We start from the raw sequence: 72089 nt of genomic DNA, 5'->3' as shown, positions 1-72089 counted from the left end.
CGCCTGCTGGCGTTGCGGACATGCGACGCGGTAATGAAAGTAGCAGACATGTGACACCGTAACGAAAGTAGCGGACATGTGACGCGGTAACGAAAGCACGTAAGCGTAGCAGAGACGGGCGGTTGATCACACTAGCGAAGATACGGGCTGCAAATGGAGGAATCTATTGAGATAAGCGACTTTAACAAAGGGTAGATTATTATTAATCAGACCGTGTGAACAAGTACACTGCTGGCCATCGTAAATGCAACACCAAGAAAGACAAGAGGTAGCACAACAAAATTTATTTTGTAGATAACATGTTGACCAAGTATCAAATGATTACGTTTACAGACGTCTGTGACATGTGGTTCCTGCCAGAATCAGTAGCCAGAGTAGCCGCCATTGTTGGAGATCACCGCTGCCACACGTCTCGGCATTGAGTCAAAGAGACGTTGGATGTGTTCCTGGGGTACAGCAGCCCAAGCAGCTTCCACACGTTGCCAAATATCATCTGGTGTGGCAGCTGGGGATGTAATCTGGGTCACTCGTTGAGCAACCATGGACCACATGTTTTCTATCGGCGAAAGATCCGGAGAGCGAGCCAGCCAGGGAAGCAATTCAGTCTGGTTATTGACGAAGAACCTTTGGACAATGCGTGCCACGTGTGGTCGCGCATTATCCTGTCGAAATATGGCTGTGGCCGAGCCCTGAAGGTAAGGAAGGACAACTGGCTCCAGCACCTCGGATATGTAGCGCCGGCTATTTAAAGTACCGGCAATGCGTACTAGAGGCGTGCGAGAGTAATATCCAATACCGCCCCATACCATAATACCCGGTGCAAGACCAGTGTGGCGGTGCATAATGCAGCTGTCCAGCATCCTCTCTCCACGGTGTCTCCACACTCGAATCCGACCATCGTGGTGCTGCAGACAGAAGCGTGCCTCGTCAGTAAAGACAATGTCATTCCATTCTGCCGTCCACATCCGTCTGTCATCACACCATTGGCGACAGAGACGTCTGTGGTTCTGCGTCTATGGTAGACGAAGCAATGGACGTCTTGCGGACAGACCACTCTGCTGTAAACGGCGTCGAATGGTACGCGCAGACACTGGATGATGCGTTACAGACGCAATGTGCTGTGCTTTGGTTCGGGATGTCACTGAGCGAACCGTCACTGCATGCGCACAATTTGCCTATCAGCACGTGCAGTGGTGCACCGAGGTAAATGCGATCGACCACGTCGGTCCGTCATACCCTCCTGCATCCAGTGGTCACATATCCGCATTACAGTTGTTTGGTTTCGTCCAACACGATTAGCGATTTCTCTGTACGATAATCCACAATCTCGGTAAGCCACTAACCTTCCTTTGTCGACCTCGGATACTTGATCAAAAGATGTTCGCTGTTGTCTACGAGGCATAACTGATCGTCTTGTGAAACAACCACAAGGTAAACACACGTGCCGAACGTACACTCGACTAAATCGCCAAGTCTTAAATGGCGCTATGATGTGGCGCCATAGGCGCGCGTGATGTGCGTCTGCGCTGAAATTCTAATCAGTTGCATATCTCATCGCTGCAAACTCATGGTGTAAATTTCACTTGATTCGGATGCTTCCTTCAGGGTGTTGCATTTACGGTGGCCAGCAGTGTATTTTGAAAACGACGAATCTGGTCGAATGTCTACGTGCTAATGTCGTGAGAATCTACAGAAAGAGGCGGAAGGACATTGAAATTACCACTAGGCGCTAAATGGTTGGACGTCCACGACTCCTCACAGAACGTGGGGTTCGGAGGCTTGTCTGTTCTGTAAAGTAGGGCAAAAAATGGCTCTGAGCACTATGGGACTTAACATCTATTGTCATCAGTCCCCTAGAACTAAGAACTACTTAAACCTAACTAACCTAAGGTCATCACACACATCCATGCCCGAGGCAGGATTCGAACCTGCCACCGTAGCGGTCACGCGGTTCCAGACTGAAGCGCCTAGAACCGCAAGGCCACACGGGCCGGCTGACCTGTGGCATCTCTGTCGAAAGAGCACAGTGCTGGTGTAAGGAAAAGTGTTTTGGAGCACACCGTTCGTCGTTGGTTGTTGAACATAGAGCTTCGCAACAAACCAGCCTACGTGTTCACATGTCAACCCAACGACTTCGTCAATTGTAATTGCAATGGGCACGGGACCGTCGGGATTAGATCGTCGATCAGTGGAAATGTGTCGGTTCTTCGGGTGAATCACATTTTTGCTACAGTAGGTCGATGGTCGTCTCTACAAACGACGTCATCGTGGTGAATGGCGGCTTAAAACATGCAGCGCGCCACGGACGCAAGCTGATGGGAGCAGTGTTATCCTATGGGAGACATTCTCCTGCGCTTGTATGGGATCCGTGATGGTAATCGAAAACACGCTGACAAATGCATGCCACGTGCATCCCTTCATGCTTGATGCCTTTCCCGTTGGCGATGTCATCTTTCAGCGGTATAATTGCCCGTGTCTGTGAGCCAGAATCGTGCTACAATGGTTCGAGGTGCATTGCAATGACCCCATGTTGATATCTTCGCGAATAAATTTGCGTGATGTAAATTCTATGGAAACCATCTGGGTCGCTATAGGACGCCATCACCACGTACCCAAATCAGCGGCCAGTTATTTACGAGAATCAAATGACCTGTGCATAGGCATCTAACGCCATATACCTATACAAATCTACCAACAAACTGTCGGAACACTGATGTGCAGAATCAAAGATGTATTTCGTTCCAAAGACGGGAAGAAACAAGCTATTAAGCAGATGGTCATAATATTTTGGCTCATCAGTGTATTATAGATCGCAATGGTTCTAGAAAACGGTCGTTAGCTCCTGGTGTGAGCGAACATAATTGTGTGGTTGTTAATCAATTTAGGAAAGTATTTACATAATAATTAAAGCAAGACAGCCAGGCGTAAACGGGTAAAAAACACTGACTCGAGCTCACATTCAAAATCGCTGACAGCAACATGAAATCTATCTAATCGTGAAATCAGTAAAGCCAACTGCACTAAGCATATGCACTTGACTGCTAATAGTTTGGCACCCAGATTGTGAAATGAATAGCTCCTCACAGCCTGTGATAATGCCAACTCTTAATATTTCTACTGTTTTAATTGTTCTTACACGAATATTTTCTGTTAAGCAAAATATGTCTGATTTACATATACACTACTGGCCATTAAAATTGCTACCCCAAGAAGAAATGCAGATGATAAACGGGTATTCATTGGACAAATATATTATACTAGAACTGACAAGGGATTACATTTTCACGCGATTTGGGTGCATAGATCCTGAGAAATCAGTACCCAGAACAACCACCTCTGGCCGTAATAACGGCCTTGATACGCCTGGGCATAGTCAAACAGAGCTTTGATGGCACGTACAGCTTCAGCACGATACCACAGTTCATCAAGAGTAGTGACTGGCGTATTGTGACGAGCCAGTTGCTCGGCCACCATTGACCAGAAGTTTGCAATTGGTGAGAGATCTGGAGATTGTGCTGGCCAGGGCAGCAGTCGAACATTTTTTGTATCGAGAAAGGCCCGTACAGGACCTGCAACATGCGGTCGTGCATTATCCGGCTGAAATGTAGGGTTTCGCAGAGATCGAATGAAGAGTAGAGTCACGGGTCGTAACACATCTGAAATGTAACGTCCACTGTTCTAAGTGCCGTCAACGCGAACAAGAGGAGACAGAGACGTGTAACCAATGGTACCCCAAGTACCATCAAGTCGGGTGATACGCCAGTATGGCGAAAACGAATACACGCTTCCAATGTGCGTTCACCGAGATGTCGCCAAACACGGATGCGACCATCGTGATGCGGTAAACAAAACCTAGATTCATCCGAAAAAATGACGTTTTGCTATTCGTGCACCCAGATTCGTCGTTGAGTACACCATCGCAGGCGCTCCTGTCCGTGATGCAGCGTCAAGGGTAACCGCAGCCATGGTCTCCTAGCTGATAACCGATGCTGCTGCAAACGTCGTCGAACTGTTCGTGCAGATGGTTGTTGTCTTGCAAACGTCCCCATCTGTTGTCTCAGGGATCGAGATATGGCTGCACAATCCGTTACAGCTATGCGGATAAGATGCCTGCGTCTCGACCGCTAGTGATACGAGGCCGTTGGGATCCAGCACGGCGTTCCGTATTACCCTGCTGAAACCACCGATTCCATATTCTGCTAACAGTCATTGGATCTCGACCAACGCGAGCAGCAATGTCGCGATACGACAAACCACACTCGCAATAGGCTACAATCCGACCTTTATCAATGTCGGAAATGTGATGGTACACATTTCTCCTCCTTACACGAGGCATCACAACAACGTTTCACCAGGCAACGCCGGTCAACTGCTGTCTGTGTATGAGAAATCGGTCGGACACTTTCCTCATGTCAGCACATTGTAGGTGTCGCCACCGGCGCCAACCTTTGTGAATGCTCTGAAAAGCTAGTCATGTGCATATCACAGCAATTTCTTCCTGTCAGTTAAATTTCGCGCCTATTGCACGTCATCTTCGTGGTGTAGCAATTTTAATGGCCAGTAGTGTAACTTTCATTAAATAAGTACTGATTAACTCTTACATGACAGTGTTACGTATTTTGGAAATGGGAACAGAAATTATTGATCAAACACAGAAATTAAACAATCTGATCTGCAATAACCTTAAAAACTCACTAAAATTACTTAGTCATAATCGCTGAGTATTAGTGCGTGCGTGCGTCCGTGATTCGCGTGCATTGAATGCACGTTTGGAGCGGGTTAAGCAGGGTCTGCTGTTCCTGCGTCGGAGATCTCAATTGATGTGTGGTCCTCTCTGTTAGATTCGTCTTCTCGTTGCCACTTTAGTGTCTTCCTCTTCTCTTGCTGCCTGGAGATTATTCCAGCAGCACGTCAGGCCAACTGGTCGCTGGGCGCCAGTGCGGTTGATTTCCCAGTCCACTGACCAGCGGGTTTTGAGAAGTCCTCGCCGACTCGTAGAAACTTGTTGCGAGCGCGCGGAAGCGGCGCTTCAGCAGCGGGATTCGCGCGATGTCGCGCAGCAGACGAGTGCCGTAGTCGCTTGGCACGTGGAGCCCCAGCCGAAGGGCTTTGTTCTGCACTCGTTGCAACATGTGAAGTGCGTGTCTGCCGCGTTTCCCCACACCACGGCCGCGTACTCCAGCACCGGCCCGATGAGTGCTAGATAGAGCGGGAGGCCGCAGCGAGGGGGCAGCGTCGTAGCGGGGTTGACGAGGGGATACAGCGAGCGCATCCGTGCGAGAACTGGGCCCCTCAACTCCCGGATGTGTTGGCCCCAGGTCAGGTGTCTGTCCAGGGTGACGCCGAGGTATCTTCCTGTGCGCGACCACGGGATGGGGCCTCCCATGACCCGTACTTGCGGCAGCGCGTCGGGTATGCGGCGGCGCATGAACACCACCGCCTGGCTTTCCCCGGCGTTGAAGTTGAGCCGCCATTTGGTGGCCCACGCTCCAAGTTCGTTTCAGATTTCGCTGAGCAACAAAGTCCATTATCGATAACTATCAGTCTCAATTAGTTTTTTTAAAGTCTTGATAACTTTCATTTTTTTTAAATCAGTTATTAAAATTGAATTAGCTCAGCAATTTTAGGTGTTTTATCATCAACAGTGATACTCGGTTTCAATTAATATTGAGAGGATAGGAAGCTATTTCTGAATTGTTCGGGTTTAAGCACTTGTAACACAGTGTTAACGTTAAATTGGTAACACAAATTTCAAATGTGTGTGGATTCCTAAGGGACCAAACTGCTGAGGTCATCAGTCCGTAGACTTACACACTACTTAAACTTACTTAAACTAACTTATGCTAAGAACGACACACACACCCATGTCCGAGGGAGGACTCGAACCTCCAGCGAGAGGGGCCGCACAATCCGTGGCATGGCGCCTCAAACCGCTCGGCTCCTCCGCGCGGCTCAATTGGTAATTATTCCCAAACTGAAACCACTACGCTGGATAGCCTTGATACGCTTCTAACTATTAAAGCTCGTCTGGTCTTACTTCAGTGAGTGGCTGCTGGTGCTGTGTAAGGTAATAATAATCGACAATGCATGGCAACAGGCTGTTTTCAACTTCGCTTTGCAATATAGAATTTTGGGACCCAAGTGCTCTTCTTTCATATTAATTCATCTTGATGGGTTTTGCGCTGTGACCCGTTAACACGATAATTGTGCCTGGCCTTAACATACAGTTCTTCCTGAATGAGAATTTCACTCTGCAGCGGAGTGTGCGCGGATATGAAACTTCATGGCAGATTAAAACTGTGTGCCCGACCGAGACTCGCACTCGGGACCTTTGTCTTTCGCGGTCAAGTACTCTACCATCTGAGCTACCCAAGCACGACTCACGCCAAGTCTCACTGCTTTACTTCTGTCAGTATCTCATCTCCTACCTTCCAAACTTTACACAGCCGGCCGGTGTGGCCGTGCGGTTCTAGGCGCTTCAGTCTGGAACCGTGTGACCGCTACGGTCGCAGGTTCGAATCCTGCCTCGGGCACGGATGTGTGTGATGTCCTTAGGTTAGTTAGGTTCAAGTAGTTCTAAGTTCTAGGGGACTGATGACCTCAGATGTTAAGTCCCATAGTGCTCAGAGCCATTTGAACCATTTTGAACCAAACTTTACAGAAGCTCTCCTGCGAACCTTGCAGAACTAGCACCCCTGAAAGAAAGGATACCGCGGAGACATGGCTTTGCCACAGCTTGAGGGATGTTTCCAGAGTTCTGCAAGGTTCGCAGGAGGGCTTCTGTAAAGCTTGGAAGGTAGGAGACGAGGTACTGGCAGACGTAAAGCTGTGAGATCGGGCGTGAGTCGTGCTTCGGTAGCTCAGATGGTAGAGCACTTGCCCACGAAAGGCAAAGGTCCCGAGTTCGACTCTCGGTCGGGCACACAGTTTTATTCTTCCAGGAAGATTCATACATTACAACGTGCAGCACTACATACCGCTGGCTACGACAGTTCACAACAGCAAATCGCCCTACTCGTTCAAAATGGTTCCAATGGCTCTGAGCACTATGAGACTTAACATCTGAGGTCATCAGTCCCCTAGACTTAGAACTACTTAAACCTAACTAACCTAAGGACATCACACACATCCATGCTCGAGGCAGGATTCGAACCTGCGACCGTAGCGGTCGCGCGATCAAATCGCCCTACTAGAACAGCGTGTTGACTGCATGTTAGTACATAACTCTTTTTTTAGACGTTGCATGTATATGACATAATAATCGTACTCATTCAGAAAAAAAATTTACAAAATAGTTACAACGTTAATACTGTGAAAATTTCTGATGTTACACACACTGCCCGAAATTTAAGCGGCTAAATTTACCACGTAATGGGTCGAAGTCGACAATGGCAATGTCTTTGCTGGAGCCTAAGAAGCACTTGAAAGCCGCCTATTGCGTATCCACGGCAAGCTTCAGGTCATCTGTTACCTTTAGGAAGGCAGATGTTGTTCTGCGATGTTTACGTAAACCTGATTTGTATTCGTCTAGTAGGCTATTTGTACTTCGGCCGTTTGTTAGCTGGTCGTGGACTGTATAATTTCTCCTTGGACAGTGCAGGAGAAATGCAAATGGGTCAGTAATCAGAGGGTGCTGCAGCAACGTCCTTTTTAGGTAGTCGCTTAAGTAGTCTCTGTTTTCAGGCCTCGGGGAAAACACTTGTGATTAAGGAGTGGTTGAAGGTACCTGTGGTAGTGGGCAGTAGTGGAACAATAATAAGTTTCATCATTTGGGCCAGCTTCATCATCGTCACCAGTAGTCGCTGATTTGATACGCATGATGGCTTTTTTTGACTCTACTGGAAGTAACATACTCTAGGTGGAATTTTTCATCGTAACAGTCGTTTACCCCCAGGAAGTAATCAATGAGTCTCTCTTTGGTTTGTGGTTTAGTTGTGGATGCAGGTAATGTGAAGAATTTATTCAGTTCTTCTGACGGAATACGTGTATCAAGACTGAGTTTGCCATTATGACGTCATACTTAGGAAACTATATTGCCACCTAGAAGTGTACTGACAGGAATGTACTATACTTTGGTGGAACAATGACCTGGAACTGCAAGGGAAGGAAGTAAGAAGACTTTTTATAAGAAATTTTTTTGATGCTTTAAGAAGGAAAGAACAATGGGCGGCCCTTGCCAAATAAAAATGTGCTATTAAGCTCACAAAATTATCATCTTGTAAATTATTCTGTGAAAAGATAGAGGGTACAGCTACATGCGCCAGATTTCATAAAATTCTCACTAGAATACCAATTAATCCAAGCGGCACTCAAAAAAAAAGAGAATGGTGATTATACAAGGGCAAACACAAAATGCTGAATGTGCTCCTCAAGACTCATTTCCCTCAGTGCACTCTGACAGACAACACAGACCAAGATTCAATCCCTCATAGGTTCCGGCTTGCAGGAAAACAAAGGATAAACTCATAATCTTCCAAAAATTCTGGTGATTAAAAAAAAAATACAGTGGGCTTGGTACACGTTTCAACTGTTCATGTCACTAGGTCCCGCTGGAATTTTTCCAGCTTTACTGCAACAAGCAGGAGAGATACTAATAAGACTCCTATGCAGAAATTAATGAGGAAGCGAGTAGATCTTGAGGAAATGGCAGACGAAGTGACGTCTGCCATTACGATCTCATACTTAGAAAACTGTTTACAGTCAGCCTATCAGTAGGGGTCATTTCCAATGCTTGAAGTCAGGGAGAACTGATCGTAAAAGGTTAATGATATGAGACCGACTATTCTGTCTTCCTTCCTCCTAAAAACATTAGAAAAACTGGTTAATGTGCATGTTAGGGAATGGATGTTACTGAAGTTCCTCTACATAAGAACACATGTGAACCAGGAAAATCAGTTGAAACAGCATCACTTTGTTGGGAATGTGAAAAAAGCAATAAATTTTCAGGAAATTGCTCTGTCCATCTTCCTGGACATCGAAGTAGCTTTTACCAATACGACCTTCGCATCCATGGTTAGAGTTGCTGAAGAGCACGACATTTAGGTCACCATATATGGCTGCATTAAGACCACGCTGAGTAAACGAAAGGTAGAAGCCAGCATGCTGAATGAGAAAATGGTGATCTACACCACTGGTGGATGTCGACAAGAAGAGGATCTGACGCCAATACTGTGCAACTTAGAGGGCAACAAACTCATCAAGACGTAAATATTACTGGCTCGTTTTTCCAGACGATTTGGTCGTAATAATATCAGACAAAAGTACGAGTACTGTACCATTAACAATGGCACACTGTACATTGAACACTGTACAAAACTGATGCAGGAAGCAGGGTAATTCCAAAGGAAAATGTTGTAGTCCCATTCATGGGGAAGCATATTCAGGACACGTACTGAAATCTGGATCTCTTTGAGAAAAATCTACCAGCTGAGGGGGCAACGACGTATCTGGCTGTAATCGTTTATGCAGAACTATCTTGGACCTCACACTATACTTCCTGGGCGTAAGGTTCTCTTATGTGCACTAGAAGGGCACGTGGTAAAAACTGGGGCTAAGCCCCGGGAGCATGTACTGGATATACATCTATGATTAGTTATGGGGCTGAAGTATGGCGGAATAAAGCACAACAGAAGGTGGCCACTAAGTACCTTGTCAAATTGAAGAAATTGTCTTGCTAGGATAAAAACGGTGCTGGAAATGCCCCAGTTACACCTCTGGGTTATAATGCAGGCTATAGCAGCAGTTTACAGCTTAAAAACTGGAAGTAACTGGAACCCTTTAGCAACTCCAGCAACCACACCAGTATACTGAAATTGGTAAACATACAAATGATCGGAGAATGTCCAGTTGACTAATAACAACTTCCAGCTGTGTCAGTAAACAATTAAACGTATTAATTGGAATTTGGGAGCAATGGAAGAGCGTTCCTCGATACCGCTCAGGAGACATAGCCCGCTCCTCTGACGAATCAAAGCAGACTGTAGGAGCTCACAAGATGCGGCCCCTTAGCCGGCCGCTGTGGCCGAGCGGTTCTAGGCGCTTCAGTCCTGAACCGCGCTGCTGCTACGGTCGCAGGTTCGAATCCTGCCTCTGGCATAGATGTGTGTGATGTCATTAGGTTAGTTAGGTTTAAGTAGTTGTAAGTCTAGGGTACTGATGGCCTCAGATATTAAGTCCCATAGTGCTTGGAGCCATTTGCGGCCTCTTATGTGAGTGTAGGATAGACGAACGGAGGTGTAGTAATGGGATCGCGTGGAGAGCCAACCTGCAAGTAAGGCTTCATTCAGTTAACAGATATTTATTTCTGAGAGTTTTACAATCACTCTGTCTTCTACAGAGTGCTGCATAGCAGAGGCTACGCTGAGCCTACATTACATGAAGGCGCAGGGAAGGATGGAGAATGTTGTAGTCCCATTCATGTGGAAGTATATACCCGGTGAGTTGCAAATGCGGGCTCTGGCATTGTCTGACGTCATTGCTGTGGCCCCACCATAGGAGGGAGCGGCGGCCGTCGCTTAGCTGCAGCCGAGCGTGGCTGTGGACATCTGTCAGAGCCTAGTTGCTCCTGTTGAGTGAAGCTCGACCACAGAAATCTGCTGGCCCTGTTGTCGGTTGTCGACATGGCGTGTAAGCCAACATAAATCTGCTGCCCTGTTCCCGCTTGTCGAGATGGCGCGTAAGCCCACAGAACTCTGCCCCTGTTGCCGCTGGCGGGTAATGAAGGCCAGCCTGAGGCGGTGCCAGCATGCAGCTAGTAAGGCGGTAATGCCCAGGAGCGGCGACGCCTAGGATGAACAGCTCGCAGACCGGCAGGTCGATTCTTCATTCGTGGAAGATTGGCTCTGTTATCAACTTCAGTCACTCACTGTCGTAACCGGCAGGAGTACAGTGAGGGCCTTGTAGCACTCGACGACCTATTTCCCTCTATGCAGATGACCGAATGTGCTTCTGTTCTCTGAGACATTCCGCGATCTTGGCAGGTTCAATGTTTCACTTCAGGGCTTGAGAGCGTTCTTTTATTGAAAGTTCGCAGCGTGAAAGATGCTCTTGTGTCATCCCTGGGTGAAGCAGCGACAACTATCCCCATTACAGAAGAGTGTTGTGTCAAATCTGCACCGTTGTCAAAGTGCTCAATCAGGTGTTCCTGACGTTCTCTGTCGCACACTGTGAGACAATAAGCTCCGTGCCTGCTTGTACTTCAGTTCTTCTGCGGTGAAATTTGTTACGCCACCCCTGCGTACCCGGCGGACACGTTCTACTTACCGTTGTCCCAGCCAGTTCTAACAAAATTTTATTCCTAAATATAATTACTATTCTACTGTGAAACAAAACAAAGGTACTTAGCCCAGGGTATATAGGATACAGCGAAGATGAGAGAGCAATCTATGTCAGCTGACCGCTATACTTTTCAATCCATGCGGAAATATTTGCTATCACATTATGCTACAAGTATCGTAGACTCTGCACTCATTCAGACAGCCAAGTAGCACTGAAATCTCAATCAGACCATGCAATATGATCCAAGATCGTTGCAGAATACCACGAAGCTTTTGTGAGACTAGGGGAAAGCAATAGGGTAAACCTGCTGTGGGGTCTCTCGTTACTCAGGAATCAGGAAATCGCCAGTTTCAGACCTCTCCTTCAATCTATTATTTTTCTTATCTTCGCTACGGTCGCAGGTTCGAATCCTGCCTCGGGCATGGATGTGTGTGATATCGTTAGATTAGTTAAGTTTAAGTAGTTCTAAGTTCTAGGGAACTGATGACCTCAGATGTTAAGTCCCATAGTGCTCAGAGCCATTTGAACCATTTCTCTTAATTTTCGTCAATATTTACGATTTTATCATCACCAGTCCCAAAATATTGTGATTTTTAATTCATGCCACATTCATTATCATCACATATGTTAAAAACTTCTCCCAACACCAGCCATTAATTACCTAGTCTTCAGTATTATTTATGTTTCCAAGTTGTAACTCCGGGGCTGAAACATGACAGTGTCCTTTCCAGTTTATTCCCTCTTCGGCACACTTTTCTGCTAATACTTCTGTTTCGCTGCCTCTTGACATCCCACAGTCTGCAGCTGCCTCAGTTACTGAATCTTTTGCTGCATGCTTAAATCTTAAATTGCCACAGGTCCGAAGCTCATTTTCTTCTACTGGTACAAGTATTGCTTTTTATCCATTCGATACCCCAAATTTCTCACATTCTTCTACTTAATTTAAATCACTGGGGCAACATATCTCTAAAATCACTTGTATCTTGGGCTCCTCACACAACTTCTCTAAGTTAGTAATTTCACTTTGTCTTCATGCCATACCTCTACTTCTGTATGACAGTTCCAACCCCAATAATTTTCTATGATTCCTTCTCCACCTATACACAGTAATATACACCGATACATTGTCTGTTCCATTCCTTTTCCAGTCTTGACACCAGTTATTTGTTTGGTTGACAATTTCCTTCTCAGTCCTGGCCATATACATCCATAGTTCGGATCACTACTGATGCAGTCACTAGTTTTCTTTGGCATATGAATGTCACTTCTCCCATTGTTCCTTGATTTCCATTCACTATTACGGTAAATTACCTTCAAAATTTACCTCCCACGGGCCTTGTCTATCATTGTAATAATTATTATCAGGCAACAAGGTTACTTTAAACTGTCTGTTTCCATTACAACTGGAATTCTCCCTTTCTCTAAAATCTTGACCTGAACCTAATACACATACAGCATTCTACTTACAGTTTCCACAGTCCACCAAGCGTCCCCTCCGAAAACATATCCCTCTTCATTTACATCCTATTTAAAATCAAAAAATGGTTCAAATGGCTCTGAGCGCCATTGGAGATAACATCTGAGGTCATCAGTCCCCTAGACTTAGAACTACTTAAACCTAACTAACCTAAGGACATCATACACATCTACAGCGTCCGACTCCATCACATACCCAACTCGCCACAAGTACGCAACTGTTTCGAGGAAGGGAACCTTCATCATCAGCAAGTGTGATTATAGTGCTACAAGGAGACGCCGCACACCAGAACTGGAGGAGACCTTAGTGAATCACGTTGAAGATCCGGCAACGAGTACATGAGCAATTTCTTTGGCTATTAATGAGTGGAACTGTAAAACAAGTGGTGTACCGTTTCCCCCCTAGTCAGTTACTTGTAAACGTGGTCACGTTACCAACATTTTACATGGGTTCCAATTCAAAATATTATTTACTCACTCCTCTCCACAAGTCCTACGAGTTTGTAATGGAAATTTCCGAACACCCTGTATATGCATAAAGGAAACTGAAGACCTACTCGACAGTTCGACAGTTGCATAGCTTCGACGGGAGGGACTACCTATGGTGGTCATCATGATGGAGAGAATGTGTCAACACGCCCAGAACGTGAGGATCCGCCATTCTGCAGTTCAGAGGACCACTGTCAAGACTGTATCCAGTATGCTGTAGTCGTATGTAGTGTGGCGTCTGAAACATCTGGTCGCTATTTTGCCATAGGAGGGAGCAATGCAGCGAACTGCAGTGCGGTCAATGTGGCTTAGTATTTAGTGTCGCTGGCTCGATCCAGACCCTTGGCAATTATTTGTTATTTAGTATTTTTCCGTTTCCGGGAGGTTATTGATATATATTATGTTTGTAATGCTTGTACATTTTGCAGTGCAAATTCTTCCCAGGAGCTCAGTTCAGTTCTGGCTGTATGTTGGCGTTCGTAATAACTAGATTTCAGTGGAAAATGTTGCATTTCATTGACGACCCTGTACTCGGATTTGGATTTGAGTCTTACGTCGACTTGCAAATAAAACTGCAGTTTTATATATCCAACATAACAGCTACAAACTGGAATTACAGAAAAATCATCAAATTTTCAGAAATACTCTATAGTGCATAACCAAGAATCAGTGGTGAAAAGGAGAAATAAACTGACACAACTTTCAGTTCTTCATTGCTTGTATAATAAATAAAGAACTACAAGTAAAGATACAAAACTCATCAATAAACTAACAATGTAGAGTCCAATTCTGGAGGTAATTCCGTGTTAAGCCGAGTTCTGAAGTGCTTCCTCCTGAAAGATGTTCCTCTTCATGAAATGGCAGAGTGGTTTCATAAATGGAACCAGGTGGGCCAAGTTGGATCAGGGTAAGGAGTATTTACACCTGTTGTGGCAGTTGGTCCAGGTCCATCAGTAGGTGGTGGATCTGGTGGGCTAGTTGTTTGAGGTCCACCTGTAGGGGTCCCTGGTGGTCCAGTTGGTTCAGGACCTCCGGTAGTTGGTGGACCTGGTGGGCCAGTTGTTTGAGGTCCTCCTGTAGGGGTCCCTGGTGGATCAGTTGGTTCTGGGCCACCAGTCGGAGTCCCTGGCGGCGTCTCCTGACTGTGGCATGCGGACACCTGTAACGGGAAGGCTTTTATAAGAAAAATGTTTCCCATATGTATGAACTGTAGAACTGCATAAATATTTGCAGAAAAGAAGTTTAAATTTTACTGTATGAGTCAAACTGTTAAAGTAAATATAAATTATTTACAAAGACTACATCGTTGTTTTATTAGAAAAAAATTACAGTATTTGGCGAGAAAAACAAACTGAATTCTAAGGAAAGGTTTATATATAAATTCGAAGACAATGAACTGAAAATGTGAGCTGTTGGAATATCTGTTTTTCGTATCTGAAAGTGATAGACAGTCTGAAACAACCAATCTTTTCTTAACACTATCAGTTATCTATTCAAAGAAACGTGTAACTACTACAGCTCTTTTTATCACATTTTACAGGGTCATAGTCAGAAAGGCATCTTCATAAGGTACTCCATTTAGATTCTTTTCTACACACTTTCAAGATTTATCTGTATGTCTGTAACTGTATTCTGCTCCACCTAGAAGCAACTGATTTTTTCCTAAAGAACTTCGACGTTTGATCCCACCCATTTAATGCACAGTGCACTGAAAAAGGGCATCCCCAATGTCTCTAATGTACTATAGTGTGGAAGAGTTCAATCAGGATTAGCTGTTTCAAACCTCAGTACAGAAATAATTTTTAAATTTGTGCAGCAAAAATGGATCTCTTATTTTATTTACAGTGTAATACTTCAGAAAAGGTATCTAAGGGTATGAGTGTGATATGTCAGGAGAAAAGCATTTTTTAAATTCACGTCGTTAGAATATTTTGGCAAATACAGGTAGTACGCTAATGTAAGGGTTATGCTCGCCAGATTTTGCCCTGCAAGCAATTTTAAACCTCTATTGTATTCTCATCGGCACAGAAGGGAAAGCAAGCAACATTTGCATTGGTGACATCTTCTTAAGATGAAGACATTAATTTTTGGAAATCCAATTGGTACTGTTAGAGAGGACTATGGGGATACTAGGTTTCATTATCTTCTTTCGTCAACAACATCACAAATACAGCGAGGTACAAGACACTTTCATAGATTACGTATGGGAGGCACTGGAATGAGTAAAATAAGTAATGCTGTACTGTTAAGATAGTCTTTGCGTTCTTGCATCTCCTACTGTCAAATGTCATCAGCGAATCTCATTATCGATATGTTTTCAATTTGAATTTTAAGTATTCTCTAACATTTCATTTACTTCCGTCATTGCTTCTTTAATGTATGGATTGAACAGAAAGAGTCATTGCTTCTTCAATGTATAGATTGAAGAGAAAGAGCGAAAGACTAAATCCCTTCTATCTTACACAATTTTTATTCGGTGTACTTCGTTCTTGGTCTTCCACTCTCATTGTTCGCTCTTGGCTCTTGCACATATCATATATTATTCGTCTTCCCCTATAGCTTACCCCTATTTTTCTTAGAATTTCGAACATGTTCACCATTTAACACTGTCGGACGCTTTCTCCAGGTTGTTAAATCCTACGAATGTGTCTCGATTTTTCTTTAGTATTGCTTCCACTATCAACCGCAACGCCAGAACTGCCTACCTGATGCCTTTACTTTTCCCAAAGCCAAACTCATCGTCATCTAACAGATCTTCAGTTTTCTTTTCCAGTCTTCTGTGTAGTATTGTTGTCAGTAACTTAGATGCATAAACTGTTAAGCCGATTGTGCGATAATTCTCGCACCTGCGTCTCTTGCAATTTTGGAAGCTGTGTGAATGATGTTTTTCCGGAAGTCAGGTGGTATATCCTCAGGCTCAAACATTCTGCACACCAAGGTGAGTAGTCGTTTTCTTGCCATTTCCACCAACTATTTTAGAAATTATTCTTATTAAATCTTAAATCTTCCAAAGCTCTTATAAATTCTAATTATAATAGTGGATCCCTTATCTCTTCTGACTCGAATTCTGTTTCTCCTTCTATCACGTCATCGGACAAGTCTTCCCTCTCATAGATGCCTTCAATATACTCTTCCCACCTATCCGCTCTCTCCTCTGCATTTAACAATGGAAATTTCATTGCACTCTTAATGTTACCGTGTTACCACAAGATCTACAAGACCATTGTTACTGTAAATTTGTCTCTTAACGTTACGTCGTAAGTGAACTAACATAAGTGAATTAACTTCAATAATCAAATCGGAAATGTTAGGCACATTTCCAAGACGAGATTAGTACGGCACAGGTGTTGTCTGGAACTTCCGGTTTGCAACCGCCACTGTATAGTATTGTATCTGGAGGATAGTGTTTCACTCAAGCGACCGAATTTATAATCACATTAAGGAACACTCACTAGAAATCACCATATATATTTTGCGCCATTTTCAAATGATTTTGTTGTTTGGGAGATGAGGCTGTGTTCTGCGCAGTGTTTGCATATATTGCGAGCTCTAAATATTTAACTGCTCTACTGCATACGTAAGCTATTTGATGAATATTGCTAATACTTCAGTTGCAGAGTTTTATGCTGAGTTCTACGTATTTTAAAATCTAATTACTCAACATGTTGACGATTAATTTCTATTTCGTCAACATGTGCCGTCTTGTACCTCAAAACGAGAGGTCTTCTACCATTATACTTGCAAATGGAATGAGTTTCTTTAGTACCTTGACAGTTTTCCTCGTCTTGAAAATGTTAATTTTTGTCTGTTGGCAATAGCTTTTCTTGAAATTTTTTTAACTTGAACTCTTCTTAAACAGATTTTCGTTCTTTATTATTGATGTGTAACATAGTAATAATGTAAACTTAACAGTCTTAACAGCTTCTCGGAGCCCCACTGCACGACCTCGTTTCAAATTCAGTGACCTGTTGACAATGACGCCTTCTCCGTCTTATAGGCTTTCTTGACTACCATCATTTCACCACGTAAAGTCTAAAAGGTAGCTAACACCCACGACCGTTACAGCGCATATTTAAAACAAACATCCTCATAGTGGCGCTACTATTGCCAGTTTTAAGCAAATGGCACGAAATATGAACAGACGTTATCTTTCAGATGTAGAAACACGCCTCCCGATTTTCGTTTCCCTCGTACAAATTTTCTTGATGCTAGGATATTTTTTTCCTCAGTGTATTTTCTTTTTCAAAATGCTAGAATTCACATCATGTGTGCTGCAGACCTTTTTTGAAATTAAAAAAATTACTCTAGATATCTAAGGATTTTCCTAATGTGAAAAACTGTTCCAAGGTACAGTACATCATGTTCCTCCGAAATGTTCACATTTAATAGTTTCCACTCGACAAAACGTTGTCAATACTTAACAGTCTTATGAGGGCGGAGCTGTGATCTGTTGCGTTCACCAGTGGAAGGTGGTTCTGCCTCGGTGACAGTGATGGCCGTGTGTTGTTTAGGAGGAGGCCAGTCTGAAAGCAACCTGTCCGCGTGCCAGACTCACTGGAGCTACACCTGGAGTTACGGTCAGCGATGCGATATCGTGTCACAGCAGGAGCATTCTCGCGGTTATCCCACGCTTACTGACTGCGAATGTGTACGTCAGCCTGGCGATTCGACCTGTTGTCTGCCATTCACGAACATCATTCCAGGGGATATTTTACAACAGAATACCATTATCTCTCATACCACAGTTGTAACCCAAAATGATCTACAGTGTGTAGACGTGTTGCCTTGGCCTGCTAGATCACCAGATCTGTCTCCAGTCGAGCACATATGAGACATCAACAGACGACAACTCCAGCATCATCTACAACTAGAATTAGCCGCCCCTGTATTAATCGACCACGCGCAACAGGCATGGAACTCAATACCACAAACTGACATCCCACACCTGTGCGACACATTGCATGAACATTTGCATGCTTGTATTCTAATTTCTGGTAGTTACACTGGTTATTAACGAACCAGCATTTCACATTTGCAATGACTTTTCTCGCGCTTACATTAACTTGTGATCTTGCAACGTTAATCACTAACGGTCACCTAGACAAACGTATTCTCGAAATTTCATTACTCTACGTTAATTATTTCATGATGCTGTGATTTTTATTTCCGTCAGCGTACATTAAACTTCCATTACAGCGCTGGAGAAAGTCTGGAAAGTTTTTCAAGTAAAAAACACTTCCCTAATAGAGCGTAGTTCAATTCATGACGTGCTATTGAACACTAACCAGTACTAATTGTAAGATATTTAATGCTCGTTGAACATTTCACGGCTATCGGAGTACTCAGCAGGTGTTACTCAGCACAAGGCACAGGGCGAGAGCGGCCAGAGTTATCCTCATGTTGGTGGATGTGTGCCACCCACTGCAGGCAGCTGCCGTCTTATAATACCCGGCACTGCGCAAGATGCAGCGTGCGTGACCTTCCAATAATAAAACCGAGGTATCTGTCGATGACGCAAAACACAACTGTTCCGGCCTGACTACGTTGAAAAGAGCATACTTTTTTAATTCGCCACATACTGAATTTCTGTCAAGCATATTCTGAATGCGCAAACGGCCTTGCCGCGTTGGGAACACCAGTGCGCGCCACATCACCGAAGTTAAGCGTGTCGCCCTTGGCGAGCGCTTGGATGGGTGACCGTCCTGGTCTGTCCAGTGCTGTTGGCAAGCGGGTTGCACTCAGACCTTGTGAGGCCAGTTGAGGCGCCAATGGAACAGAAGAAGCTGCTCCGGTCACGAAAACTGACAAAGGACGGGGCGACGGCGTGCTGACCACTTGCCGCTTCATATTCGGATCCAGTGACGCCTGTCGGTAGAAGATGACGTGGTGGTCGGTCGGTAGCTTCCGACCTTCCGAGGTCTCCAATAATACAATACCAATAGCCGTTATTTTGGTTTTATTTATTAGGCAACCAGTTCCGCATTACGTTGTCATCTTCAGGCCTGAGTACATCGAGTAACTCTTGTGTTACAAACCGATGCTGCATTGGTTTGTAACACAAGGGTTACTCGATGTTGTAAGATGTATACATTGGCAGCGATGGGCGAGGCATGACAGAATCTCTGACCAGAGAGTAGTTTATCGTTAGCTGTTGCTAGTCTGCGCTTGACCGTGCGAGTCGACAGTAGTAGCACAGTCTAACATAACAGTCGCGACACTCACTGCAGTAAAAGTTGTTGCCGTTTGACAGATGGAGCGACACTAGCGCTCCAAGCGGCAAGTAAGGTGGAAGTCAGACGCGTCGTAAGCATGATGTTTGTTTGCATCCATTTCCTACGTAATTTCCGAATTATTCGAGTGAGTTTCTTGCCTCAAAGAAGTATCAGAAGGCATATATGTTTCTAAAAATGATTCTAAAATAAGCGCAAGTGTGGACAAAAACCATGAATAGAGTGACAAGCTACAACACATTCGTGAAGAAACACTTGTGACATTGGACAGAATTGCAGCTTACCACGTTGATATCAAAAGAATATCAACACACAGATTCACATGTAAGAAGCACAGACATGTACCTCTACATGCAAAAGCGATGGACAGCTCGTTTATCGTTCTGTAGGCCTACTGTGTTTGTCATTGTCGCCTGTTGCAAGTACGATCTTCATCTTTATATTATTCTAAGTGGGACAAGCAACTGACAAATAGTGGGAGAAATAAGCTGAAAACATTATAATGAGCTGATTACATTACATTTCACGAAAAACCAAATATTTGAATAATTTTCAAACAATCTGTCTGTAGGCACTTTCCTTGTCCTATAATAGTTTCGCTCGAAGTCTAGCGATCTGCACATTCTGACAGTTCACACGCTTTTGTAAGACACGAACAGCTGCCCTTAATCTAACTACTTCATCGTCAAAGCAGGTCTGTGTTGACGATTCTCACGAATCTGGCACTAATACATGGAGAGTTAAACTGGCTGCTTCTGCCTCATAGGACTGTTTTAGAGCTTTAGATTGACTGTCGAATCTTTGTGGTAGTTTCCTCTTCATCGTCAGTTGAGGTGGCTTATTTGGAATGTCAAACAGTATGGGTACTGCATTCCACACGAGTTTGTTATTGTCTGCGTTCATGAACTGGTTTTGTTCGAAATGTAGCGAACAAAACCTAGTATTATTATACAGGTAAACCGGGTCTTTCTTCATAAGGTCTTCTTGCCTGCTTTTAACTAGCCATTTTTTTGCTCCTAAAACGAAACATTCATCATTTATACACATATATTTGCAAGTAAATCCTGACGATACAGTTTAGTAACATGATGGTATATACCTCTCAGGATCCTTAGGAAACCTAAAAAAGACGGCTGTGGTGTGTTCTGCCTATTGCTCCTGCAATTAATTGCGCTACAAACGCTCCAGATGGTAAAAACCATTGTATAAATCAAAATAAACAATCACTATTCGCTTTCACGATCGCGCCGAACTCACAGTTCAACCTACCGGCCGCTTGGAGCGCTGCTGGCGCTGAAGGCAACAAAATGGAGGCGAAGTGTCGCGACTGTTATGTTAGACTGTGGTAGTAGCAGCGATTGAGTAGTAGTCGACAGTCCGTGCTAGTTCGTGCTAGTCGGCGGGAGTCGGCATGCGTCGGCTGTGTGCTCTGCTCGCGACTCTGGTCAGGACTCTGGTGGATGAGTATTGTTGTAGAAGGTAAAGAAGCAGCCTTGCGCATATTTAATAATTGTAATTTGATTTGTTCAGAAGAAATGCCCCAATAATAATTTTTATAATATAAAGCAACTCTTTTAAAGAAAAGCATTCATTTCAATTTAAAGAATATTTCAAATGCATGACCATTCCTTCCAATAATAAAAAAAAAAGAAATATATATACGCCAGCATTGCACGAAGCTGTTTCGAAAAATGAGTAATTAAGAGCGGATATAATTGCAGTTTTATTGAGGTAAGAATTTTTGCTTTTTTTATTCAGAATACAGGGCCGAAGGTCAGCGCTGGTGTCCTCATAAAATTTATCAGGTTACAGAACCTTTTTTTATTATTTTGCTGTTTAGGAATTTTTTTCCATTTCGAACTTGATATTAAATGAGAAAATAATTTTGTGGGAATGTTAAGTGTGAATGCATTCTTTGCACAGAGACTATAAATAGGAGCCTATTTTGTTCAGAGGTTACAATATTAAAAAAATTCATTTAATTATTATTACTTTTTGTGGCGAGGCTACGCTTGGCTCCATTTCCACTAAAAAAAATATTTTTTGTGGGGAGGTTACATCTGGCTCACATTATCATATTTTTTTTTATTTGAGGAGTTGTGGGGAGGTTACGCTTGGCTCACATTTTCATTTTCATTCTTTGAGGGATGGTTACACTTGGCGACATCTGGCCAGGATCTTATTTTTTTTTGTGAATCTTCTGAGAAGTAGTCATATATCTGCTCTTATTTACTTAAATGTAGTTTGCATCTGGCGCAACGCATTTACTAATTTGTCACTTTTTCTTTCACAGATCATCGGCAATTTGTTGCTCTTTGTTGTAATAGTGTTTGTTGAATTTTGAATTGTCTTTGTTTCATTTGTGATTAATTTTGTTTTGTGTAAAAATCCCGCGAAAAACGGTTAACAGTACATTGCGATGTGTAATGAGTGAAATAACTGACTCGAATAATTTGACCAATAGTACTTGCGGCACGCAGTGTAAGGATGACAATCCTCCATTTACAGACAATCAGTGCTTAACGACCACTTGTAATGATTTTTATCCTAATGATGAACAAACGAATTCAATTGTGTCCTTTGTTCATTTAACGACAATTGATGACGCGGTACGTTCTGTTACAATGAACGCTGCCCAGCTTGACACACCCGATTTGCAAAATTTACGTAGCGAACAGATAATTGTTTCCAATGGAAATGAACAGTATACTCAAAGTAGGACAGATTTATTTGATTCCGAGATAGTGACTAACAGTGCACATCCGATTGGCAAACCTTTTCAAGAATCACAGAATAACCAAATGGTTACCGGTACAGAAAACGTGACAAATGCACATACACCATCACACAGCACAGAGAATACAGTAACTAATTTTGGTATGGATCGAGTCATAGCATTAATGCTACAACTTAACGAAAATCTCAAACAACAACTTAATGAGAATAATGAAAATGTCAAACAACTTAAGAAAGAACAAGACAACATTCACAAACAAAATAGTGAAAATTTCAAACAACTTAATGAAAATAATGAAAATCTCAAACAACAGCTTAATGAAAAACTAGACGACAATTCCAAACAGCTTAGCGAACAGATTACAGCCGTTGCCGTGCAATGTCATGATACTAAAGAACAATTATGTGTGGAAATTCAGGCTTGTGCTAGGAAAAGTAGTGAAGAAATTAGATCTGTTGCTCAAGAATTAAGGGATATGCAAACAGCTGCAACAGAATCACTTAGAGACGAAATTAGTGCAGTCGGTAAACAATGCTCTGAAAAAACAACACAATTACGCGACGAGTTTAAATTAATGACAGCAGAACTTTCACGCACACTGGATGCAAAAGTTGACGCGAAATTCGACCAACAGAACAGTCAAATTGACGAACGTTTTAATCATCACCTGCAAAACAGTGAAACGCGTTTCCGTAAATTTATACAGGAACAAAATAAAGAAAAACGACAAGTCATGGAAACAATCACCGAACAGAGACAGGAAGATAAACGTAAATTGTTTGCGAAAGCAAAAACATACGTAGACAACAATATTGCTACAGTATCAGACGAAATTAACACTATCAAACAGTTGAACACCGAATTGCGTGATGAAATTTCAGATCTTAAATCAAAAACAGATACGCACACAGTAGACTTTCAGCCAGTGACCGACAGACTTGAACAATTAGAACTAATTCGGGATCCCGATGTCATCAAAGCAGACGATAAAATATTGAACGAAACCACACGTAAAATACAAAAACAAATTAATGCTTGTGACACTAAAAACGATGAACAGGTAAAAATACTGACTGAAAAATATGATGAATTGGCCAGTCGTATTGATGTTATCGAAAGTAATAATGACGGCAAATCAGACGATATTTCACCGATTTCGTTTAACCAAACACCTGAATTCCAAAATCTACAGCAGACAATCAGTGAGATAGATTCGTCTAATAATACATTACGTAGAAAATTGTCAACTTTACAGCAAGAAGTAACAGAGATGAAAAATGTTTCAGCGTTTAACACATCACAGCAAACGCCACTTTGCGAACATTTGTCAGACTCGCACAGCCAGTATAATTTAGGTAATTTACAGACAGTACGTGACTTAGATTCCGAACAGTCACAGACAAATAGATTCTCATACAATCGTGAACCTGTTCACACATTCAGAGACGATAACGATTACGAGCAATTTTTATCCGTAAAGAAATCTAAGATAGTTAAAAATGACAGAACACAGAGTCACGCTTTGAACTGGATACGTCAATGTATTTTTGTACTTTCACCAGCTTGGGCTGTAATGCAGAAACTAGAATTAGCATGGATACAGCAATTTGTTTTTGAATTTTCACCGGCATTGCCTGTAATGCAGAAGCTAAAATTTATTTGCAGCGAGTGATCGACCTCACGGGATTCATTACGCTTTAATGAATATGTGCTGTAGCGTGCACAGGGCCCCGAGCCGTAGTAGTGCTGTTTCATCTTTAGTTTTCTGCACTGCTGCCTTCTCTTCTACTATCCTTTATATCTATCAGAACAGCTCTTTAACTATCGCTCTATCTAGAATTAAGAATGAGTCAAGAAAACCCGATATGACAAATTTTACGGAAAGTGACAATTTTCATTAGGCACTCCAGAACTACTAGCGTAATTTTAATAACAGATAAAATCGTAATCATCAGAATGTGTAAAATTATCAGCAATAGCAAACGCATTTTGGTAACAATACAGGTTTTTCTCCGCAACAGCATCAAAGCCAGCCGGTTAGCATACCTAACCAACAATGTAATGTACAAGGTCAACCAAGCTTTAATGTTTCGCCGCCTGCACGTATAGCGTCAGCTCCAACAAATAGTTACGCACAGCAACAAGGGAATCAGTACGTACAGAAAACACACCATTTCAATTCCTATCGCACTACACCGTATAGCAATGACCATCATGACAGACGGAAAAGTAATGAGCACAATTTTCAGCGAACATTTAATAACAGTCGATCTTATCAGCAGCAAAATCATCCACAACAACATATTATCATGAATGAACCAGACAGTAGATATCATCCAGAACGTAATACGTCAGGAAGAAATAACAGAACAGTTCAAATAGTCGAAATGCCACAGCATCCTCCCGAAAATAATAGCGCGTCAGATAGAATTTGACTAAATACAGTACAGGTTGCATATTCCAGTAACGCAAGCAGTACTTTTGACACGCAAAATCTTGTTCACGAGAATGTTATTTGAAACATGCTTTGTTGAATGCACCACTTTTATCGCACCCAGATCTTACCAGACATTTTTCCATTGCCACCGACAGTTCTAACACCGCTATAGGCGGACATATTTTTCAGGAAATTGAAGATGGTTGTACAGTAATTAAAAACATCGCTTATGCAAGTCGCATTCTGTCACCTGCTGAACGAAATTATTCTGTTACAGAGCTAGAAACATTATGTGTTGTATGGCCTTTTACCAGATTTCGGCATTTTCTTTATGGAAGACACACTACCGTTTACACAGACCACAGAGCGGTACAGTTTTTACTTTCGGCTAAATTTACACACGACAGATTAAGTAGATGGAAACTTTATTTGCAGGAATTTAATTTCACAGTTGTTCACATTCCCGGCACACAAAATATTGTAGCAGACGCACTATCTCGTTCTCTCAGCAACAATCAGCAAGACATCGCAACCAACTTCTGCAAAGCAAATTTCAGCGTCATGTACATTCAACAAGTTGCATTTGAAAATTTCATTTCGTCGTCATTACAAGACATAGCACAAGAGGAGAGTAAAGACAACGTGTGGAAATGACATTCTGTTTCGCCGCTCTCATCCTGAGAGCAATAATTGGTTATTATGCACTCCTGACGAACTTGTTAACAAATTAATCTGGTATACTCATTTGAGTTACGCACATTACGGAGCCAGAAAATGTTTTCTTATACTGAGACAGAACTGTTATTTCACCAACATGGAGAAACGTATTCGACGAGTTTTAGCGTCATGCAAAATCTGCCAGAAAGCTAAATCAGACACGACTTCACATGTTCCTCCATTACACCCCATTTTACCTGTTAAATTGAGACACATGGCCGCTGTAGACATTTTTGGTCCGATTCCCAGAACTAATAGAGGTTTTTGCTACATCTTTGTCGCTGTTGAACTCACTTCAAAATTTGTTACCTTCCCTCCGTTACGCAAAGCTACTGCTAAATCTGTTTCGAAAGCATTTGTAAAACATTTTCTGTTTCATGTAGGGCATGTGTTGAAAGTAATTTCCGACAATGGACCACAGTTTCGATCTGCTATATGGACACGTATGTTACGAGCTAGAAACATTTCTCCGATCTATATATCCAGGTACCATGCTTCTTCGAACCCTTGTGAACGATTAATGAAAGAAATTGGTAAACTGTGTAGAATATACTGCCATAAAAAACATGTTGATTGGGACACACACATACTCTCATTCCAGGATGTAATTAATTCCATACCAATTGAATCTACTATGCTATCTCCGTCTGTTATACTGAAAAATGTTGAACCACCTAACAAAATTAAAGAATTAGCGACCTTTCCTACATCTCGTCGACTACGACACCATGAAATAATTGACATTGCGCTGAACAACATCAAACGTGCCGCAGAGTGCCGGAGAAGACAGCAAAAACAGGTTTGTACACGCCGTGACTTTCACATTCGACAAGATATTAGTACGTACACACTATTTATCCAACAGAGGAAAAGGTAAGTGTAGTAAATTTCAACTTCTATACGCAGGTCCATATCGGATTCGCAGCATTCCTCACCCCAATGTAGTACACGTCGAAACTTTGAGAACCAGAAAAAGCAAAGGGAACCACCATGTCTCCAACATCAAACCTTTTATTGAATGAACATACTTTATGATTTCTCATACTGTAATGCCATTTCCTAATTCTTTTTTATGACCGCTTATGCAATTATAATCACATGAATACTTACTGATGATTATCGTATTTTTCTTGGCAAGTGCCCGGCAAGGTAAGGTTAGCAGGTCGCTCTTCTTGTTGTTACACATCAGACCGTGCATATTTTTCCAGATGAACTTACACATTTTATGACCACTTATGCAATTATATTTATGTGACTACTTACTGATGATTGTCGTATTTTTTCTTGTCAAGTGCCTGGCAAGGTGAGGTTAGCATGTCACTCTTCTTGTCATTACACATCAGACCGTGCACATTTTCTATTTTTCATGTATGTATGATTGTTTTCCTGTTTTGTTTGTATGCACTATGAAATATTTAAGATGTAACAAACACCAGTTGACTTTGACATTTTGCGTTATGATAGCTCAACATCGTGACTATTTTACATTTTTTTTGCTACTACATTGTGATACACTGTGTACATTTTTGCCTCTGAACACTGTCTATGTTTTTGACATATTACGTTTCCTGTCATGCTATGCTGTATGCTCAATTATGTTACTATAAACCAGTTTTTATTTAGTGGGTATATGATTTAAATGCAAGACATTAATCTTTGTTCATCATTTTCAGAAAGAAACAATGTGTAAAAGAAATAAATTAAACAGACATGGGAATTTCACCTTCGGAATGAACAAAAGAGGATGCAATACCTAGTGACGAAGAGTAAATGGATCAGAATTAATAAGCATTAACAAGAATATACTATACACATCGTAGAATAGCAGTCTTAACTAATTTTTTCTTTCAGAATACGAGGCGATTGATGCAGGCTGTCAGACAGAACTACACATCTTAGTTTTAGTGATGAAATATGCTAGAAATAAGGAATAGTTGTATAATGAATAATGAAGTGACTTTTTTTTGCAGATGATAATGAATGGTGATGAATAATGATGAAGAATATGCTGCTATGGATAATGAAGTTTTTCTTTACAGGTGATGATAACAATGGAGTTATGATAATATGGATAATGAAGTTTTTTTCTTTACAGATGAGGATAATGATGAAGTTTATATATTTACTGTTAGTTAAGAAATGCTATGTAGTTATTTAAGTATTTGTTGCAGTTCGTTTTGACAGTATGTCTTATATCGCATAGTATGATGACTGAAGGTTTTGGAAAGGACAGCTAGAGAACACATATATTTTTTATACACATTTCACTACCTGTTAATTCGAAGTTCACTACTTTTCAGCATAATATGCGTTTCTTCTTTCAGTTTAATAATCCATTTTTGTAAATTTTGCAGGAGAAATTATGCATGAAATTAATGTGCTATAAGCAGTTGTTCATTAAAACCTATGTCATTTATGAATGTGATCACATATACTCTACTTGTTTCATAACCTTGCTATAGCTGACTAATGCCAAATGACGTTACACATCTTCATCTGCAGCAATAACTCAAAAGCAAATATTGTTATTAATTATCGATCCCAACGCAATGCATTGCTAGCACAAAAAAAAATTGCTTTGTAACTGGCCAATGAATGCCACTGATTATTGTAATAAGATGACCTATGATGCCAATGATTACTATAATTAGATTAATTATGTATAAATCCTATGCCAATAATTAACTCATTTTGAATGATGACCTCTGAATAGCACAAAAAAATGCTTTGTAACTGGCCAATGAATGCCACTGATTATTGTAATAAGATGACCTATGATGCCAATGATTACTATAATGAGATTAATTATGTATAAATCCTATGCCAATAATTAAATCATTTTGAATGATGACCTCTGAATAATGTAAAAGAAAAAAAAAGCTTTGTAACTGGCCAATGAATGCCACTGATTACTGTAATAAGATGACCTATGATGCCAATGATTACTATAATTAAGTGAATTATGTTAATACTATGCCATTTATTAGCTCCTGTTTTGAATGATGACTTCTGATGGTTTGTAGCTGGACAATGAGTGCCAATGTTCTCTGTAAACAAACGATTTATGAACATTATTCTGTAATACTATGCCATTTATTAGCTCCTGTTTTGAATGATGACTTCTAATGGTTTGTAGCTGGGCAATGAGTGCCAATGTTCTCTGTAAACAAACGATTTATGAACATTATTCTGTAATACTATGTCATTTATTAGCTCCTGTTTTGAATGATGACTTCTGATGGTTTGTAGCTGGACAATGAGTGCCAATGTTCTCTGTAAACAAACGATTTATGAACATTATTCTGTAATACTACATACATGGTACGGAAATGTTCAGTAACTGGGTGATGAGTGCCATCAATTACTCAAATCAGTTGTTAGACTAGTGTAATTCTCAATGAAGACTACTATGTGACTTAATGTCCTTCACCTTCTGACATAATTACCAGAAATTCCTGCAATATCCGTTTGTCCTGTGTATCCTCATGATCATGGAGCACTATATTTGGTTTTTGCACTAATTCTACGTTGGTCTACCTTACAAGAACGTGGTGTTGACACGACATGCTGTACATCACCTTGAGCGATGGAGATGTTATTATGGTCCCACTGTTTGGTGTACCTAATGTACTACCAAAATGATAACATGGAATATTACTACGACATTTCAGTGTCTTGGCTACACTGATTAATACTTCAAGGAAAAGAACATCAGATTGTCTCACTTGGTGTTGTGCTTCTGTAGAAAGGTATGGACTTTCAGTGCAGCTGCGTGCAACCTAAAGTGCTACAACCATGACGCAATCCTTCCCATTCCTATCCTAGTTCTTGTAAAATAGTAAAGAAAAGTGTATACAGTGCGTGTGCACTTTTGTCATTTGTTAACATGATTTCTATTCATTGCATATACATTTTGTGATTTGCTGATATGTTCTGAACTACAGTGCGTGTGCACTTTATGTCATTTGTTAATATGATTTGTATTCATTGCCTTTACATTTTGTGATATTCTGATATGTTCAGTACTACAGTGCGTGTGCACTTTATGTCATTTGTTAATATGATTTGTACTCATTCTGTATACATTTTGTCACTGCTTGATATGTTCTGTACTCACTACATGTGCACTATATTTTATTTCATGTTCTGCACCTATATATATATGTATATATTCTGTGATTGTAAACTTAGTTAATTAAGAAAAATTTGTTGCTCATGGCAAGTCCAATTGACTCACCATCGCTGCCATATTTTTGCCCCCCCAGTGGAGGGTTATGTAAGATGTATACATTGCCAGCGATGGGCGAGGCATGACAGAATCTCTGACTAGAGAGTAATTTATCGTTAGCTGTTGCTAGTCTGCGCTTGACCGCGCGAGTCGACAGTAGTAGTAGCGAGTGAGTAGTAATCGTCAGTCCGTGCTAGTTCGTGCTAGTCGGCGGGAGTCGGCATGCGTCGGCTGTGTGCTCTGCCCGCGACTCTGGTCAGGACTCTGGTGGATGAGTATTGTTGTAGAAGGTAAAGAAGCAGCCTTGCACATATTTAATAATTGTAATTTGATTTGTTCAGAAGAAATGCCCCAATAATAATTTTTATAATATAAAGCAACTCTTTTAAAAAAAAGGCATTCATTTCAATTTAAAGAATATTTCAAATGCATGACCATTCCTGCCAATAATGAAAAAAAAGAAATATATATATGCCAGAATTGCACGAAGCTGTGTCGAAAAATGAGTAATTAAGAGTGGATATAATTGCAGTTTTATTGAGGTAAGAATTTTTGCTTTTTTTTATTCAGAATACAGGGCCGAAGGTCAGTGCTGCTGTCCTCATAAAATGTATCAGGTTACAGAACCTTTTTTTATTATTTTGCTGTTTAGGAATTTTTTCTATTTCGAACTTGATATTAAATGAGAAAATAATTTTGTGGGAATGTTAAGTGTGAATGCATTCTTTGCACAGAGACTATAAATAGGAGCCAATTTTGTTCAGAGGTTACAATATTAGAAAAATTCATTTAATTATTATTACTTTTTGTGGCGAGGCTACGCTTGGCTCCATTTCGATTAAAAAAAATTTTTTTTTGTGGGGAGGTTACATTTGGCTCACATTTTCATTTTTTTTTTTTTTTTTATTTGAGGAGGGTACACTTGGCTCATTTTTATTTCCATTTTCATTCGTTGCGAGGAGGTTACAATGTACGCAGGCCTGAAGATGACATAATGTAATGCGAAACTGGTTGCGTAATAAATAATACCAAAGTAACGGCTGTTGGTATTGTATTATTGGAAATCGACCAGCCGCACTCCAGACATAGAATGGAGTTACATTTCTTCCGAGATCTGCTCAAGCGGACTATATTCTGAATGTGGTTGCTTGTAATCACGTGCGAAGACGGGTCTTTTCATTTCCCGATGTGACTGAAACGAGATCGGATAATACAGGGCTATTACAAATGATTGAAGCGATTTCACAGCTGTACAATAACTTTATTATTTGAGATATTTTCACAATACTTTGCACACACATACAAAAACTCAAAAAGTTTTTTTAGGCATTCACAAATGTTCGATGTGTGCCCCTTTAGTGATTCGGCAGACATCAAGCCGATAATCAAGTTCCTCCCACACTCGGCGCAGCATGTCCCCATCAATGAGTTCGAAAGCATCGTTGATGCTAGCTCGCAGTTCTGGCACGTTTCTTGGTAGAGGACGTTTAAACACTGAATCTTTCACATAACCCCACAGAAAGAAATCACATGGGGTTAAGTCGGGAGAGCGTGGAGGCCATGACATGAATTGCTGATCATGATCTCCACCACGACCGATCCATCGGTTTTCCAATCTCCTGTTTAAGAAATGCCGAACATCATGATGGAAATGCGGTGGAGCACCTTCCTGTTGAAAGATGAAGTCGGCGCTGTCGCTCTCCAGTTGTGGCATGAGCCAATTTTCCAGCATGTCCAGATACACGTGTCCTGTAACGTTATTTTCGCAGAAGAAAAAGGGGCCGTAAACTTTAAACAGTGAGATTGCACAAAACACGTTAACTTTTGGTGAATTGCGAATTTGCTGCACGAATGCGTGAGGATTCTCTACCGCCCAGATTCGCACATTGTGTCTGTTCACTTCACCATTAAGAAAAAATGTTGCTTCATCACTGAAAACAAGTTTCGCACTGAACGCATCCTCTTCCATGAGCTGTTGCAACCGCGTCGAAAATTCAAAGCGTTTGACTTTGTCATCGGGTGTCAGGGCTTGTAGCAATTGTAAACGCTAAGGCTTCTGCTTTAGCCTTTTCCGTAAGATTTTCCAAACCGTCGGCTGTGGTAGGTTTAGGTCCCTGCTTGCTTTATTCGTCGACTTCCGCGGGCAACGCCTGAAACTTGCCCGCACGCGTTCAACCGTTTCTTCACTCACTGCAGGCCGATCCGTTGATTTCCCCTTACAGAGGCATCCAGAAGCTTTAAACTGCGCATACCATCGCCGAATGGAGTTAGCAGTTGGTGGATCTTTGTTGAACTTCGTCCTGAAGTGTCGTTGCACTGTTATGACTGACTGACGTGAGTGCATTTCAAGCACGACATACGCTTTCTCGGCTCCTGTCGCCATTTTGTCTCACTGCACTCTCGAGCTCTCTGGCGGCAGAAACCTGAAGTGCGGCTTCAGCCGAACAAAACTTTATGAGTTTTTGTACGTATCTGTAGTGTGTCGTGACCATATGTCAATGAATGGAGCTACAGTGAATTTATGAAATCGCTTCAATCATTTGTAATAGCCCTGTATATCTTAATGCGAAGAAAGTAGCCTTGAATCTTTCCGTACGAATTTCATTTTACCTTTAAGCAGACATCAACATTAACAAGGATTCAAAGACAGTTGATAGAGTCAGTACCACTTCTCAAAGAGCTAAGTAATCTCATATGGCGCCGCCCACAGCACACATGGGATATGTTCAGGAAATAGCAGAATCATTTTTTGAAAGAAAGTTTTTATTCGCCTACATCAATAATATCCCCTTGAAAACAGCCTCCATTTACTTATTATACATGTAGGCCAGAGCCTTTTCTAATTTCCGAAGCACTTAGGGAACTCGACCTTTATGACAGCTTTTAACTCCCTCAGCGAGGTATTCTTAACCATATAACCTTGTGGAATGACAGCCCTTGAACGTCTCCTTCTTTTAGGAAGATAAAAAAGTTGGGTGCAACCATGTATAGCGATCGTAGAAAGACTTTTTCATTACTGGAGCATTTTTTTGGCTAAAAGTTCACGAACAGGCTGCGAAGTGTGATGTGTTCTGATGGTACAAAACTCATGAATTTTTCCGCCACAAACTGGAATGTTTTGTGTCGAATTGCTTCCTGCAAACGGTGTGGAACTTGTAAGCAACTCTCCTTATTGATCGTTCGACCTTGTGGCAGGGATTCGTTGTTCACTAGGCTGTTAAAATCGATGAAGGCAGTAAGCGTAACCTTTACATTTGAACGCACATGTCGAGCATTTTTCAGTCTCCAGAATGCTTGTATTGGCACGACATATTAGATAACTCATGTTTCGACACTTATTATGCACGTTTCAGTATCTCTCCATTCTCATTGACTTCATCTAGCGACTCCTGAGCAAATGACATTCGCTTCTGTTATTATTCAAACTACAACAATTTTGCAACACATTTTACTGTCACACATTTCACGTCCGAAATTACCGGGAAAATTTCGTCGTATGAGCCAGTAAATACACTCCTGGAAATGGAAAAAAGAACACATTGACACCGGTGTGTCAGACCCACCATACTTGCTCCGGACACTGCGAGAGGGCTGTACAAGCAATGATCACACGCACGGCACAGCGGACACACCAGGAACCGCGGTGTTGGCAGTCGAATGGCGCTAGCTGCGCAGCATTTGTGCACCGCCGCCGTCAGTGTCAGCCAGTTTGCCGTGGCATACGGAGCTCCATCGCAGTCTTTAACACTGGTAGCATGCCGCGACAGCGTGGACGAGAACCGTATGTGCAGTTGACGGACTTTGAGCGAGGGCGTATAGTGGGCATGCGGGAGGCCGGGTGGACGTACCGCCGAATTGCTCAACACGTGGGGCGTGAGGTCTCCACAGTACATCGATGTTGTCGCCAGTGGTCGGCGGAAGGTGCACGTGCCCGTCGACCTGGGACCGGACCGCAGCGACGCACGGATGCACGCCAAGACCGTAGGATCCTATGCAGTGCCGTAGGGGACCGCACCGCCACCTCCCAGCAAATTAGGGACACTGTTCCTCCTGGGGTATCGGCGAGGACCATTCGCAACCGTCTCCATGAAGCTGGGCTACGGTCCCGCACACTGTTAGGCCGTCTTCCGCTCACGCCCCAACATCGTGCAGCCCGCCTCCAGTGGTGTCGCGACAGGCGTGAATGGAGGGACGAATGGAGACGTGTCGTCTTCAGCGATGAGAGTCGCTTCTGCCTTGGTGCCAATGATGGTCGTATGCGCGTTTGGCGTCGTGCAGGTGAGCGCCACAATCAGGACTGCATACGACCGAGGCACACAGGGCCAACACCCTGCATCATGGTGTGGGGAGCGATCTCCTACACTGGCCGTACACCACTGGTGATCGTCGATGGGACACTGAATAGTGCACGGTACATCCAAACCGTCATCGAACCCATCGTTCTACCATTCCTAGACCGGCAAGGGAACTTGCTGTTCCAACAGGACAATGCACGTCCGTATGTATCCCGTGCCACCCAACGTGCTCTAGAAGGTGTAAGTCAACTACCCTGGCCAGCAAGATCTCCGGATCTGTCCCCCATTGAGCATGTTTGGGACTGGATGAAGCGTCGTCTCACGCGCTCTGCACGTCCAGCACGAACGCTGGTCCAACTGAGGCGCCAGGTGGAAATGGCATGGCAAGCCGTTCCACAGGACTACATCCAGCATCTCTACGATCGTCTCCATGGGAGAATAGCAGCCTGCATTGCTGCGAAAGGTGGATATACACTGTACTAGTGCCGACATTGTGCATGCTCTGTTGCCTGTGTCTATGTGCCTGTGGTTCTGTCAGTGTGATCATGTGATGTATCTGACCCCAGGAATGTGTCAATAAAGTTTCCCCTTCCTGGGACAATGAATTCACGGTGTTCTTATTTCAATTTCCAGGAGTGTATGTCAACATCATCAGTAACTTCTCTGCTTGTCATTCGGCTATCGTTACTAATCTTTTCTTTTACTTTTTTTCACCTTTCCATCGACTGATAATGTGGTAGGGCCTCCGCGGTCGCCGACTTTAACGGCTGCAGGGCAGACTTCTAAAGGCTTATACCACTTATAAAACCTTGTTTTAAAGGAATCAATATTTAACATTTCTAAACTTTATTCCATTCTGCATACGGTTCATGTAGTATCGATAGCAACGATGCCGCGGCCTAAGTGCCAGTTAAGTTGGCACTACGACAGACAACGACGACAGCGCCTTCTAGCAGGCGCCGTTCAGCTCTACGAGCACCACTGGAGATTCACCCCATTTGCTCAAGAGCGGACGGCCGGGACACTTCGGACCACATAGCAAAGTTATGTAATACGGTTGCATATGTTTATACACTAGTAAAGGTGCTTTAACTGTATTTGCAGTACCGACATGCATTACCTTTTCCTGCTCCTACCCACGCGCCGCCTTGGGATACAAAAGATCAGTCACATTAATGTGATCACCACCTATGTTCGACGTCAACGAACGACAGCCTTTCACAGACGGCAGGTGGGAGCGCTAGTAGTGGTAAGTATATAAAGGTGTGTGGGAGACGCAGAAAATGATGCCGTCGTTGTGTTGATACGGTGCAATTTATCTGACGTCCAAATGGGCCTGATCATGGCTTTCACGCCAAGGGTGGGAGCACTTTGGAAACGACAAATTTTGCTCGTAAACTGCACGCGCGCGGCCATGATTAAAATGCACTTAGGTAACAATGATCATTGGATACCTTTTAATATCTTGTCGGATCTATGTTTGTGCGGCGTAGTGGAGCAACTCAAAATGGAACGGATTCAACAAGTCGTTGGAAGTCCCCTGCAGAAATATTGACCCATGCTGCCTCTGTAACCGTTCATAATTGCGAAATTGTTGCCGGTGCAGGATGTTGTGTACGCACTAACTTCTCTATTACGTCCCATTATGTTAGATGGGATTTATTTCGGGTTATTTGGGTGACCATATCATTCTCTCGAATTGTCCAGAGTGTTCTTTGAACCAATCGCGAATGATTGTGGCGCGATTAATGCCGCATCATTGTTTGGGAACATCAAGTCCATGAATGCCCGAAAATGGTCTCCAAGGAGCCGAACATAACAATTTCCAGTCAATGATCCGTTCAGTTGGGCCAGAGGACACAGTACATTCCAGCCCACACCATTATGTAGACACAAGCTCGCACAGTGTCTTATTAACAACTTGGGTCCTTGGCTTCATGGGGACTGCGCTACAGTCGAGCCATACCATCAGCTCTGAGCAGCAGAAATTGGGACTCATCTGATCAGATCACAGTTTTCCAGTCGTGTAGGGTCCAACCGATTCGGTCCTGAGTCCAGGAGAGGCGCTGCAGACGATGTCGTGCTGTTAGCAAAGGCTCTCGTATCGGTCGACTACTGCCATAGCCCATTAACAGAAAATTTCACTGCACTGTACTAGCAAATACGTTTCCCGTACGTCCCCCATTAATTTCTGCGGTTATTTACGCGTTGCTTATCTGTTAGCACTGACAGTACTATGCAATCGCTGCTGCTCGCGGTCGTTAAGTGAAGGACGTCGGCCACTGCGTTGTCAGCGATGAGGAATAGTGCGTGAAATATGGTGTTCTCGGCACACTCTTGACACTATAGATCTGTGAAGTATTGAATTCCCTAACGATACCCTAAATCGAATGTCCCATGCCTCTTGCTCGAACAACCATTCTGCGTTCAAAGACTGTTAATTCCCGTTGTGAGGCCATGACTACGTCGGAAACCTGTTTACACGAATCATTCGAGACAAATTACAACTCCGCCAATGCATTGCCGTTTTCTACCTTGTGTACGCGATACTACCACCACCTGCACATGTGCGTATCGCTATCCCACGACGTTCATCACCTCAGTTTGTAAGAGGTCCGAGCAGATGTAATTTCGATGTATTGTTCATGCGCTGCCTGCGATATGCAAGGTATAAGTGAATCGCTGAACAGACAGCAGTGTTGACTGCAGTAGGAACTGTGTAGCTGTAGCAGTAAGTTGTTGCTAGTCTGCAGTCTGCTCTGGTCTGGTCTGGTGTATCGTGTTGGCTCGGCCGGTCGCGGTGCAGCGATGCCGGAGCCTGAGTTTATGGTATAAGGTAAAAAGCAGCCTCGCGCATATGTAGTAATGTTATCTCAAGTCTCATGTAAATGTTTTAAAAATCTCGTAATAATAATCTTTCTCATAAAAAGTAACTTTTAACAACCATTCATTTCAATTTAAAGAATTTACTAATTTCTCCAATCCGTGATCATCCCGATTGTTGCAAAAGAAAAATCAATTGCTTCCTTTCATAAATGACAAATCTATCGGCCAGCATTGCACAGGGCTGTGCCAGAAAAAATTATTGTAAGAGCAGATATATATGCGTTATCTGGCGACTTCATTGAGGTAAGAATTTTTCTCTTTTTTATTCAGAATGATCTTTCAGGGCCATGACGCAGCACTGCTGACGTCCAAAATTTACCAGGTTAAATTCACAGTCAGTTATTGAAAAGTCGTAAGTGAGCGACTATTTAATTGAGAGGCTAGTTACATTGTATTACTACCAGGTTACTGAATTTATTTTTTGTTGGGACGTTACACTGGATGTGAAAGACATAATTATAATTTTTATTGTTGTGAAGTTTAGGAATTTTTCTGTTTTGAGGTTACACTAAATGTGAATGAATTTTGCGGGGAGGTTAAATGTGAATGAAATGTTGTGGGGAGGTTACACTTGGCGACAACCGGCCAGGATCGTATTTTCTTTGTGAATCTCTGAAAAGTAGTCATATATCTGCTCTTATTTACTTAAATGTAGTTTGCATCTGGTGCAACGCATTTACTAATTTGTCACTCTTTCTTTCACAGATCATCGGCAATTTATTGCTCTTTGTTGTACTTGTATTTGTTCCATTTTTGCTTCGTCTTTGTTTCATTTTGTGATTAATTTTTATTTGTGAAAAATGCCACGAAAAACTGTTAACAGTAAATCGCGATGTGCAATGAGTGAAATAGCAGACTCGAATAATTTGACCGATAATACTTGCGACACTCAGTGTAATAGTGATAATCGCCTAATTATAGATAATCAGTGCGTGCCGATCACTAGTATTGATTTTGATCCTAACGATGAACAAACAAATTCAATTATGTCCACAGTAAATGTAACAATTGATGACGCGGCACGTTCCGTTACAATGCACGCTGCCCAGTTTGATACACCTGACTTGCAAAATTTACGTAGCGAACAGTTAATTGTTTCAAACAAAGGTGAACAATGTAGTCAGTATACGTCAGATTTATTTGATTCCGATGTAGTGACCAACAGTGCACGTCCAATTAGCAAACCTTTTCGTGAACCAGACAATGACCAAATGGTTACACAAAACGTGACACATGCAGATACACCATCACACTGCACCGAAAATAGAGCCGCTAATTTTGGCTGGGATCAAGTTGTGGCATTATTACTACAACTTAATGAAAGTCTCAAACAGCGGAATGAAATACTAGATAACCATTCCAAACAACTTAATGAATCGTACAAACAACTTAATGAATCGTACAAACAACGTAATGAAAAATTCGACAACTATTTCAAACAACTTAATGAAAAACTAGACAACAATTCCAAACAGTTGAATGAAAAACACGACAACCTTAACGAACAGAACAAACAACTTAGTGAACAGATTACAGCCGTTACCGTGAAACGTCTACTAAAGAACAATTACGTGAGGAAATTAAGGCTTGTGCTAGGAACACTAGTGAAGAAATTAGATCTGTTGCACAGGAATTAAGTAATACGCAAGTAGCCACAACGAAATTACTTAGAGATGAAAGTAGTGCAGTCCCTAAACAATGTTCTGAAAACGCAACACAGTTACGCGACAAGTTTAAATTAATGTCAGCAGAACTTCCACGCACTCTGGATGTGAAAGTTGATAAGAAATAAACAATGTTCTGAAAACGCAACACAGTTACGCGACAAGTTTAAATTAATGTCAGCAGAACTTCCACGCACTCTGGATGTGAAAGTTGATAAGAAATAAACAATGTTCTGAAAACGCAACACAGTTACGCGACAAGTTTAAATTAATGTCAGCAGAACTTCCACGCACTCTGGATGTGAAAGTTGATAAGAAATTTCAACAACAGATCAGCCAAATAGAGGAACGTTTTAAAGTGACAGAAATGAAAATTGTTTCAGTCACTAACACGTCACAGCATACGCCACATTCCGAACATTTGTCACACTCACACAGCCAGTATAATTTAGGTAATTTACAGAGAGTACATGACTTAGATTCCGAGCAGTCACAGACAAACAGACTAGCATACAATCCTGAACCTGTTCAGACATTCAGAGACGAACATTTTTATTACAGAAACTTTCTACCCATGAGAAAATTTAAGGTATTTAAAAATGACAGAACACAGATTCACGCTTTGGACTGGATAAAACAATTTGTTTTCGCATTTCCACCAGCTTGGCCTGTAATGCAGAAACTATAATTGGACTGGATATGACAATTTACTTTTGCATTTTTACCGGCATTGCCTGTAACGCAGAAACTAAAATTTATTTGCAGTGCGTAAGAGACCTCAGGTGATTCATTATGCTTCGATGAATATGTGCCGTAGCGTGCACAGGGCCCCGAGCCGTAGTAGTGCTATTTCATCTTTAGTTTTCTGCACTGCTGCCTTCTCTTCTACTATCCTTTATATCTATCAAAACAACTCTTCAACTATCAGTCTATCTAGGAATAAGAATGAGTAAAGAAAATCTGATAAGACACGTAATACTTGAAAGTGACAGTTTCATTAGACACTCTCAAAATGGCAAGAACTAGCAGCATAATTTTAATAACAGACAAAATTTTAATTATCAGTATCGTCAAAATTATCAGCAACAGGAACCACATTTTGGTAACAATAGAGGTTTTTCCCAACAACAGCAACAAAACCAGCCGGTTAGGATACCTAACCAACAATGTAATGTGCAAGGTCAACCAAGCTTTAATTTTCGCAGCTTACACTTATAGCGTCGGCTCCGGCAAATAGTAACGCACAGCAACAAGGAAATCACTATGTACAGAAAACACATCATTTCAACTGATATCGCAATGCGCCGTATAGCAACGATTATTATGACAGACGTAAAAGTAATGAGCACAATTTTCAGCGTACGTTTCATAACAGTCGGTCTACCAGCAGCAAAATCAACCGCAACAACAGATTATCATGAATGAACCAGACAGTCGGTATCATCCCGAACGTAATACGTCAGGAAGAAATAACAGAACAGTACAAATAGTAAAAATGCCACAGCATCCTCCCGAAAATAACAGCACGTCAGAAAGAATTTGACTAGATACAGTGCAGAATGAAACTTCCAGCAACGTAAGCAATACTTTTGCACACAGAATCTTGTTCATGAAAATGTTATTACATTTGACGACATCCAAGACACTCTTTTGCAGGAAAACCCAGTTATTCAAAAAAGCATTTCTCACCTTGTCATTGAAGTAAAGATTGGTTCATCCAAATTTTCAGCAGTAATTGATTCTGGATCACCTATGTCAGTTATAAATGAGGAAACTTTAAACGAATGTAACAAAGAGCACACCTATCCTACGTTACCATTAGGCAAAACTAAAGTAAAAGGAGCAGTATCTGGTAAAGGAGTAGATGTAAAATTACAGACACACTTATCATTTTGTATTGCAGGTCATACGTTTCACTCAAATTTTTGGATTTCTCCCTTATTGACAAAAGACGTTATTTTAGGTACGACTTTTCTGGTACAACATGACGTAATTATTGACTTTCAAAATTCCTATTTAATGTTAAAGGCATTAGAATTTCAGCACTCTTTATCTGCAGAAGAACAAACAATTAATCGGACAGAGGTCATTTCTGCATCACGTAACACGGACTGTCATTCCACGTTGTTCACAGATACGTATGTTCACAACTATTATACACCAGACGAAGCCGACTATGACGTTATGCAGATGATTTCTGATAAAGTAAAACAAAGCAGTGCAAATACAGACGACGAACGCACGCAACTAGGCAAAATTCTTTTACAGCAAGCTCCAGTTTTTGACAACTTCCCTGGTACTACGTCCGGTTTTTTGTATGAATTTCAAGTTAAACAGCACGACACGTTTAAAGCCAAACATTATCCCATTCCATATATTCACAGAGAACAAGTTAGGAAAGAATTGCAAGCTATGCTTGACCAAGGAATTATTGAGCCGGCAGTTAGTCCGTACATAAACCCACTCCATATTGTTAAGAAAAAGGATGGTTCACTTCGCCTTGTACTTGATTCGCGTCACATCAATGACATTATTATTAATGAAACAGATCGCCCACAGCCACTAGAAGAACTACTACAGAAATTTCATGGTACTGCTATTTATTCCACGTTAGATTTGAAATCTGGATTTTGGCAAATTCAGCTCCATCCGAACTGCAGAAAGTACACAGCATTTCTCTGTTTTGGTGACTGTTATCAATTTTGTAAATTACCGTTCGGCTTAACAATTTCTTCAGCAGCGTTTATTCGCGGTTTGAATACTATACTTCCGACAGCATTAAAAGACAGAATCCCAACGTATGTAGACGACATTCTTATTGCAGAAGCTAACTGGTCTGAACACAATCTGATTCTTGAACAACTGTTGCAAACTTTTCGTGCACAAGGACTCACAATTAATCTTAGCAAATCACACTTTGGCAAAACCTCTATAAAATTTCTTGGACATGTAATTTCAGCAGAAGGCATTGCGCCTGACCCGGAAAAACTTCAGGCTTTACGTGACATTACTGTTCCTTCGACGAAGAAACAACTACGCAGCTTTTTGGGTTTAATTAACTTTTTCCGTAAATTTATTCATTTCTCTGCTTTAGACACTCCTAGATTATGGCAATTGACGGGTAAAAACGCTATTTGGTCCTGGGATAGCTAAGCGCAGTCTGAATTTGTCAATCTGAAACAAGCTTTGTTGAATGCACCACTTTTATCACATCCAGATCTTACTAGAAATTTTTCCATTGCCACCGACAGTTCTAACACTGCTTTAGGCGTACACATTTTTCAGGAAATTGAAGAAGATGGTTCTACAGTAATTAAAAACATCGCCTTTGCGAATCGCATTCTGTCATCTGCTGAACGCAATTATTCTGTTACAGAACTTGAAACATTATGCGTTGTATGGGCATTTACGTGATTTCGGCATTTTCTTTATGGAAGACATACGACCGTTTACACAGATCATAGAGCTATTCAGTTTTTACTTTCCGCTAAATTTACACACGACAGATTAAGCAGATGGAAACTTTATTTACAGGAATTTAATTTTACAATTGTTCATATTCCCGGTACGCAAAATATTGTAGCAGACGCACTATCGCGTTCTCTCAGCAACAATCAGCAAGACATCGCAACCAACTTCTACCAAGCAAATCCTAGCGTCATGTATATTCAGCAAGTTGCATTCGAAAATTTTATTTCGGCGTCATTACGAGACATAGCACAAGAGCAGAGCAAAGACAACGTGTGGAAAGAAATTAAACACCTTTGGCAAGATAGGAATAATGTTACCATCAGAAACCATTACACTGTACGCAATAACATTCTGTTTCGCCGCTCTCACCCTGACAGCAACAACTGGTTACTATGCATTCCTGACGAACTTGTTAACAAATTAATTTTGTATACTCATCTAAGTTACGCATATTACGGAGCCAGAAAATGTTTTCTTATACTGAGACAGAACTGTTATTTTGCCAACATGGAGAAACGTATTCGACGAGTTTTAGCGTCATGTAAAATCTGCCAGAAAGCTAAATCAGACACGACTTCACATATTCCTCCGTTACATGCCATTGTACCCGTTAAATTGAGACACATGGCCGCTGTAGACATTTTTGGTCCGATTCCCAGATCTAATAGAGGTTTTTGCTACATCTTTGTCGCTGTTGAACTCACTTCGAAATTTGCTACCTTCACTCCGTTACGCAAAGCTACTGCTAAATCTGTTTCGAATGCATTTGTAAAACATTTTTATTTCATGTAGGACATGTATTGAAAGTAATTTCCGACAATGGACCACAGTTTCGATCTGCTATATGGACACGTATGTTACGAGCAAGAAACATTTCTCCGATCTATATATCCAAGTATCACGCTTCTTCGAACCCTTGTGAACGTCTAATGAAAGAAACTGGTAAACTATGGAGAATATACTGCCATAAAAAACATATTGATTGGGATACACACATACTATCATTCCAGGATGTAATTAACTCGATACCAAATGAATCTACTATGCTATCTCCGACTGTTATACTGAAAAATGTTGAATCACCTAACAAATTTAAAGAATTAGTATTCTTTCCTACATCTCGTCGACTACGCCACCATGAAATAATTGACATTCCACTCAACAACATCAAACGTGCCGCAGAGTGCCGGAGAAGACAGCAAAAACAGGTTTGTACACGCCGTGACTTTCACATTGGGCAGAAGATATTTGTACGTACACACTATTTATCCAACAGAGGAAAGAGTAGATGCAGTAAATTTGAGCTTCGACACTCCTGGAAATGGAAAAAAGAACACATTGACACCGGTGTGTCAGACCCACCATCCTTGCTCCGGACACTGCGAGAGGGCTGTACAAGCAATGATCACACGCACGGCACAGCGGACACACCAGGAACCGCGGTGTTGGCCGTCAAATGGCGCTAGCTGCGCAGCATTTGTGCACCGCCGCCGTCAGTGTCAGCCAGTTTGCCGTGGCATACGGAGCTCCATCGCAGTCTTTAACACTGGTAGCATGCCGCGACAGTGTGGACGTGAACCGTATGTGCAGTTGACGGACTTTGAGCGAGGGCGTATAGTGGGCATGCGGGAGGCCGGGTGGACGTACCGCCGAATTGCTCAACACGTGGGGCGTGAGGTCTCCACAGTACATCGATGTTGTCGCCAGTGGTCAGCGGAAGGTGCACGTGCCCGTCGACCTGGGACCGGACCGCAGCAACGCACGGATGCACGCCAAGACCGTAGGATCCTACGCAGTGCCGTAGGGGACCGCACCGCCACTTCCCAGCAAATTAGGGACACTGTTGCTCCTGGGGTATCGGCGAGGACCATTCGCAACCGTCTCCATGAAGCTGGGCTACGGTCCCGCACACCGTTAGGCCGTCTTCCGCTCACGCCCCAACATCGTGCAGCCCGCCTCCAGTGGTGTCGCGACAGGCGTGAATGGAGGGACGAATGGAGACGTGTCGTCTTCAGCGATGAGAGTCGCTTCTGCCTTGGTGCCAATGATGGTCGTATGCGTGTTTGGCGCCGTGCAGGTGAGCGCCACAATCAGGATTGCATACGACCGACGCACACAGGGCCAACACCCGGCATCATGGTGTGGGGAGCGATCTCCTACACTGGCCGTACACCACTGGTGATCGTCGAGGGGACACTAAATAGTGCACATTACATCCAAACCGTCATCGAACCCATCGTTCTACCATTCCTAGACCGGCAAGGGAACTTGCTGTTCCAACAGGACAATGCACTTCCGCATGTATCCCGTGCCACCCAACGTGCTCTAGAAGGTGTAAGTCAACTACCCTGGCCAGCAAGATCTCCGGATCTGTCCCCCATTGAGCATGTTTGGGACTGGATGAAGCGTCGTCTCACGCGCTCTGCATGTCCAGCACGAACGATGGTCCAACTGAGGCGCCAGGTGGAAATGGCATGGCAAGCCGTTCCACAGGACTACATCCAGCATCTCTACGATCGTCTCCATGGGAGAATAGCAGCCTGCATTGCTGCGAAAGGTGGATATACACTGTACTAGTGCCGACATTGTGCATGCTCTGTTGCCTGTGTCTATGTGCCTGTGGTTCTGTCAGTGTGATCATGTGATGTATCTGACCCCAGGAATGTGTCAATAAAGTTTCCCCTTCCTGGGACAATGAATTCACGGTGTTCTTATTTCAATTTCCAGGAGTGTATATGCAGGTCCATATCGAATTCGCAGCATTCCTCACCCCAATGTGGTACACGTCGAAACTTTGAGAACCAGAAAAAGCAAGGGCAATCACCATGTCTCCAATATTAAACCCTTTATTGAATGAACATACTTTGTGATTTATCACACTGTAATGCCATTTCCTGATTTCTATATGACCACTTATGCAAATATATTTATATGAACACTTACTGATGATTATCATATTTTTTCCTGGCAAGTGCCCGGCAAGGTAAGGTTAGCAGGTCGCTTTTCTTGTTATATATCAGACCGTGCACATTTTCCATTTTTCGTGTATGTATGATTGCTTTCCTGTTTTCTTTGTATGCACTACGAAATTTTTAAGATATAACAAACACCAGTTGACTTTGACATTTTTCCTTATGATATCTCAATATCTTGACTATTTTACATTTTTTTTTTTGCTACTACATTATGATACTCTGTGCACATTTTTTTTTGCAATTGAAAACTGTCTATGTTTTTGACATAATACGTTTTCTCTCATGCTATGCTGTATGCTTAATTGTATCACTAGAAACAAGTTTTTATCTAATGAGTATATGAGTTAAATGCAAGATATTAATCCTTATTCATCATTTTCAGAGAGCAACAACGTGTAAAAGAAATAACTTAAACAAACCACAGTGGATTACTATGAAATGGGAATTTCACCTTCGGAATGAACGAAAGAAAATGCAATACCCTGTCATGAAGAGTAAATGGATCAGAATTAACAAGCATTAACAAGAATATACTATACACATCGTATGATAGCAGTCTTAACTAATTATTTTTCTTTCAGTATACGAGGCGAATGATGTAGGCTGTCAGATAGAACTACACATCTTAGTTTTAGTGATGAAATATGCTAGAAATAAGTAACTCTATACTATGAATAGTTGTATGAAGTAAATGGTAATATGAATAATGAAGTTTTTCTTTGCAGATGAGGATAATGATGATGCTAATATGAATAATGAAGTTTTTCTTTGCAGGTGATGAAAGTAATGAAGTTATGGTAATATGAATAATGAAGTTTTTCTTTGCAGATGAGGATGATGATGAAGTTTATATATTTACTATTAGTTAAGAGATGCTATGTAGTTATTTAAGTATTTGTTGCAGTTCATTTTGACAGTATGTCTTATGTCACATGGTATAATGACTGAATGTTTTGGAAAGGATAGCTAGAGTACATACATACTGAGTACACGTTTCATTACCTGTTAATTCGAAGTTCACTACTTTTCAGCATAATATGCGTTTCTTCTTTCAGCTTAATAATCCATCTTGTATTTTTCCAGGAGAAGCTATTCATGAAATTAATGTGCTGTAAGCAGTTAGTTATTAAACCTGTTCTAGTACTTGCATTTTTTTTACCCATTTGTGTGTGTCATTCATGAATGTGATCACATATACTCTGCTTGTTTCATAACCTTGCTACAGCTGACTCATGACGAATGATGTTACTAATCCTTATTTTCAGCAATAAGTCAAAAGCAAATATTTTCATGCCCCAGCAATTAATTATCGATCCCAACGCAATGCATTGCTAGCACAAAAAAAATGTATTATCAGTCCCAAATAATGCTACTAGTTTAGGAGATATTTCTAGTTCTAAATATAATGCAAATTTCTCAGATGTATTGAATCCATTATATCTATGTATTATTGGACCACAGACCTTGAGTAATAGTTACAGTGTGTTACATTTTAAATATGTCCTATGTCACTTGAATGATGAGTTCTAAGTAATACTGAATGATGTTTTGTAATACTGCATAAATGCTATGCCAATAATTTCTGTAAATAATATTTTTGTTATACTCTGTAAATGATATGCCAATAATTAACTCTCATTTTGAATGATAACTTCTGAATAATACTGAATAATGTTTTATAAAATGATATGAATACTTTGTAACTGGCCAATGAGCGCCAATAATTACTGCAATCAGATGAGTTATGAATAGTGTTTTGTAATATTCAATACTTGCTACATGGTTTGTAACTGGCCAATGAGTGACAATGATTACTATAATTAGATGAATTATGTAAATGCTATGCCATTAATTAACTCTTGCTTTGAGTGATCACTTATGAATAATGCATAAAAATGATTTGTAACTGGCCAATGAGTGCCAATATTTACTGTAATCAGATGACTTATGAATAATGTTCTGTAATACTCCATACATAGTACAGAAATGTTTAGTAACTAGGCAATCAGTGCCAACAATTACTCAAATCGGTTGATAGACTAGTGTAATTCTCAATGATGACTAGCATAAGACTTAATGCCTTTCACCTTCTGACCTAATTACGAGAAATTACTGCAATATCCGTTTGTCCTGTCCATCCTCATGATCATGTAGCACTATATTTGGTTTTTTGCACTAATTCTACGTTGGTGAAAGAGTATGGATTCTGCAAGAATGTGGTGTTGACACATCATGCTGTCCACCACCTTGAACGATGGAGATGTTATTGTGGTCCCACTGTTTGGTGTACCTAATGTACTACCAAAAATGATAACATTGAATATTAATACAACATTTCACTGTCTTGGCTACACTGATTAATACTTCAGGGAAGAGAACTTCAGATTGTCTCACTTGGTGTTGTGCTTCTGTAGAAAGATATGGACTTTCAGTGCAGCTACGTGCAACCTACTGTGCTACAACCATGATGCAATCCTTCCCATTCCTTTCCTATTTCTTGTAAAATGGTAAAAATATATACAGTGCGTGTGCACTTTATGTCATTTGTTAATATGTTTTGTACTCATTGCGTATACATTTTGTCATTTCTTGATATGTTCTGTACTCAGTGCATGTGCACTCTATTTCATTTCATGTTCTGCACTTATATACATGTATAGACTCTGTGACTGCAGACTTAGTTAATTAAGTAGATTATAGAAAAATTTGTTGCTCATGGCAAGTCCAATTGACTCAGCATCGCTGCCAAAATTTTGCCCCCCCCTCCCTCCCCCCCCCCCCCCCCCCCCCAGTGGAGGGTTATGTAAGAGGTCCGAGCAGATGTAATATCGATGTATTGCTCATGCACTGCCTGCGATATGCAAGGTATAAGAGAATCTCTGACCAGAGAGCAGTGTTGACTGCAGTAGGAACTGTGTAGCTGTAGCAGTAAGTTGTTGCTAGTCTGGAGTCTGCTCTGGTCTGGTCTGGTGTATCGTGTTGGCTGGGCTGGTCGCGGTGCAGCGATGTCGGGGCATCAGGATTATTGTATAAGGTAAAAAAGCAGCCTCCCGCATATGTAGTAATGTTATCGGAAGTCCAATGTAAATGTTTTAAAAAGTCATAATAATAATCTTTCTCATATAAAGTAATTTTAACAACCATTCATTTCAATTTAAAGAATTTACTAATTTCTCCAATCCATGATCATCCCGATTATTGCAAAAGAAAAATCAGTTGTTTCCCTTTCATAAATGACAAATCTATCGGCCAGCATTGCACAGGGGTGTGCCAGAAAAATTTATTGTAAGAGCAGATTTATATGCGTTATCCGGCGACTTCATTGAGGTAAGAATTTTTCTCTTTTTTATTCAGAATGATCTTTCAGGGCCATGACGCAGCACTGCTGACGTCCAAAATTTACCAGGTTAAATTCACAGCCAATTATTGAAAAGTTATAAGTGATGACAATTTAATTGAGAGGTTAGTTACATTGTATTATTACCAGGTTACGGAAATTATTTTGTTGGGACGTTACACTGAATGTGAACGACATAATTATAATTTTTACTGTTGAGAGGTTTAGGAATTTTTCTGTTTTGAGGTTATACTAAATGTGAAAGAATTTTGTGGGGAGGTTACAAGTTCACTAATTAAGATTTCCTACAACGCACCCGTTCTTGTTCGTAGTAAGGTATGAGATGGGCAAATTTATATGACAGTTAAAACTTCAAATTTTAAAGGTTTATTTACTGTCCAAGCGAAGTACGCAGCTCGTGGTCTTGCGGTAGAAGTCTCGCTCCCCGCGCATGGGTTCCTGGGTTCGATTGCCGGCGGGGTCAGGGATTTTCTCTGCCTCGTGATGACTGGGTGTTGTGTGTTCTTCACCATCATTTCATCATCATTGACTCGCAAGTCACCGAAGTGGCGTCAACTGAAAAGGACTTGCAATACGGCGGCCGAACTTCCCCGCATGGGGTCTCCCGGCCAACAATGCCATACGATCATTTCATTTCATTTGTCTATGCGAAAATTGAAGGAAGATGTTTCGGAGCTGATTACTTGCAGGGTAAGCTTTCCGACCAGGTGAGAAATGGTTTTTGCTATCTTCTGTTTGGGAAGAAGTAAGCGAGCAGCTGAACGCCATCAATCGATGAGAGAGAACCCGTGACGGTAGCAATCAGGAAATTGCTTTTAATGTGACATGTTTCTTGTAACTGGAGAACTTGTCCATGATGTTGCTAGGAAACAGCGATACACTGAGAACCCAACATACACAGAACAGTTCTCCGTGAGTGTCGATAAACTGCGACTGGAGCGCTGAGATGACGAAACAGGTAAGGGACTTACAAACTTATCCTTGCTGACTGACGCGGATATCGCACGTTTATGCACTTTGGCCTGTAAACCTCGAGAGGTACAACATCGCTCCAATGTTAAAGCGTCTTTCGTAGTAGTTTCTTTGTACAGGGTATCCCAGGAGGGTTGGTCAATGTTCAGGAACGTGACAGGCAGGCTCATCTGAAGCAAAAAACTTCATATGTACATACGCCCTATTCCGAATGGTTTCCGAGAGGGAACACATTTGTTTTTGGGCTAACGGCGCACTTATGTGTCTACTCACCCGACCTACCTCATAGTTTTCAACCTCTTTGCTTGCGATATCTTTCTGCCGTCAAATAAGCTCGTTATCTATGATGTGTTGTGAGCGATGTAGTGCGAGGCATTGAAAGAGTATCAGAGAAAAAATATTGGTTAACTGTCTTTCTACACGTGGTGGCTGAAGTGGCACACACGCAGAATGTTGCTAATGCTGAATATGCAAATATGGCCTACGTTTACGGCTTCGGCGATGGTAGTGCTCCAACTAATATCGAAGAATACCTTCGGCAATTTCTGTCACCTCGATTTCCTGATCGTAGAGTGTTTACCAAAATGTTTAGCAAGTTGCTTGAAACAGGTTTTCTTCGAAGTCCCATTTTTTCTGAGCGTATAGTTAAACAAATTGTGAAGTTGTGAAGAAACAGCAGTACGTCGTTGGAATAGTGCAGGGTAGTCCTACTATGTACTCCTACTATTAGCACACGGCGACTTTCTGCACGTATGATAGTCCAACGAACACCTTGATGGCGAAAACTATATGCGGAAAAGTTGTACCCATTTCACATACAATATGTAGAAAATTGACGACAATGCCACATGACTTGAATTACGACAATGGCAAAATTACAATCGTCATTTGTTTCTATTAATACTCTTCACTGATGAAAGCACATTTATGCGGACTGGAATTAAATACACACATAATAATCACAAATGGTCCCAGAAAAACCAACACTCCACGGCGGAAACCAATTTCCAAGATCGTTATTCGATCTTTGGTTGGTGCAGCATGAACGGTAACATGTTGATATGTCGAATCGTTTTAGAAGAACGAAAGGCGGGACAGAATTACTTGCATTTTTTGGAAAATTAGTCAGTTGAACACCTTGAGGACGTTCCTTTGACCATGTGGACCGCAATGTATTTCCAGAATGACGTAGCCCCTCCACATTTTAGCAGATGTGTCAGGGAACATCTCAACTTCACTTACCCTAATTGCTGGATAGGTCATGGTAATACAACTAACTGGCCACCAAGTTCGCCAGATCTCACTCTATGGATCTTTATTTGTGTGGTTGAATGAGGTCTGAGGTGTGTAAAGTAAAGGTGAATACGTGAAATGAACTGTTTAGTTCGCATTACGGACTGCTGCCATCGTTAGGGAACGTACAGAGACACTCAGACAAGCAATATAACATGTTCTCCAAAGAGTGCACAAATGCATTGAAATTGGCTGTGGGACATTCGAAGAACTATTGTGAGCTGTACGACAGCTGTATTTGACGTTTACATTAATGCTTAGAGATGAATGTGCTACAAATACGTATTCTTTGAATGATACATTACAAAACGCATATTGCACATGAGTCCATGTACAACCTCATAATGTATTGAATAAAAAAGCACATTAAATGGGTTCTACGTCGGAAACCATTCGAAATGGGTCATATATCCATACGAAGAATTTTGCTTCAAATGATCGTTCCTATTATGTTCCTGAATATTGACCATTCCTTCTAGGGAACCCTGTACTTACGAAGCTTTTAAGCCTATTTTTCACATCTGAAGGTCGCAGCTACTGATGCTGGTAACGTGAATATTTTATGTATATTTATGCGATCATGACGTCATAAGCTATTATACAATGAATAAATGCATTGCAGTTCGCCGTTTCCTGCTAACGGTCATAGTAATCGCTGTAAGGCACTGTTACCTAACAACACTTTCCGCTATTTGTTTCCCAAAGAGTATTAGAAAACACCAGCTACACCGTGAAAATGACTCGCCTTTGAGACCAGTAGGATCAGCTGAAACCACCACACATTTATTCGGATTAAAGGAAGGCTCGTCTGGTATCTCTAGGCCGGAGAATAGTTTCCGTCGCCCAGAACCTGGAAAAATGGCGCTGGTGCTCATAATAGGTACCATCACTAAGCCGATGTGTGTTTTCCAGAAAAGATATGTTACACTATAATCCTCAGAATACGCGTACTGTGAGCCACATCGTTTGCTGCTGAATACTGTGTACTTGGAAGAGCTCCTGTTGAAAGCTCCAAAACACAGATAACATTATTATTTATGCCTCTCTCGACCGAACATCAGACACGATAGTGAATAAATCTTTGTGAGTGATCATCAGGCACGATTCTGAATAAACATATATCCACAGATTACAATAGGAATCTAAAAAGTTCATTGAGGCCCGTTGTCACAGCTCCTCTTCTCCTCCGCTCATTCAACTCATAATAGAACGCTCAAAGAATATAAAAACCTTCATCTCTGCATCGCTTCTTCCACCTGTTCGGCTACGTCGACGGTTAAATACTTGTACTGTAATGATGCCTTCGAGGAGAATCTAAGCGGTGACAGAAGAATTCATCATTAGTACACTGCCGTACAAAACTCAAGGGCAAAAGTAGCTTCCGCATAATGTGTCATTGGGTCCGTCATGCAGGAAGTGGGAAAGCGAATGTACTTAGGATGTTCAGTACATGAATTTTCGAAAAAAGTGCAAGTAATTTTGTCCCATCATTAAATCTTATAAACACATCAAAAAAAGTTTTGCATCACCCCTCTTCCCAGAACTCCTGAAGATAGACGTTGACAGTGGATATTGTATCACAGACACAGTCCCTTTGACTGCGCAGAGATGTCACTGAACCCGCGCAAATATGTGAACAACCATGCATGACCAGCGCCTATCAGATGGAGGTGGTTGCCTCAGTGCCGCTCGCTGGAAGCCTCAGAGCGGCCCGCAGCATGCTTGTTCGCCGTCTCAGGGTTAAGATAGCGGGGGACAACAAGTGCCTGCGATCTGATAGCCAAATCTCAGCCCTCGCCTCAGGATGCCTCCGGTGTGTGTTGGGAACCAACAAGACTGCCCGCGGTAGCGAGCTGTCGAGTGGTCCGCTGGTGGCTGGCTATGGACCCTACATTGGCCTCAGAGGGTCGAACTAGTGACCCACCATGCATTGGATCGCTGGCGCCCCATCTGCTGCTGTGTGTAGTCAGTGGTGTTACATGCCCTGCCGTCCAGGAGAACTTCCACGCTTGAATCCCCCTCGTTAAAAACCTGGCACCTATTTATACGCAGGTGAGCACCTCTGTTTTGCTAATGCGCTGCACCGAGTCATGTACTCATAACACACAGTTTGGGCCCCTTTTGCCTATAACGTGCGACTTGCAAACTGCTGTTTACTCTTTCCAGCGGTTCTACGATCCTGTGGCCTCCATTCTACTTCGCAACCGCTGGTAAGCGTAACTTACTGTTAACAGGCCTGCGCCTGGCTGTAACTTGTGTGCTCAGAAATATTGCACCGAATCTAACTTTTTCCTATCTCAAACAGTGCTCCTGCTACATTATTCCACCCTTCGGAAAGACATGGTCCTCGGGTCGACCACTAACTACTCTTAAATTGGTTTGGGTCATCACGTACATATGACACATTTACTACTACTATTAGAAAACTTAGATGTGGTCTAGTCCTCTTAAAATACATTACAAGAAACAAAACGGAAAAATGCTTTACTGGATGACCACTCCACTTAATGCTCGGTCAACCCCTTACCTACCTGTCTTATGGCCTCGGTATCCAGTCCACTGGGAACTGGACTAACGTCGGTTCCCTCTTGGAATGACTCTCCACCTGATCAGAATGAAAACAACAAACAACAAAGCACTTGGCACATAGGTGCTCAACACGATCATTACTTGTCATTTACTTTCCCTATATTGAGCGACACGCTGCACACGCTGTTTGGCTGATATTGCCCCTCTTGTTCTGAAATGACCTGGTTTACCAATCTCAACAGACCTGACTCCAGAGTTTGATTTAACAAGGTCAGATTCTGTCTTAGCAGAAACTTTGTAGTTGCTTCTGGCCAGTACAGCTATGTTGCGTGACTCCTGAAATTGACGCTGGCAGTTGGAAGGTTGGTCCTATTATGTTACACACAGTTCCATTGATTATAATTCCGCTCCCCTTTTCACTGACCTGAAGACGGGGATCACCATCATCCTTCCTCCCCCTTCAAAGGGACTGCTGTCCACAGCAGGCTCACAATACTCAAATACACAAACAACATATGAAAATACAGTGCCTAATTAATTTACACAAACCCAATGATACTTAACAAGAAAACAAAAACTACGAATATTCTACTACTTTATGGATCACAAACCATACGGTACACCATGCTGTACTCTATCATCCTGGTTTTCCCTGCGCTTAACACCTGTCTCCACTTTCTCTTTCTTCCTTTTCTCTTCCTGTGACATGCCTGGAATCACATCTGGACAACCCTTAAATGGCCACAACCACCCAATGTGTACTATCGTTGTTCTAGTTGGCAGCTGAAGCTTACCATTAATGGGGGATGTGTTTTCAACTACTTGGTATGGCCATTGATACCTCGTCATGAACTTCTTCATTTTCCCTTTTGGCGTATATGAGCAGGACAGCATTACCCGTTGCCCCACTGTATGCTACGGTAAACTTTCTGCATCTTCCTGCCTTTTCAAAGCCTTTGTATTCGCCTTTTGTACCCATTTACAAACATCCCGAGTTGTCCTCGTGAATTGACGTACAGATTCACTGGTCCTTCCTTTCTGTAGCTTCACTAAATCAACTGGTGATGGCATTTTTCGCCTGTACACTACCTCAAACGGACACAAACCGGTATTGGTATGGATTTTTGCATTGTATGCGCATACGATATTCTTCAAATACTCGTCCCACTGATGGTGATGAGAATCCACATAAAAACATAGCGTCTTCGCTACTGTTATGTGTACATGTTCTGTCCTTTCGTTCACCTGTGGATGCAACACACTCGTCCTCTGCTTCTTTACATTCAACAATTAACACAGTTCCTTCATTAAATCCGACATGAGGTTGGTCCCTTGGTCAGTAATTATTGTCTCTGGTACACCAAGCTTCAAAATCCGGTTGTTTATTAACGCTTGCGCAACCATTGCTGCCTGTTGATTTTGCATAGCGACCATCTCCTCATACTTCGAAAAATGGCCTATTATTGTCAGAATGAATCTGTTCCATATGGTTTCCAACTGAAAGGTCCTAAGACATCAATTCCCAACATAGAAAATGGACATGTCGCTTCCGGCAATCGTTGTAGCTGTATCCGTTTCTGACTCAAAGCTGCTCTCTGTGCACATGCTATGCAATTTTTGACATACTAATCCAGCTTCGGTGGCACTGCTACCACTGGCCCTAACTTCATTTCCCTGCACAGAAGACTATCATACATGTTAAATTGTGGATGTCTCTGATAAAATTTACAATCGTTGTCAGCATCCTGTAATTCTTGCCATACTGCTAGGTCATAACCTATGACTTCTACTTTTGCCACCTTTCTGCTCAGTGCATCCGCATTACTGTGCTTCTTCTCAGGCTTGTTCAGCACCTCGTAGTCAAATTCACTAAGCCTCACAGCCCACTTAGCGAGTCTAGTGGACAGGTCCTTCAACCCCAACAACCACTTCAACATGGCATGATTTTTCATTACCCAAAATCTTCTCCCATATAAATAACATTTAAAATATATAGTTCCATAGATTACACTAAGCATCTCCCGCTCTGTTGTTGAGCAATTCCTTTCTGCTGCATTCAACTGCCTATATATATAGGCTACATGATGCTCTTTTCCATCAATTTCCTGACTATGAACACAACCTAATGCTTGATTCGATGCGTCGCATGCTACAATAAATTCCTTTTCAAAATCTGGAAACACAAGAACTGGACTTGATGTTAACACTTCTTTCAGTTTGTCAAACGCTTTTTGTCACTCTTCTGTCCACACAAATTTCACACCCTTCCGTAACAATCACGTCAATGGTTGTCCAATATCTGCAATACCCTTCACGAACTTTCGATAGAAACTGCAAATTCCGATGAATGTTTGCAATTCCTTGTTTTTGGATCCCGAAAATCCCTTACAACCTGTACTAACCTCGGATCTGTTCGCCCTCCATCCTTACTGATGATGTGACCTAAATATTTCGCCTCTTCCAATGCAAAATGACACTTCCCCAGGCTCAACGTCAAACGAGCTGCTCTTAACCTCATAAAGGCTTCCCTTAACCGCTGTCTATGTTGCTCCATACTACTTGGCTCTGAGCACTATGGGACTCAACTGCTGAGGTCATTAGTCCCCTAGAACTGAGAACTAGTTAAACCTAACTAACCTAAGGACATCACAAACATCCATGCCCGAGGCAGGATTCGAACCTGCGACCGTAGCGGTCTTGCGGTTCCAGACTGCAGCGCCTTTAACCGCACGGCCACTTCGGCCGGCCATACTACTTGAAAAGACTATAATATCATCCAAATAAACAAGACACTGCGGTGGTTTCAAACCCCTCAACACACTGTCTAGCAACCCCTGAAACGTTGCCAGAGCGTTTTCCAAACCAAATGGCATTCTGATGTACTGGTAATAGCCTCCAGGAGTAGAGAAAGTAGTTTTTGGACGATCCTCTGGAGCCACCTCTAACTGATGGTAACCATTTGTCAAATCCATCGTAGAAAAGTACTGGCACTGACCTAAGTGATCCAAAGTCTTTTATATGTTTGGAAGGGGGTATGCATCCGTTACTGCCTTATTATTGAGGTATCGGTAGTCACAACGGAACTTGTTTTTCTCAGTTCCATCCATAGATTTTTTAGGCACAACGACTAAGCCCGATCCCCAGCAACCATTACTATGGTCTATAATACAGTCTGCAAGCTGCTGATCAATGAAATTCTCCACAATCGGCAGCAAATACCTTCTGTATTATGTATGGTTTACAGTAAACAGATGTTTCATTCCCTGTTGGTATCCTGTGTTGCAGGAATGGAGTTGCTGGCAATGACCATCACAGAAGAAACAAATCCTTAAATTCCCACAAAATTCTTCCATATGCTCTCTTCCTCCTTCTAAATGCTTAACTTTGTTACGCAATGCAGTTCTATCGAGTTAGTGGTTGATCACTACTTCTACCTCTCGAACACCAGTCTTCATCATTTGGCACATCCAAATTCGTTACTAACACTCCTTTTCCCAAATTCGCGTCTACAGCTCTAAAATTATCCACGTTCACGTGGACTACTCGCCTGTCGTTTCCCTCTTGTAAGCGTACAATACTCCGTTTCACAGAACAGCCTGATGTATCCAAAGCTCCATTATCCTCCAATGGTCCAATAACACACACCATACCCACGGGTAGATTTGACTCCACACTTACCCGAAGCGACTTCCCGGTGCCACTAGGCACACACTCATGAGAATTAAGCCCTAATTCACTAGGCACACACTCATGAGAATTAAGCCTTAATTGTCGTTTCGTTGAATGCCCCTCGTGGCAGCTCTGCATTGACAACAGTTTCCCCTAGCTGAAACAACATTTCACCAAGTTCCACAGTTCATTGTCCAAGCCAATTTTGGCATGATGTTGATGCAAGAAATCTACTCCTAGGATCATGTCGTAGCCCTCGGTTACCCTTGCTACTATCTCCATGCATGCATCAAATCGGACTTTCCCTATACGAAAGTTAACTGTCACTGACTCCAAAGGTGTGACCTTCTTATCCCCCACTCCACGCAACCTACAACGTGGTGGGTCTAACTTCCTTCATCTCATTAAAATCTTAGTAGCCACTGATACTTGCGCCCCTGTGTCCAACAAAGTCTTAAGCTTTTTAGTTCCTATGGATCCTACCACCACCTCTGCATACGTATTTGTAGCATTGAAATTAAACGAGAGCTCCCTTAGGTGGGTCTTGGACCCTCTCTGCCATTTAAAAATTGTCCACCTCTACTAACTCCACTACTCCACCCTCCACGCTGCTGATTTCTACCCCTTCCTCTATTTCAGGGTGACTGGGTACATTTCCTCTGCACATGTCCCATATGACCACACTCATAACATATTACATCTACTGTAAACACTGTCCGATTATCATGTACCCCCGTTGCCACGTCTATTTCCTCACATTGGATGGCCAGCTGAATGGCCAAATGCAAATCTTTCGGAGTCCCTTCACGCACTTTCCACTCCATATGCGCCGGTAATCCCCTCAAAAATACATGAAGTGTGTTTTGCTCGGCCTCCTGTAACAGAACACCATTTACTTCATCCCTCTGACCCAACTTGTAAGTATACTCGTTAATTTCTCTTGTTCTGTCCGCAAATGTCCCTACTGTCTTCCCCTGTCTCTTCGTCATCGTACTCAACCTCTCCCTAAAGTACTGATCGCTATTCTGTACCTCTGTAAAAGCCCCTCCTTCAGCTGCTTAAACTGTCCTGTCTTCCTTAAGGCCTGAGAAAGCCTTACATATGTCTTCACTTCACCCGTTAATCTAATCTTGGCTACATGTAACAACTGTTCATCAGATCAACCATTAATCACAGCTGAAGTTTCCAAGTCCTCCACAAACGAACACACTTTCTCAGATGTCTTGCCAGAGACCGGAATGTTCAAACTCACGGCAGCTGGATCAATCTCCTGCTGTGGCACCATAGGAAACAACGACTGATCAGATGCGTTTTCCCGCTCACTCCTAGATGTTAATTCACTTCTCAAGTGCGTATTGTCTGCTGTCAATTGTGCTACCTTTCCCAACAAAATCCATACTGTTTCTGGTTCCCACACACTCTGTGTCCCTGACTCTGCCATTGTGTTGCTTCGTTCCCATTCCCAGTTAGTGCCATTTCAACCTATAAACTCCCACAGTGACAAAAGATTAAACTACAAAAATAAAGTGACTTCCTACAGCTCAGTGTCTCATCTTACGTTTTATGTGATGATGTAATAGGAGGATACAAATTAAAGTAATTAAATGCCACAAAAATATCTTTCATCCCCAAACACACTACCCCTTACTCTGGCAACGAAAAGAAAGAATACGTCCAACACTCAAAAAGAAAAATTGGTCAGCACTCACTGCATTTTTTGACTGTAATGCAGGCAGTGAGCTCAAACGTCGTACTGTACAGACCATGCCTACTATTCTGGCACCAAATGTAGCTGCCACTGACAAATGTAGATGTTGGCGTGTGGTGGAGGAATGTTGAACGTGGATGGAAACTGTCAGGATTAAAACTCGGCCGTGTTCTTCAAGTACTTTATTATGCCCAGCTACAGTGCCACGTTACCCTCTGTTTGCGTCACAGGGTCCCACAATGCCGAGGACGTCACTTCGCTGTCTGCAAAACAGTTTGACACGAAAGGCTACCTCAGTGACCCATGCAATGTGATGTGGCATGCCAGTGGTGTTTGACGACATCAGGATGTGCCAGCAGCCGACTCAGCAGCCTTCATCCCCGTTGCCTCAGCACTGCTCGCTGTGAGCTGCAGGGTGGCCCGCTACATGCCTGTTCGCCGTTGTGGTTAAGATCGCGGGGGACAACAAGCACCAGCGATCTGATAGCCAGATCTGAGCCCTTGCCTCGGGATGCCTCCGTTGTGTCTTGGGAGCCAACAAGACTGCCCGGCGTAGCGAGTCGTCGAATGGCACACTGCTGGCTGGCTATGGACCCCACGTTTGCCACAGGGGGTTGAACCAGTGACCCGCTTTGAACTGGAATGCTGGCACCTCATCTGCTGCTGCGTGTAGCCAGCAGTGTGACATGCCCGCTGTCCAGGAGAGCTGCCACACTTGAATCCCCCTCATTAGAAAACTGGCACCTATTTATACAAGGCTGTGCACCTCTGTTTTGCTAACACGCTGCTCCAGGCCATGTACTCATAACACCTAGGTTGGACAAGTGGGCCCCTTCTGTCTATAACTTGCGCCATGCAAACCACCGCATTTACTCTTTCCAATGGTTCTACGACCCTGTGGCCTCCATTCTACTTCGAAACCGCTGGTAAGCGTAACATACTGTCAACAGGTCTGCACCTGGCTGTAACTGGTGCAGTTAGAAATATTGCACTGAATAGTTTTTCCTATCTTAAACGGTGGTGCCGCTACAACAGTGAATTAGTTTTCAACCATTTATTAATGTCAGTGAAAATTTGATTAGCGTCCTTTTATGAATCTGTACTTGACTTTCTACTTATCACAATGTTTCTATCATCTGCAAACAAAACAACTTTGGATATGGCAATGTAACAGACGAGAGGTCATCAAAGTAAACAACAATAAGCAATGGGCACAAAATGGTACCTTGTGGAACACTACACATAATTAATTCCCAATCAGATTAAGATTGACTGCATACTGCACATGTATTTCAGAATGATACCTTTATTTCCTGTTGGTTAGGTACGACTGGAATCATTTCACAGCATTGCCAGCGACAACATAATATTATAATTTACTTATGGGAATCCTGCGGTTTACACAGTCAAAGACTTTTGAAAGATCATAGAAAATTCTAGTAGCCTCTAATTTGTTAGCTAATGAATTACATGCCTTCTCACTACACATGTAAACAGCGTTCTCTATATTGGAACCATTAAGGAACCTAAACTGTGACTTGGACAATACATTATTTGCAGTCAGATGCTTAAGGAGACACTTAAATCAACCTTTCCAAATAGTTTTGGAAAGTCGGCAAAAATAAGATTTATTCATGGTTTGATAGTATCTCTTCATCCCCTTCTTTGTAAAGGAGCTTAACTTCAGCATATTTTAGCTGGTATGGAAATGTTCTTCTGATAAGAGATTGATTACACAAATAGCTTAAAATACAACTTACCTCGAATGAGACTGATTGATCAACTTCATTGATATGTCAGTGTAACGACTAGAACACTTACATTTTAAGGATTTTACAATGGATGCTACTTCTATGGGAGACGGGAGTGTCATTTTACTGAAGTTATTTCTAAGGACTGGTCTTAGACACACCACTGCACTGTTTCCGAACCCAATAACCCCAAGTTGTCATATTAGAAAAAAAAAGTACTTATTTAAAAGGCATACAACACCACATACACTTGTTACCAAAGTCTTATTTATTTTTAGAGCTATCTGTTGTTCTTCCTTTTTGGCTCTGTCTTCAATGTGTCCTACATAGTTTTTATTTTGTTGCCTGATGTAGTTATCTTTTTCTTCAATATTTTGCTGTATTCTTTGTAATGCATTACAATTCGAACGTCAGAGCTGTTCCTAGATAGTAGATACAGTCTCCTTCTTGTACCATATGGTATATTTATATATTCGGTAACCCATGGTTTATTTTTAGACTTCTGTTTGATTTGAGTTACATTTAAGGGAAACAATTTTCAAAAGAGGAAGTAACTTTAGTAATAAGTGCTTTGTATTTTCCATTTGAGTCGTAAGTATTGTATACATCTATCCAGTTCATGTCTTTGAGCAATCTCCTAAATTCTCAATATGTGACTTATTTAATATATAGTTTATCCTGAGAAATTACAACTTTTAACACAATTTGCTACATGTCACGATAAGAAAGGTCATTTACTATCGTTTTTGTGATACGACTTTTTTCCTAGATTTGTCTACAAAGATATTATCAATAGCAGTCTCAAAGCTTCTATGCAATTCACAGTAGGAATTAAATTGAATGACAGTATTACTGATGGCAATAACTGTTCACTGACGGAGCATTTCAATAAACCTACGCTACAGTCATCAGCAACCACTATTTCCTTGATTTTTACTGTGAGATGGGACAACAGAACTTCCAGATATTTTATGAAGAGGTTAAAGTTCCCTGAAGGTATTCTGCAAATCTTACTATTATAAAAGACTTATTGTGAAATGGCACTTATGTTGGACACGCTTGTAAGTGATGCTCTGAACAAAATTTAAGTATGGATATTCTTGAAACCAAAACAGTTTCTGACAAATGTGACAACTCCTCCTTTCTCCATGTTTTCACTACAGAAGTAAGAGGCTAACTTGAGTCCTTTAACACTTAACGCATCTATACCACTGGTCACATGATGTTCAGAGTGGCAGATTATAACAGCTGGTTTGCTCAGCTCTAATTCTTCAACACAAATAAGCAACTCATTAAGCTTACTTCTGAGTTCTAAGATATTCTGTGCAATAAGGATACGTGATTTTGTGCACTGTCTGAATTACGATGGAAGAACCTAGTTTTTCCGTCAATTTTTGAATATCTCCAGTTTCAATCAGCAGTTGTTTCCATGATTGCGAATTGTGAATAAAAGGTAGAGCACTTAAAAACTCGGTGAGGGTTTTATCTCCACCTTCCCTAAGTCAGTGCTGAAGGTTACATGTCCATGTGGTATGAAATATGTCCATGTGAGCTTTTTAAAGTCATAAACATATTTTATTTCACATACACTGCAGTGCCAAAGAAACTGGTGTAGGCACACGGATTTAAATACAGCGATATGTAAGGAGGCAGGATATGGCGCTGCGGTCGGCAACACCTACATAGGGTAACAAGCGTCTGGCGCATTTGTTAGATGAAGTGGGGATTTTCCCGTACCACCATTTCCCGAGTGTACTGTGAATATCACGAATCCGGTAAAACATCAAATCTCCTACATTTCTGCAGCCGGAAAAAGATTCTACACGAACGGGACCAACGACGACTGAAGAGAATTGTTCAAGGTGACCAAAGTGCAACCCGTCTGCAGTCACTGCAGATTTCAGTGCTAGGTCATCAACCAGTGCCATGTGCGAACCATTCAACGAAACTTCATCAGTATGGGCTTTTGGAGGCTAAGGCCCACTCGTGTACCCTTGATGACTGCATGACGCAAAGCGTTACATCTGGCCTGGGCCCATCAACACCAGCATTGGACTGTTGATGACTGGAAACACGCTGCCTGGTCGGACGAGTCTCGTTTCAAATTGTATCGAGCGGATGGACGTGTACGGGTATGGAGACAACCAGTTGAATCCATGGACTCTACATGTCAGCTGGGGACTGTTCAAACTGGTGGAGGTTCCGTAATGGTGTGGGGCATATGGAGTCGGAGTGATGTGGGACCCCTGATTCGTCTAGATACGACTCTGACAGGTTACACGTACGTTGCATCCTGTCTGGTCACCTACATCCATTCATGTCCACTGTGCATTCCCATGGACTTGGGAAATTCCAGCAGGACAATGCGACGTCGAACAGGTCCACAATTGCTACAGAGTGATTCCAGGAACATACTTCTGCTAGCCACCAAAGTCTGCAGACATGAACGTTATTGAGAATATCTGGGATGGCTTGCAACATGCTGTTCAAATGAGATCTCCACCCCCTCGTGCTCTTACGGATTTATGGACAGCCCTGCAGGATTAATGGCGTCAGTTCCCTCCAGCACTACTTCGGACATTAGTTGAGTCCATGCCAAGTGGTGTTGCGGCACTTCTGCATGCTCACGGGGGCCCTGCACGGTATGAGGCAGGTGTACCAGCTTCTTCGGCTCTCTGGTGTATTTAAAACTGTTATTTTATTTTGCAGACGATATCATCCTCTACACCACGGGGAGCGGAGAGCGAGTTCAGCCCGTTGCAGACGCTGCGTCCACTGTACGTGGCGTCGCTGGCGTTGGGGGTCCCGCCATACCATGAGACTGGTGCGCGGTGGTTGGGCCCCATCTCCCGCGCATGCTCAGCTGCCTGGCTGGTTTTTATACTGGCGCTGGCAACCATCGTGGTGATTGGCTACAACTCAGATCCCGATGTCCTTCGTTTCCCGACCAGTTCCACAAGTCTGATGCTCCGAGTGCTGGTGAACCACGCAGCAGCCACCTCCTGCCTGGTCAGCTCACTCGCTGCCCGCAGTCCGCGCTTCATCTCGCTCGTCCACGAGCTGCGGGATATCGACAGCCTCCTCCAGTCGGACTCTGGGGCTGGTCGACGCGCTGACAGGATCTGGGCGGTCGTCACCGTATCGTCCGTGTTTGTGTTACAAGTCGCACACTCGTGCTCTTGGGCTGCCCTCAGCCTCGATTTCGCCGTGCACACTGTGTCCGAATTAATCACGGCGTTGTACGTTAGCCAGTTCGTGCTCCTGGTTTTCATTCTCAGACGCAGATTTCGTTTCATTAACACTAAACTTGCGAACTTCTTTCAACAAATACTGAACGGTGAACCCGTGCCAAATATTTATCGCTCACCACCTCTTTATGTAAGCGACATTTGCTTCCATAAGCCCCGTTGGTGCAATGTTTTTTCGACTTCTGTTTACAGCAACTTCTACGAAATGAATGAACGTTTAAGACAACTACAAATAGCTCACTGGAGGTTAAAGAAGCTAGCGGGCAGTGCTAACAGCTTGTACAACATTCCACTCACGGCAATGGTAGTGAACTCAATGGCAGCTGCAATTGAAACAGTTTTCCACAGATTGTTTATCACATTTGAAAATATTGGAGGGCTCAGGAGATATTGGATTGACATTGCACTGTTCACCGACTTTTTTGTCATCTTTTGTAGAATGGTTGCATTGGCAGCAACTTGTCAGATGACTGTAAATGAAGAGAAACGTTCGGCAGAAATTGCTCAGGATCTCCTACTACAGTTAGATGTAGGTTAGTAAATACGTTAAGTGAATGTAGATTAAGTACACAGGAAACTAAAAGTGACATGAAATGTGATGAAGAAGTCCTCATTAGTTGTTAATATTGTATGCTCGATCACTCACACACGCTGAGGTGACGAAAATCATGCGATAGCAATATGCACATGTACAGAGGGCGGTAGTGGTGTTTACACAGGATATAAAAGGATGTGCATTGGCGGAGCCGTCATTTGTACTCAGGTGATTCTTGTGAAAAAGTTTCCGACGTGATCATCGCTACTCTACGGGAATTAAGAGACTTTAAATGCGGAATGGGAGTTGAAGTTACACGCATGGGACATTCCATCTCGGAAATCGTTAGGGAATTCAATATTCTGAGATCTACAGTGTCGAGAGTTTGCCAAGAGTACCAAGTTTCAGGCGTTACGGACAACGCAGTGTTCGATGGTCCACACTTAATGGCTGACAGTAGCAGTGCTTGTGTAGAGCTGTGAGTACTAACGGACGAGCAACACTGTTTGAAATAATTGCAGAAATCAGTGCGGGACATACGGCGAAATTTGGTGTTAGTGGGCTATGGCACAAGACGAACGATCCGAGAACCATTGCTCACAGCACGACATCGCCTGCAGCGTCTATCCTGGTCACGTCTCCATATCGATTGAACGCTTCACGACTGGTCAGATGAGTCCCGATTTCGGTTACTAAGAGCTAATGGTAACGTTCGAGTGTGGCGCAAACCCCGCTAAGCCGTCGAGCCCAGTTGTCAAGGAGACACTGTGCATGATGGTGCTGACTCCATAATGGCGTGGGCTGTGTTTACATTGAATGAACAGGGTGCTCTGGTCCAACTGAACCGATCACTGACTGAAAATGGCAATGTTCGGCTCCTTGGAGGCTATTTCCAGGAAGTCGTGGAGTTCATGTTCCCAAACAACGATGGAATTTTTATGGATAACAATGCGCCATGTCAACAGGCCAGAATTGTTCATGGATGGTTTGAAGAACATTGTGGCCTGGACAATTGGAGCGAATGGTTTGCCCACCCTGATCGCCTTACATAGATCCCATTTGACATTTATGGGATGTAGTCTATAGTTCAGTTGGTGCCAAAATCCTGTACTGACAACGCTTTAGCAGTTATGGCTCAATATTTTTGCAGGGGCCTCCCAACAACTTATTGAGTCCATGCCACGCCGAGCTGCTGCAGTGCACCGGACAAAAGCATGTCTCATAAGATATTGGGAGGGATCTCATGACATTCGTCACCTGAGTGTAATGCCAGAGTGTCAGAACGATTTATAAGTATATGAGTTGTGAGAAGACTCATAAAATTTGCCGAGTTACTTCTTTCTTTACTGATATAATCGCATTATCTTATTACTACAGATATAATTCGATGATTTTAATGACCACAGTGCGTTCACCTGATTCCATTAAAAAGGTAACCAACAGATATAAAACTATTTCTATTTCTTATTTCGAGCTTTTTGTCCTCTACGTGAGGTATGGTGATGGAGCTTGTAATGCAAGTGACACATATGAAATGACTGCATTATTTTGATATCAAACCAAAGGCAGATGTAGTGAGGTAAAAAGAAAAAACATTACGCAGAAGTGTCATAGGGTGATAGTTATAGAAATAACGTTTTATGCTCATATGTCCATCGATGGTGGAAAGCGAGAAGTTGATTTTATTCAGTACAGTCTCACTTGCAAGAAATTAGTTGTTTATGGATGCACAATTGCAAATCCTATTTTTTGTCGTAAATTAAGCTTGCAACACTGATGACAGCTGGAATTGTAGAGTTGTTTCGCTGAAGGCCATGGAGATTTATGTAGTTACTTACTGGTACTAACGCGGTACACTTACGAGGTGCGACAATAAAGTAATGAGACTGATTTTCTTTGCAAGACGTGGCAATCCTGCCGGCTTGTGTGGGCACAAGACCTTTGACCTTGGTCTATAAGCTGCTTCTAGTCCAAGCGGCACATCAATGCAATTGCCCAGTCGCGAATTGTGCTGTAGTAAGTTGACATGTGTTTGTGTTTCTCGTCATGGAAATGGAACCGCATAATGTGCAAAGGTATGCCATTTATTTTTGCGTTAAATTGTCTGAAAACGCGACGACAACTTACGGCAAGCTTCAGAAGGCTTTTGGAGAGGAGGTTATGTCAATGGTGCTCAAAATGGAAAATGGTGACCAAAAAAAACTCGCATGTCAAAGTCAAAAGTGAAATGCATGCTTGTGTGCTTCTTTGATTCCAAGGGAATTGTTCATAAAGAGTGGATGCCTCCTTGCCAAACAGTGAACCAATATTACTATAAAAAAATTTAGAAAGACTTCGTAAAAGAGTTCTTTGTGTCCGCGCCAACATTGCTGATAGTTGGATTCTGCACCATGATAATGCGTCACCCCATACTGCTCTGTCAGTACAGCAATTTTTAACCTCAAAACAAATTTCACTACTACCACAGCCACCTTATTCACCAGATATCGCTCCATGCGACTGTTTTTTATTTCCAAGAGCCAAAATGGCGGTCAAGGGACACCATTTTCAAACAGCACGATGTCCAAAGGGCTGTGACGAGGGTCTTGGAGGATACTAAAGAAGATGAGTTCCAGAAATGTTACATCAATGGCAGAAGCGCTGGAAAAAGTGTGTGGAATCAGAAGGGAACTAATTTGAAGGAGGCAACACTGAACTTGACTTAAATTGTAAGCAACATTTTTTTTCACATCAATCTCATTAACTTATTGTCGCACCTCGTATGTCACTCCAAACTGTGATGTGCATGTAACTGCTTTCGAGCAATTACGAGGGATAGTGGTTTCGAAGCGTTTACATTAAATGCTGTTATCGTAGCATGCCATTAAAATATGATGAAATTTATCAGACCTCTTAAGATTTTACCTGCAAGTGGGAGGCGTAAAGCTCCTTGGGTTCTTCCACCACACTGTCCTCATTTTCTATTTCTACTTTAAAACTTGGGGGTAAAGGAGGAACTGATAAAGTATCTGAATGTGGAATAGGTCGAATTGCAGATGGAAGATTTGGGTATTGAACTGTTCTTCTTTCTTTCATCAAGAGTCCTGCCTGTATAGGTGAAGTCATGCAGAACTAATAGTTATCTACATGGCGCGTATGCTCCCGCCAAACCATAGGTATAGTAACAACCATAGATCGCTTTTTCCTGTTATTTCTCAGTTATTCTCGGTGCATAACAGAACAAGAGTTGCAACATATACACTCCTGGAAATTGAAATAAGAACACCGTGAATTCATTGTCCCAGGAAGGGGAAACTTTATTGACACATTCCTGGGGTCAGATACATCACATGATCACACTGACAGAACCACAGGCACATAGACACAGGCAACAGAGCATGCACAATGTCGGCACTAGTACAGTGTATATCCACCTTTCGCAGCAATGCAGGCTGCTATTCTCCCATGGAGACGATCGTAGAGATGCTGGATGTAGTCCTGTGGAACGGCTTGCCATGCCATTTCCACCTGGCGCCTCAGTTGGACCAGCGTTCGTGCTGGACGTGCAGAGCGCGTGAGACGACGCTTCATCCAGTCCCAAACATGCTCAATGGGGGACAGATCCGGAGATCTTGCTGGCCAGGGTAGTTGACTTACACCTTCTAGAGCACGTTGGGTGGCACGGGATACATACGGACGTGCATTGTCCTGTTGGAACAGCAAGTTCCCTTGCCGGTCTAGGAATGGTAGAACGATGGGTTCGATGACGGTTTGAATGTACCGTGCACTATTCAGTGTCCCATCGACGATCACCAGTGGTGTACGGCCAGTGTAGGAGATCGCTCCCCACACCATGATGCAGGGTGTTGGCCCTGTGTGCCTCGGTCGTATGCAGTCCTGATTGTGGCGCTCACCTGCACGACGCCAAACGCGCATACGACCATCATTGGCACCAAGGCAGAAGCGACTCTCATCGCTGAAGACGACACGTCTCCATTCGTCCCTCCATTCACGCCTGTCGCGACACCACTGGAGGCGGGCTGCACGATGTTGGGGCGTGAGCGGAAGACGGCCTAACAGTGTGCGGGACCGTAGCCCAGCTTCATGGAGACGGTTGCGAATGGTCCTCGCCGATACCCCAGGAGGAACAGTGTCCCTAATTTGCTGGGAGGTGGCGGTGCGGTCCCCTACGGCACTGCATAGGATCCTACGGTCTTGGCGTGCATCCGTGCGTCGCTGCGGTCCGGTCCCAGGTCGACGGGCACGTGCACCTTCCGCCGACCACTGGCGACAACATCGATGTACTGTGGAGACCTCACGCCCCACGTGTTGAGCAATTCGGCGGTACGTCCACCCGGCCTCCCGCATGCCCACTATACGCCCTCGCTCAAAGTCCGTCAACTGCACATACGGTTCACGTCCACGCTGTCGCGGCATGCTACCAGTGTTAAAGACTGCGATGGAGCTCCGTATGCCACGGCAAACTGGCTGACACTGACGGCGGCGGTGCACAAATGCTGCGCAGCTAGCGCCATTCGACTGCCAACACCGCGGTTCCTGGTGTGTCCGCTGTGCCGTGCGTGTGATCATTGCTTGTACAGCCCTCTCGCAGTGTCCGGAGCAAGTATGGTGGGTCTGACACACCGGTGTCAATGTGTTCTTTTTTCCATTTCCAGGAGTGTATATTAAGACCATGATTTTCCCTGGTCCCCTACTGTTGTTGTTGTGGTCTTCAGTCCTGAGACTGGTTTGATGCAGCTCTCCATGCTACTCTATCCTGTGCAAGCGTCTTCATCTCCCAGTACCTACTGCAACCTACATCCTTCTGAATCTGCTTAGTGTATTGATCTCTTGGTCTCCCTCTACGGTTTTTACCCTCCACGCTGCCCTCCAATGCTAAATTTGTGATCCATTGATGCCTCAAAACATGTCCTACCAACCGATCCCTTCTTCTAGTCAAGTTGTGCCACAAACTTCTCTTCGCCCCAATCCTATTCAATACCTCCTCATTAGTTACGTTATCTACCCACCTTATCTTCAGCATTCTTCTGTAGCACCACATTTCGAAAGCTTCTATTCTCTTCTTGTCCAAACTGGTTATCGTCCATGTTTCACTTCCATACATGGCTACACTCCTACTCTCACACAAAAATAATGCCAATAGACAGTCAAGAGGTGTCAAATTCCGTTTCTGTGATCGAAGAATTACTCAGTCCAAATATAACGAAAATTATTCACTGAATTTACACATTTCCGTAGCATTTTAAGAAATTTTACGTCCAAAAAGACTCAAAACACCAGAAATTCGGCACTAATTAAAAGAGAAACAGTATTAAACTTACACTCATACTAACAAAATGCATGTTTACAACTTACAAACAGGTGAAGATATTGGGTTTTGTCAGTTGACAGGTGTGCCAGATTCAAAAATAAAATTTTCCCTTAGCAGAAAATGTAGACTCTAAAAAAAGTGACTTGTTGGTTTACTGTCAAAACGAAAGCTAATCGGTCATTTTTGTGGTTGTTAATAAATTCAGCAGAGGTAAATACATAACAATCAGCTGTTTTTGAGCCCAAAACGTTTTCATTTTTGGCCAGTGTATTCTTCCACACGCACAAGTTTGTGTGTTTAGGGGTATTCTCTTTCTCAGTTTGCTCTCTTGTCTCATTACGTGTTCCATTAGCGTTCTGGCTTACGTTCGGCTTCGATTGGTTTATCCCTTCAGATGTTAGAACTCTCGTTGTTAAGAACTTGGTACAGTCCAGAAACTACTCAACATATCTAATGAACTATTTTGATGACAATGAATACGGCATTACGACTAAGCTCAAAGCCGAAAAAAAGTTATGCAATAATAAGTCGCGACAAATAAGAAGCTATAAATGCAGGCAACCTAGTTAAAAGTGCAATCTAATATATTTCCTGCGATAATTTTGCTTTTAACGTCACTTTCTCAGTACTATCCACCTATAAGTTCACTCCTTTTCCTTATCTATGGGGTGTTTATGAATATCTTACAGAAAAGTAACCTTTGATTATTGTGAGAAAGGAAAATAAATTACAGATAAGTTTGATACAGCTCTGAATGCAGTATATATTCAAGTTTCATTTAAGAATGTTCATTTTGGCTACCTTTTGTAACACAACAAATGTACCATCTGTAATTAATTTCCTGCTAAATGCTATGAAACAAGTCTTCATGTATGGTGGTAACTGCTTGTCTTATCTGTTGTCACAGCTCGTCGACGTTTCCGGAAAGTGGAGGAACGAACACTCCGTCTTTTACTGTAGCCTCTAATTTAGAAGTCCATTGGGGCTATATCAGGTGATCCTGGTGGAGAAGATATTATCCTACCATGTCCAATCCAAATTGGCACATACATATGGAGGTACACAACAACTTCGTGATGGTAGTGTGGCACGTCGTTTGAAAGATAGGCGTTTCTATAATACCTTCCACACTGTAACATTAAGAGTATTCAGTTAAAAGCGGGTTGGTCTCATTGACTTATCCAGTCTACAAAAGTAAGACTATCGAAATAATTCATTTGCTGCTTTAGAGACTACTGATCGACACTGACCCAGTGTCGTATGTGATACACAGACAGATTCGGTGAAACGATTGTATCAGTTAGTAATAGTTTGTCTTTGAGGTAGCGGCTCGCGATATTTTGCCCTGAGTTGTCTCTGAACTGTTGTAGCGGATTTCGGTTCATGAAACCATAAATAAGACAGTGTACACTCTGTGCCAGTATATGAGTCCATGATGACGGTTGCAGTAACTCATTCCCCCTAGCGGGAACGCTAGGAACTAACCGTCTTCACCGGAAATAAAAGTCGAAGATATACTGCATTCAATAATTTATCAAACATTTTCACAGTTAGGTTACTTTTGTGTAAGTAATTCATAAAAAACCTGTGTCATTGATCTCGGTTTGTAGCCTGGTAAATCTCGTTTTATGATGTTTCCAGGAGAGAATCCAGTCGCCGCTCAGCTACAACAGCTGACGCACGAGGTGACGAACTTCAAGATGGCGTTCAGCGCGTGCTCACTGTTCACAGTGGACGCTAGACTGTTGACGGCGGCGACGGCCACTCTCGTCACATACACCATCATCCTGCTACAGTTCGTCATTTCGGAGCAACATGGGCACTGAATATCTACAATAATCGGACTCCTATGGTGCTGTAATTCAATGTTTATAGCCATATCCTTAATAATTTGATTTTTGCGTGTATTCGAATGTTCTTCAGTCAATATTTTACGCGAGAGACGCCTGTTTGTGTAACTAGAGCGATAACCTGTAAATAAATCGACAATACATTTTCACTGGTTTGCTCTGCAGCTGCTGCAGTCAGTTAACTGACCTTTATGACTGCCTACAACTATGTAGGTGTGAAACACAAGCAAGAGGACATCTACTACATTCTAGGGTCACAACAGTTATAGATAGCTAATTTAATGTTTATTTCATTTATAGTTGTACAGTTTTATGAAATAAACTCAAGACACATTCATAGGATTCGTGTTATGTGGTGCAAGATGTGCGAAATTTTCAGGACAACTTGTGTAAATCTTAGGGAAAGGTGAGTAGTGCACACTCTGCACAAGACCCAAGAGGGAGCAACATGAATGGAAGGCTGAGAAGGAAGTGCTCAGACTAAAAAGAATGAAAGACAGGGATGCATTCTCTCGCCCCCACTTTTCAGTATGTATATCGAAGAACTAACACCAGAAATAAAAAAAGGCTTCAGGATGGAAGCATAAAAATGATAAGATTCACTAATGACATAGCTATCCTCAGTGAAAGTGAGGAACAATTACAGCACCTGCTGAATGAAGTTAGAACACAGCACACCGAAGAAAACGAAAGTAATAAGGAGCACTAGAAATAAGGTTAGCAACAAACTTAACAACGAAATTAGAAACCATGAGGTAGACGAGGTGTTGGAATATTCGTATCTTGGAAGTAAAGTACGTCACGAAACAAGACTAAATTCATGACCAAATGAAAGCAACTGGAATCTAACATCGCTCTTAATTCGAGGAAGAAATTTCTAATGGTGTATGGCTACAGCACAGCATTGTACAGAAGTCAGTCATTGACTGTGGGAATACCTAAACAGAAGAGAATCGAAGCCTTTGTGACGTGGTGCCACAGAA

General features: G+C 42.3%; 1 protein-coding gene across 1 annotated transcript; it reads right to left on the bottom strand.

The window, feature by feature from the left end:
- Window positions 1-14113: 14113 nt before the first annotated feature.
- LOC124776029 (proline-rich protein 2-like) lies at window positions 14114-63062 on the bottom strand. Its single transcript, XM_047250868.1, has 2 exons — window positions 62874-63062; window positions 14114-14401 (listed from the first exon to the last, which is right to left on the bottom strand). The coding sequence occupies exons 1-2, from the start codon at window positions 63060-63062 to the stop codon at window positions 14114-14116; spliced, it is 477 nt and encodes a 158-aa protein (XP_047106824.1).
- Between the last annotated feature and the right edge of the window lie 9027 nt (window positions 63063-72089).

Source organism: Schistocerca piceifrons, chromosome 2, assembly GCF_021461385.2.
Source record: "Schistocerca piceifrons isolate TAMUIC-IGC-003096 chromosome 2, iqSchPice1.1, whole genome shotgun sequence".
In the NCBI taxonomy this organism is placed as follows: domain Eukaryota; kingdom Metazoa; phylum Arthropoda; class Insecta; order Orthoptera; family Acrididae; genus Schistocerca; species Schistocerca piceifrons.
Note: the sequence above shows the minus strand (reverse complement) of the source record. Positions and strands in the feature narration are given on the sequence as shown.

Coding starts and splice junctions, on each gene's coding strand:
- LOC124776029 (XM_047250868.1), bottom strand. CDS start 63,062: ATGGTTGCCAGCGCCAGTATAAAAACCAGCCAGGCAGCTGAGCATGCG. Junction 14,402..62,873: donor GTGGTGTAGAGGATGATATC/GTCTGCAAAATA, acceptor TTCCCGTTACAG/GTGTCCGCATGCCACAGTCA.